Source organism: Lepisma saccharinum, chromosome 14 (genome assembly GCF_977018435.1).
Source record: "Lepisma saccharinum chromosome 14, izLepSacc3.1, whole genome shotgun sequence".
In the NCBI taxonomy this organism is placed as follows: domain Eukaryota; kingdom Metazoa; phylum Arthropoda; class Insecta; order Zygentoma; family Lepismatidae; genus Lepisma; species Lepisma saccharinum.
Window position 1 is genome coordinate 12,276,054 of NC_139242.1, and position 72,089 is coordinate 12,348,142.

Sequence of the window (72,089 nt, forward strand, 5' to 3'; positions counted from 1 at the left end):
CAGCCTTATCTCCAATTCTCTCGTTTAGTTAAATCATGGATTATTTTGTAACCAATTATTTATTTTCGCAATTCTTGCCGTTTAGAATGCAGCAACAGAAATTAAGATTCCACACAATTTTAATTAACAAGCTCAAATGTATTCTTGATTGCTATTCAGTACATCATTCATTTAATACAAACATACCCAAAGTGTAGCTACTATGAGTAATTTAACAACACACTTTCATCATCAACAATTCGAGCGTCCAGCGCTCCATTTAACGTATCGGATAGTTCCCCCATTCAATTTTTAACAATCAAGTGCAAACTACAAAGTGCACGTCCACTTAAACAATCTTATATCTTTTGCCAACTACTCTATAATAATAATATTTCGTACCGAGGTTTTACCTCTATTAAACAACGCACATTGCGTGCTTGGATAACAACGTACGACTCATCTTTACTCAATCGAACACACGGGCCAAAACGACCCTTATTTTACTTTACTCGTTATACTTTACTTTTGTGTCCCCATTTTTCTAAATGCATCGTTAGTGCTACCTCAATGCGGATATGTCTATTATCGGGATACGAGAAAAGACAAACAAAAGGAACAGAAGGGATCGTAGTTATTCTATGCCTTTGCGTTATTTTTGGTTCAACCGCGAATGCGCCCACATTTGACGTCGCACGAGAAAAGTCTAATTTAACCTGGAACTATAAGTTCGTTGCACAATTCAAAATCCAATTTTTGCCCCAACAGGCGTTTTACTCAAAAGGTTCATAAACAATGGCCACGCACAGTTTCTGTAATTATTACGAACGCCAATTTACAAAAAAGGCCTGGTTCACGTAATTTATTCTGAGTCCACACTAGTTTTATATTCTATGCTTCGATTTGCTTGTTTTGCCCTTGCCGTCGTGCGTCAACAAAATATACGCTAGGTTGTAACGCTACGAAATGTTCACCTCACAAAAAAAAAGGAAAATACACGAGGGCCAATCACTGATGCTAATATGAATAAAAAAAGGTATATATGTTCACATTGCCATATTCACGGTCTAGAGATTGTTGTACATACCTCCCCACGAATGTTCAAATCACGTAAAGTTGCATGGCCTTCCTTCCACTAGAGTCTATGTACTCGTTTCTTCACCTTCTCCCCATTCAGTGGTCGGCGTGGCAGACGTCAATTTTACAAGTCGTGGATCGGTACACTCTTGCCGGCGTGGACTAGATGACGCGGATCGCAACGGAAGCGAGCCGTTCGAAGTGGGCGTGCTATGTTGAAAGGCTGAGGGCGAACTGAAGTGCCTGGTGCAGCGGGATTTCCGAGCAGGCATAAGCTGCAAAAATTCACCGCCAGGGGCAGCACCAGAGAGAGCAATCGAGAGGCAAAACGCCCTCGATGGCTAAAAGTTGGACTAGCAATTTTTTATTACGTAAGGTTTGGACCCACGCAAAAGGGACAAACGTTACAATCTCAAGTGCAAATAGTCGGAATGTTAAACATTTTCGTGTACTTTAACCAATACGCCTTAGCTAAAAATACAATAACAGCGTTACAGACATAAAAATTAAGCAAGCTTTGATATTCTAGTGGCACATAATAAGTATAAAATATATTTTAAAATACTCTGACAGATAGTTGTGGGTTATCTTAGATCTAAATTTTCAAGCCCCCTCTCCTGCATAAATAGGCTCTAGAATTCATTAAGCCTCAAAATAATATTAGGTACATGAGATAAAAAGCAGATGGAGAGTGGTGCTGATCGCATCATCTTCAAAACAGCGCCAAAAAAAATAAATAATAAGTAAATGGACCCGTAGCTCATATATTTAGAAAACTTTACCTAGTATAACAGTATCAAAATTCTCGGCAAACTCTAAAATAAACAGGCTTCCCCGATGAGGCAGTGGTAGCGTTGTCGCCTTGTAATCGAGGGGTCCCGGGTTCGATTCCCGGTGGAGGCACATAGGGGTTCGTATCCCACTTTAAACTGTAGGTCTAGTCCCGATTAGCCTTACTGTGCATAAAGTGGACTTAGAACAACAAATCAATCCAATCTAAAATAAACAAACTTCCCTACGTAGCAGGCGTAACCTGCCCTAAATTAATATAGAAATACAAAACCAAAAATTGCATGGTGGAAATCAGTAAATCCTAATAATAATAATATATTCTGTGGCTTAAATTTGAGCTAAAAGTACTTTTTCTTTAGTGTTTTTGAAAAAAGTAAATAAATACTAAACTCTAAGTTAAGAATTTGTGAATGTATGTGTGATACAAAAAATAAATAAAAATGAATACAAACCCTGCAAAAAAATCAGTAAAAAAGTTGAAACACCTCTTTGTGCATCCAAAATATAATAAAAGATCCTTCTTGAATGGATTAAATTGTGTTATTTGAGTAATAATAAGCCTAAACTGGAAAATAAACGGACAAAACTCGACAAAACATACTTTGTGTGTCCAAAATGTAACTAAAAGTCTTTCCTGAACAGAATGAATTGTGTTATTTGAGTAAAAATAGGTATAAACTTGTAAAATAATAATTTGAAAGTTGTAAAAATATCTTTGACAGACCAAAATGTAATAAAAAATGTTGCCTGAATAGATAAAATTGTGTTATTTGAGTAAAAAATAAGCATAAACTTATAAAATAAACAGGCAGAACTTGAGAATACACACTTTGTGCGTCCAAAAGATATTTCCTAAATGTGTTATTTCAGTGAAAAAAAAAAAAAATTGAAAAATTGCCAAACAAAACTTGACAAAACACTCGTTTAAATCGTGTTATTTTGGTAAAAATAAGAATAAGCTGGGATAATGTTTGACAAAGTCAAAGTTTGTTAAAAAGAAACTCAATATTAGATTAAAAATCAGACAGTAACAGAGATTCACTAGTTAAAGAAACATTCTGTTGGTTATAAATCAATAATCAAATTGCCCAAGGTTCAACACTCGTGATATACGTAAATAGTAAAAATCTTTAGGTACATAAGCTTGTAAAATAATAAGTTAAAATTTGAAAAATTTCTTTGTGAGTCTAAAATATAATAAAAAATGTTGCCCGAATAGATAAAATTGTGTTATTTTGGTAAAAAAATAAGCATAAACTTGTAAAATAATAAGTTAATAGTTGAAAAAAAATTCTTTGCGAGTCTAAAATATAATAAAAAATGTTGCCTGAATAGATAAAATTGTGTTATTTTGGTAAAAAATAATCATAAACTTGTAAAATAATAAGTTTAAAGTTGAAAAATGTGTCTGTGAGTCTAAAATATAACAAAAAATGTTGTCTAAATATATAAAATTGTGTTATTTGAATAAAAATACATAAAAAACTTGTAAAATATTTGACATAAAGTCAAAGTTTGATAAAAATAAACTCAATATTATGTTAAAAACACGCAGTAACATAAATTTACTAACTAAATCAATAATCAAATGGTCCGAGGTTCGTTACCCCGTGATAAAAGCAAATAGTGAAAACTTAAGTCCCAGTCCCAGATAGCTCTCCCTTCTTCCTAATTCGGATAAAACCCTTACGCTTCGTTCTCCTTGTTCAAAGTAAAGTTCTCGCTCCAATCATATTGGGTATCCCAAAATCCTTTTTCTTGTGTTCTCGGTAAACTTGGGCTACTTTGACAGAAACTTGTTCTGACAAGCAAATGTTCTACCCTAAAACCCGCGCTACAGCATCCTGTGCCTTGGGGCAACCCTGAGCGGAATATTAATTGGTAGCGGAAACATGTTCTGGAAAGCGACGCATAGCTTCAGAGTTTGGCCTTGACCGCGCATTCCCAGATATCCTTTGTTGTCTGGTTCAATGTCTCCGCTGCCCTACTGCGTTGCATACCTTTGTCCTATTCTTGCGTTCCAGTTGACCTTGGTCAATCGAGTTCTTTCTTTGTTCTGGCGTTCTGATATTATTTGACCTTGACCGCACATCCCCCAAATTCCTTTCTCCTCTACCTGCTTCACCGTCTTCTGTCTAGCGTGTCGGACCATCGTCTTTCATAACACATAGCATATAACATTATCATGCCTTAGTACACTATAACCATTTATTAACGTTACATATCGCAGGTACGAATACCGGGACCGTCTTCTTTCGTACCATTAACACCCTTCATAGCGTTTCATAAACCATAAACTCTTATTTTCAATATTATGAACATTAATATTATCGGTTCATACATTACATACTTTACAGTAATGAATATAAAATCAATTGCATAGCGTTTAGTACCACTAATTACCTTCTATATACATATTTTTCATAAAATAAATAATTATATATTCGTAAAAGTTATAAATATGCAAATACACAAATGTAAATTATTCTAATGATATGCAAATTTATTCTAAATTATGCAAATTAGTTCTTAATTATATGCAAATAAATTCTAAGTACATGCAAACAAATTATGAATATTAAATACCAACAGACGTTGGCGCGGTCAACCTCTACTGATGTGCGTGTAATTCTGTCTTGGTTTTGGTGAGATTCGGCTGGCACGTTTCTTTTCCTAACTGGGTTCGAATCTAGATTTATACACGTCGGAGATATGACAATCTTGTACACTCAGGGTTCGGGTATGCGCAATGAAAATCAGTGTCGACTTAACACTAGGCCTTTATGTATGCACACACAGAACGAATTCACTATTTCTTCTGATACAATTTCAGTGCACTTCGTTGTCCCTGAAGATTCGGGTTCGAAGATCCTCTGCTTGAGTTTTGGAAAGGGAGGGCAGTGAGCATCCACTTTTTCCTAATATGAGGTACCGGTGAAAACATATGGGACCTTATTTTATTAGGGCATCAATTAAATGCCGCATGATGATTTGTCTTAAGGAAGAAACAGTGTTGGCTTATGGGGACAATAGGTCATTAGTTTGAGACTCACGGAACATTTAAACTGCCTTCCTACACTCAGAAGAACCTCTTTTTTTATTTGATTTGATTTATTTTACTTCGCCCTTTGTGCCACTTTTGGCTAATTTGCGAAGATGCGGATTAGTGATGATATGATGAAATTGATGTAAAACATCCATGCCCAGGCCAGGATTCGAAGTCGGGAGCCCTGGCGTCGTAGCGCGATGTGCTAACCACTTCCCCAAGGGGGCCGGCCATAAAAACAACTAAAGAACAATATGAATTTAATGTAAGCTTGTAATCTTTATATATGGCGGTCAACGTTTTGTTAGTTTAACGTTGCATGTGATTAAGCAGTTAATTAATTACTGCAGTTAGCTGATGTTAATTATTTTAATTAAAAGAGTAATCTTTATAGCTTATTTAACTTTACTCTTTTAATTAAAATAATTAACATCATCTAACTGCAGTAATTAATTAACTGCTTAATCACATGCAACGTTAAACTAACAAAACGTTGACCGCCATCTTTCGTATAATCCACTTGGTAGGCCAGGGATATTGCTATCTTTCGTCTCCGTTCTACCAGAGTAAGCCACTTCTACTATAGCTATTGTGAGATGTATAAATCGGTGTAGCGTCAAATCATTACCGACAAAACATCGCCAACAAAACATCGACGGTACAAAACATCGACGGTACAAAACATCGACAGCACAAAACATCGACAGTACAAAACATCGACGGCAAAAACATCGACGGTAAAAACATCGACGGCAAAAACATCGACGGTAAAAACATCGACGGCAAAAACATCGACGGCAAAAACATCGACGGTAAAAACATCGACGACACAATCATCGACGCCAAAAACATCGACGGCAAAAACATCGACGGTAAAAACATCGACGGTAAAAACATCGAGCCTCCCCGATGGCGCAGTGGTTGCGTCCTCGCCTTGTAATCAAGGGGTCCCGGGTTCGATACCCGGTGGAGGCACAAGTGGTTCGGATCCCACTTTAACCCTGGAATAGTACCTAAAAAATCTATGTTTAATGGTACCTATACGTCCCATAGACGTACACATAAAAAAAAAGTTACTATACCCTCTATAAATTATTTAATTTTTTTCCATACTCTTCTCGCTGCATTTTAGATACTTTTTATTGTTAATGAATATAATTAAAATAACATTTTTCCGTAAACTCATACATTTTAAACATTTATAAACTAGGTTGCATAGAAAGAGTCATAATATATATGCAAATACGAGTAGGTAACTCGAACAGCAAGAAAATAATAAACAAATAAAGATTATACTTAGGTATAAGACAATCCCTTTAACTAGGAAATGGATGTAAAAGTATTAATGAAGAATACATGAACTAAAATTTACTCTCTATCACTAACAAACAGTCATTTAGACTAGCCAATAACTAGAAAAAACTTCATGAATAAAAATGTTCACTCCTCCTTCCACATCCAGAACAGTAAATAGTTACAAACAAATCAGTCTTTAAATTATCATTTTTTACAAATGTGGCAAACGATGAAAGAATGCTCGCCACAGATAGGCTTTTTGCAGTTACAGCAGATCATTTTACTCATCCTTCTCTTTTTATACGAGCAGTAAGTACAGTACTGCCTCTTTCCAGATTTCGCTGCAGGTTGAACCACAACAGGTGGATCCACAACGCCAAGGCAATTTTGTATGCTGCTTCTTAGAGTGTGAGGCATATGTGGCTGTTTCATTCGTTCCTTCATCCATGGAAACGTTAGTTGATTTGCCAATTTGATGAGGAACTGAAATCTCGACAAAGGCTTTGCGTCGTCATCTTTTTTCTTTTTCTTGTAAAAGTTGAGCACATATATTATGTAAGAGTTGTAGCATGCAATATTGAGCATGTTGTAGAACTGGTTCATTGGCCACATTCTTGTTTTTCGTATGCAAGAAGTATTCGTGACACACTGGTAAAAGGCATCAACTGCTCCCTTTGTTTGATTATAACACAGAATTACCTCAGGCTTCATACTGTTTTCATTTATTGCATCGTGCATTTATTGTGGAAATAAGAGTGACCAGTTTGTTAACACGTGGAGTAAATGAAACTGCTGTCAGATCCTCATGAAAAAGAAAGAGCGATGACTGAGGAGGTCGTGAAAGATAACTGGGGTCCACAAACTCCTTAGGAAACTCAGGTTTATTTTTCTTCGTCGTCCCAATCATTGTGAGGCCTCTTTCTGCCATTTTCTTAGCTAACTGGATGCTGGAAAACCAATTATCCATTGTAACATTACGACTTGAATTTTGGATGATGTCTGTTAGCTTTTCAACAAAGTAATCTGCTGCAGGCGTGCCTGAAGGTGTAGTTCCTTTACCAAGGTACGGGATCGCATTTACCATGTAATTCGTTCCTTGGTCGCAAAGCATCACAATTTTTATCCCATACTTTGCTGGTTTGTTTGGGATGTACATTTTGAACCCGACTCGTCCTCGGAATGGCACTAGTTGCTCATCAATTGTCATGTAGGCACTTGGTTCATAATTTGATATGCATTGCTCAATCAGCATGTTCCATATATCCCGTACGGGTGCAAACTTATCAGTTATCTTCCTTTCCTCACGAGTTTCTCGAGAATCAAAGCGAAGAGTGTTGAGCAAGAAGTGATGTCTCTGCACAGAAAATGATGCATGATATTTTTCGCCGCATTCCTTTGTGTCATGTAATGTTTGTAACTTCATATGGTTGTCTTTCTTGGCCCCTGCGAGAATTGTCACACCGAGGAGTGCTCTCAGTTCAGCCAATGAAACGTCCTTCAAAGCAGAAGCATTCTTGTTTTTATAAGACTCCCTTTGTCTTGCAATTTCCTCATTTGTGTTGTGCAGGATCATGTCCAACATTGTTGAGGTAAAGAAGACGTTAAAACATTCAACAGGGTCAGAAACATCTACAGCTTCGTTTTTTGTTTTTCGTTTGACATGTACAATGTTTTTAGCTGCGGCTTTTCCAGATGTGTTAGAAATGGGAACAGTTTTCCAAGCAAACCCGTTACGCCCGAACATATCGTCACATTCAGGTTTTAATCTTTTGTTTGTTGAATGGTCATCATTTCCTTCGGCTGACCTCTTCCTCTTTTCACCTGACTTTGGAGGTTGTTTTGCAGGTCCTGACTTTTGCTTGCCTTCAGCTCTTGACGAACTTGATTTAGAAACAGCTGAAGGCCGAGATGATTGTGCTGCTGATTGAATGAAGACCTCCTCGATATCTTCTTCTTCTGACGAAGGTTCATAGTCTGGGTCCAAGTCGGTATCGTCAGGATCCTCAGGAAAGGCATCTTGATCCACTTCAATTTCGTCTTCAACCTCGCTGCAATCGGATTCATCTAACTGAAGTTGCAGTTCTTGTAAAATCTCATCTTCAGTAGTGAATGTTTTGTTTGTGTTTGTGCCTGACATCTGGAACAATAAGGTAGGTACCTATGTAATCATAAACTCATCAACGGTACCAACACGCCTGGCAAACGTAGGAACACTACCTCATGAATGGTACCAACACTTCTGGCAAACGTAGAAACACTACCTCGTGAATGGCACTAATACGTCTGGCAAACGTAGGAACACTACCACATGAATGGTACCAATACGCCTGACAGGCGTAGGAAAATTTACGTTAAATGGTATCAATACGTCTCACAGGCGTACTAGGCTTTGGAAAAAACAAAACACTGATCTTGACGTGAACTGCTCGGCAATCTGAGGAACACTGACTTGCCAAGAGAGTTTCCGTTGAAGCATACCTGGGAGGCGGGAGTAAGGTTCCCCCCCGAAACAAGATGGCCGCTGTTCTTCCACTGAACTACGTCTCTTATACGACGTACGCTTTTAGAAGGAACATGAGTTCGGCCAATACCCAGCCAGTGCTACTGCGCCGTTGCCAAACTAACTGCTAGCGCAAGGAAAGGACAGAAGATTCGCGATGTATCCATTATTTTGATAATGCATGTACAGTATATATGAGTACAGTGAAATAATATACAGTAAACCCTCGTTAACACGAATCCCAAGGGACCGAAAAATCAAGAGTTCGTGTTAAAAAAAATCGTGCTAACCGGGGACTCAAATTTTATTGTTGCAATACAGTTCTTTCTACACATTAACCATTTACAATACGTATTTTGTATGTCACCATAGAAAACACTACTACATTAATTATTTTTTAAAAAAAGTACTCACAGATCATTTTCTGCTGAAAAACAGTTCAGTATGTGTTGTGATGACACAGATTCCCAGGATGCGGTGATAGGTTTTATTGTATCAAGCACACTCCTACTTGGGGTTTCAGTCTTCTACGTTTTAAAGAATAGAAAAACACATCGGAACACAGAACTGAATTTGTTGGTTAAATACGTATAAGCTCATTGTTGACGCGGTGATGGCGATTGTCGAGCAATTGCACTCAAGTTTTAATATTTATGTTACTCGTACTGGCTATGTTTTATAGAATAGAAAAACACCTTTGAACACATTGTGATCTTAATCTGTTGGTTACAATACTGTATAAGTTGATTGTTGGCAAGATGATAGAGATTGTTGAGCGATTTCTTACATACCTGGCAGAGGAACGACAGAGGAACAACAAAAAAAATATGAAAAACTTTGAAAGTTCGTGTTAAATGAGATCTAATGACACAACGGACTGAAAAACAATTCGTAATTCGTGGTAACCGAAATTCGCGTTAACCGATAAAACTTTCTATAAGATATAATACATCCCTGCCGGGACCAACATTTTGTTCATGTTAACCGAGTGTTCGTCTTAAGCGAGTTTGTGTTAACGAGGGTTTACTGTAGTGAATATTTCTACACAGGATTATAATATCATATCACTGTAGCATATACGAGAAACCCATACCTGAAAGAAGCTTGAAGGTATCTATTGTAGAGGAACTGCCAGGTCATAATCACCGCTCTCGTCGTCTTCCTCGGTCTCCGTGTCACTGATTTCACTCATTTCCGAGTCACTCTCCTGGAGGTTAATGATTAGATTTTGTACCCTTGGTGCCTGTACTACTGGTGCTAGGTTTCGAGAGTGACATTACTTAAAATAAAAAGAACACACGGAACACACACTATTGTATGAAAGGGCTGTATTTCATCTTTTCACAAACTGTTCTTCATGGCGCACGGGTGAACGATAAGCGAATAATTTTACACCAGCCTTTCTACGAAAATGCTGAACTCAAACTGACCCAGACTTTCAATGTTCGAGAACATTGTTTATATCGAGACGAATTTAACACCCACAGTTTTCCTTAGACACAACAACTCAGCTGCGTCAACACGGTGGCAACGAAAAAAACAGGCTGAAGGAAATGAAAGGTTACGTTTCCCTTGTTTCTTCAAGTAACGATAACTCCGGCTGTAGGCGACGGAAATTTATGGGACTTGGACAGTCAGGTTCAAAATGTCTTTCCCCATCTTATGATGAACCTTAAAGTGGCGAGTGTAATGAAAACTTCTTGCGCGCAAGAAAAATACAGAACACGGCTTTTAACTTCCGCGCCGCAGTCTCCTAACTGTACAACGTTGCACTCCTGCCATTGGCTGATTGCCACGCACACCCTCTACGTGGCCCCGCCCTATATCGCTTCTAAAAGCGTGCGTCGTATAGACGCATAGGTACCATTCCAGGGTTAAACTGTAGGTCCAGTCCCGATTAGCCTTACTGTGCATAAAGTGGACTTAAAAAACCAAATCAACAACAAATCAAAAACAAAAACATCGACGGCAAAAAATCGACGGTAAAAACATCGACGGGGAAAATCCTTTTTTGACAAAGTTTTCCACACTAAGAAATTGAAATCTAATCCCGAATATTTTGAGATGGCTACCCTAAATTATAAATTATTTCAGTGAAATGAACAATGCGTAATGAGCGAACTCAAGTTGGCAACTTACAGTGCTACCGTGCTAGGAATGTACAATGGTCATTGTTGTAAGAACGGCCCGTGAGATCGAAACACGCCCTCTCAATAAAGATGTTATTATTATTATTATTATTATTATTTTTATTATTGATAAAATTACAATTGCGCAGTGAACGTGATTGTTTAGTTTCTGGTAACCATTTATGACTTCTCGCCGGCAGCGTTTGTTGTCGGGGGAAAGGGAAAGGAAGGCTCCTCCGTGTGAAAGATGAAAAGACCACCGACTATTGTTATTCCTTGTTTATTAGACGCAGGAGACCGAAAGGACCAAATACAACTTCACTTTCCGTATTGACTTTCTTTCGGTTCATGCACTGGTATACAACGTGTGCAAGTAATATAACTGCCCCCTTGCAATATCGTCTTGCCCCCTTCCCCTCCAGACATTTTCCCTGGGTGCCGCACCACGAAGCGCCGTCACTGTGTATCGGTACCGCTGTTGTATTTGAATAAAGGGGTCCGAAGTTCGATCCCCGGTGGAGGAAAGTTGCATAGTGGTATGGATTATTTAAACTATAGGTTCAGTTCCGATTAACCCTTCGTGGGTCACACGAAAAATTACCTTGTTGATCGCTCACGGTGCCAGAGACCGGGCTCTTAATATATGTTAAAGGTCTAAAACACCAAATCCTCAATTATTACGATTAAATATATATTGTTTTTTGTTATAAATATATTTGCAAACAATTGAGATTGTATAAAACTACGAATTGCATGTTTCAGTTTTAAAAAAATAAATATACAGTACAAAATAAATAATAGGCTATTCCAAATACCGAAAATTTCAATGTTACATGTGCACCCATATAATAATAATAATAATAATAATAATAATAATAATAATAATCGTTTTAGTCCTCTTTATGCACAGAGAAGTTAATCGGGACTGGACCCACAGTTTAAAATAGGATCTGAACCACCATGTGCTTTCACCCGGGACCCATTGATTACAGGGTAACACTGCGTTTATTGCAGAGACAATTGGAAAATTTAGTTTCTTTTGCAAATAAAGTAACTGGTGATTGAAAGTATTTTTAAATTTTTCACTGCACTCTTACAAATGTTACAGTGATGGGTATCAATGACCATCTGAATCAAACTGTCCATCTAGCGAGTCACTTTCCCTCAGAATATTCGCTCTTATTCCCTTATGTCCACCTTATCACGGACAGCGTTTCAGGCGGGCTAGGGGACTGAAGCCCCGCAAAACATCTCTGGCTCCCTTCTCCCCAAGATTATGATAGTAGGTTAGACGCATTTCGACCAAAAATTGGAAAAACTGGAAGTTTTCTCACTCAATATTTTCCATTAAAAAACTTCCATTTGGCCAATCATAATTCACCAAACTTGCTACAAAAATTGAATCACTATTTTTAGGAATAGGTCTAAAAGGTGCGAAAATATTTTTTTTATATAAGTAGGAGGACGTTCAACACCTAACGAACCTTTAAGCTTCATTTTCATAGACGTGCGCACAGGGAGGCAAGGGTGGCCGACTGTCCCACCACTAATCCTTTATTTAGAAATGCAATATAATCTTATTGCAGTTATAATATTATACTCTAAAAGAATGTTACCTATTTTTAAGCCGATACATGTCCAAGCAACTACGGGAGAGGGGATTGCTTGTATTACTTTGTATATAATTGAACTATTCCACTCCATTTTGTAGGAAATTTCTTGTTATTAACACTCACTCATACTTTATTCGTTAGCTGTGAGTTGTGAGCTGTGTTGCTTAATGTGGCTGGCGAATAAATGGGTCATACTTGGAAATTAATAAATTATGTGTAGTTGTTTTGAATCTGAACCTGAGAGATTAATTTAAAGTCACATATAATTTAAACAGTGTGATATTTTTTTTAATAATGCAATACATATATAGCTTAATTGCAAGCAGTCCAAAAAGGCATGGTATCTTCGAAAGCATCTTAAGAGATGCAGGATAGAAACTTATTCCTTTAAAGATCCTATCTGTAACAAGATGGGCTTGCTGTGCGAATGCTATGACAGTCATAAAATCTTTCCGTAAATATTTGACATCAGAAAATAGTCTCAAATACAAAAGTAACTGAAGTGAAGGCAATAGAATAGGACTGCTTTCGCAAATGAGAATGGCGGAAGCAAGGGTAGCATTGAAAGACTAAAATTTTCAGGTTTATTAAAATTTACAAGTCAATGGTACTTTTATTGACCTCTTCAGACCAGAGGAGCAATTTTTATGATTTCACAAATGTGACAGTTGTTTCACAAATTAAAAATAATCTTCGACGCTATTTTTATAGCCTAGAAAACTTTTGAATCCTCCCCAAAAGAGTTAAGCGGCAAGTTCGATTGTGACCCCCTAAAGTTAGATTGCAAGTTACGCTCATGAACTTAGATAGAGAAATTCCTCGTCAAACAAAAAAAATAGATAATACGTGGCAAAATGATGTCTAAAAGTGGCGGCGATTGGTTTCCAAAACTGGGGGAGGGGGGTGGAGGACAGTTTACTTTCCCTTGGTACATAAGGTTTAGCATAGTGCGAGAGAAAATGTGCAAAATGTATGGGGGGTGCAACTGCCCCCTCCCACGCCCCCATAATCTCCGCCACTAGTTAAATGTGAAATAACATTTTTCTACTTTGCAGCAAATCATAGGTTTCCTTTGTAATGGGATTGGTAACTAGAGGTTGAGTGCTGTATTTATTCCCTCAAATGTAACAGTTATTTAACAAAATAGTCCTGGATATTATTTTTATGGGATGGAAAAACTTTTTGATTGTCGATTAGTGCAGTGGCGGCGATTAGGTTGGCATGGGGGTGCAGATGTCCCCCCCACACACACACACTTTTTGCCGCTTTTGCCCCCGCATTATGCTAAACCGTATGTACGAAGAGAAAGTAAATTGTTCTTGCCCCCCCCCCCCTCAAGTTTTGGAACCCAATCGCCTCCACTGCATTTAACTGTTGATGAATAACACAAAGCATATAAAGTTCGTTAAAGGCAATTTTGAACTTTTCAACCATTGCAGGCAGTTGCTGAAGGGTTCTTATTTCTAATTCCCTTCCATATCACAACAGTAGTGAGCGGCGGAAGATTGTAGCTTTCCGTAGTTCATAAATCCGGAACTTTCTGAATTGAAACGGCCAAATCCAATTAACACATCACTTACTGTCCTTAGTAAAGCTTTCCTTTCATTTAGAAATTAATAAATCATAATTTTAATATTCTCTTCACATGTAGCTCTTCTGCTTTCACATGCTGGAATCGAAATGGGCTACTATGACAGTGCACAAATTCTTTTCTAACCTCAGAAATGAGGTTAATATACATCCAACCAACTAAATACTGCAATACGGTGCAAAAATCAGCACGCTTGGTGAATGTAGGCATAGCTACTCTAAGACTCCGAAGAGCATTAACTTGAACAAGCGTGCTGACTTTTGCACAAATTGCAGTATTTTATACTGGAATTCGAGCCACTTAATGAAATGTACCCCCACCAGGGATCGAACACGGGTACACTTGGTTACAAGGCAACAGTCTTATTGCCAGACTACCTGGGTCTGGAACTCAATTTTAATATTTCTAATTCATAGTTTGTTAACTCCTTGATTTCATAACGTCGTATTTCTCTCTCTCGGAAATTTTAGCGAAAAGGATATATGTATACGGTGCCTTTCACGGCCGAGGTGGCCGTTGGACGGCGGCTAGCGCGTCGGAAAGTAAGAGCACATCTACCGGCATTCAAACCCACAACTGTACGCTGACCTTGGCATTAGACATGTCAGTGCTTCAGTATCCAGACAGCTGTTGTCCAGTTTGCACGTGGTTGTGAAGTGTTAAATTGTTAACAAGTGTTTTAGATTGTTTTGTTTAAGTTTATGTATTACCAGTTTTTTTCTGCAGTCTAATAATACTACGCTATCCGTAAAATTTTAAACAACGAATTTTCATATACGACTGTTACGTCATTACGAATTCTTGTAGGGAAGTTAGAATGAGTTTCGGAGCAGAATTCCCAGATGTTCCTGTTTCACACAGATACAGTGATCTGTTACTTGTGAACAAATTTAGGAAAATAGGGTCTGCTCTTGTTAAGGTAAAACGGCATGTGCTTACTGAGGATAAACTAGACGACGTTGGAACACGATTGAAATATACTCCTCAGAAATCTCTCCGACGCCTTGCACAAGAAACAGATATATTTCTAACGTCATCGTGGCAAGATACCAAGCTTTTATACCGGAAGCCATACATCAGAAGAATTGAAAGAAAATATGAAGAAATAAATTGAAGCAATTTCGAAAGAGGAACTGATACGTGTTAGTGAAAATTTCCTATAAATATGTGGATGCAAGAGGACATCATTCCAAACACCTTTTGTAACACGGTACGTGTTCCTTTTAATTGTAACTGTCGATGCAATTGTACGAGCATATTTAATTACATAGCTAGCGGTTGCATCCAGTTTGCCGGAAGACGCGTTCCTACTTCCCGGCGCGCTTTCCGTCGCTCCACGGCCACCTCGGCCGTGAAAGGCACTGTATAATTATGACACGAATGAGAGAACATTGCTAACACTAATATTGTCGGTACTCGAATGAGGAACTAACTAACAAACAGAAATGAAGCTTAAAGGTTCTTTAGATGTTGAACGTCCTCCTGCTTATAAAAAAAAAATTCTCACCTGTTAGACCTATTCTAAAAATAGCGATTCGATTTATATGGGAATTATACACACTTAGCTGTATGCACATATTCTTCGTCACCGTTTGAACCTTCAACAAAAGAACAACCCCACAACCACCAAATACATCCAACTATTAACAAATTGTACCAGTATATAAATATATGTGTTAAGGAATCACAAAATATAGTTTTCTCACTCAATATTGGCAAAAATCAATGGAAACTTAAATTTTGCTGAACACCCAAGAAACGTAGACCATGTGAAATTGTCACGCGGTATTTTTATGGACCCGCCAACTCTCAAAACGCAGGAAAAGTATCGGCCAGTATCTGAAATTAAAATCCAGCCAGTAGCAGCGATTAGGGGGGAGGGCGAGGGGGGCAGTTGCAAACCCATTTTTCGCCACTTTTGCTCCCGCACTATGCTGAACCTTACCTACAAAGGGAAATATACTGTCTTTGCCCCCATCCCCAGTTTTGGCACCTTGACCCACGGTTTTGGAACCCAATCGCCGCCACTGAATCCAGCGGATACTTTCCGATGTCGATACTATTGTTATCACAGCCGATACTCATACAACGACATCGGTATAGTCTCAGCCCTAATAGGTATATATTACTTTTGTTAATTAGTTTCACTTTTCTGCCACATTTGGCTAATCGTGACGATGAGGACGAGAGATATAATGAAATTGATGGACACTCGCAAAGAATGCACATGCCTAGGCCAGGATATACGTGTATATATATATTCTATATTCCGTGCCATTCCCAGAAACAAATTCTAGATCCGCCTACGTGTATGGCGACAACCTGTGTATTTATGTCTAACACAAACTAGTAGCAAAAAATTACAGCTAAATAAATTCCAATGGACGGAATTCCTTAAATTATTCTCCTTATTTTCTTAAGTTCATATAAGGCTGTGTATTTTAAAAAATAAAACACGTTGTTTGTTAAAAACACTTAATGCACAATCTACATTTGTGACAAAAATTCTAGCAACCCTTCTGGTGTGACTGGCAGAATTGATATCAGTTGCGGATAAACCCTGATGTTTGTGAGATACGATGTTTTGAAGGCTTCTGTCCAGTGGTTGTCACAAGGGGTCTGCAGATACCGCTGCTTGAAGGTGGGCGGGAAGGAACATTTCTTCCACGTCCACAATATAACGAGCACACAACGTTCCCGTCAACGTTCTTGCTAGAAAGCAGAAGGAAATATGACACTTCGCATTGTTTACGATTCCATTGTTTGAGCTTTGGGGCAAGAATCAGGTGCTAATAATAATATTGTTTTGATGTCAGAAGGTGCGCGTGCAGCGCGAAATTATCGAATCATTGAAAATACCGCTCTTGCGCAACAACCATGGCTGATAAGAAATCTAAAAACAAGATCGACCAATGTAGGCAAGTTTGGTCACAACTCTAAATCCAATTCATGGAGAGAATCAAGATATAAATTTCACCTGGGCGAGTTGGAGTTTTAGCGTCCCTCTACTTTCCACTCTATTACTCATCCCCGTCTTTCTACTCTGCTCCTCCTACTTTCCGCCTTCCTTCAATAATAATAAAACATGACTGCATTATAAATTAACGGTTTTAATGACAAAAAAATAGCGATGTTTTTGCCGTCGATGTTTTTGGTGTCGATGATTTTGCCGTCGGTTTTTACCGTCGATGTTCTTGGTCTCGATGTTTTTGCCGTCGATGTTTTTGTCGTCGATGTTTTTGGTGTCGATGTTTTTGCCGTCGATGTTTTTGGCGTCGGTTTTTGCCGTCGGTTTTTACCGTCGATGTTTTTGGTGTGGATGTTTTTGCCGTCGATGTTTTTGGTGTCGATGTTTTTGCCGTCGATGTTTTTGGTGTGGATGTTTTTGGCGTCGATGTTTTTGCCGTCGATGTTTTTGCCGTCGATGTTTTTGCCGTCGATGTTTTTGTCGTCGATGTTTTGTGCTGTCGATGTTTTGTGCTGTCGATGTTTTGTACTGTCGATGAAATGTAGGCGATGTTTTTGTTATCGATGTTTTTGCGTCGATGTTTTGACGTATAACCGTATAAATCTACTAGTAGGCTGAAGAATACAGATACCCTTCGTTTCCGTTCTACTAGTAGGCCGTCTCCAAACAGTAAAACAATTCACGAATCTAACCGATACCTGATGCAATGCGTATTCGTACTACCTGTGGGCCCCACAAGTGCGTTTCCGTTGTACAGTTAGGCCACACTGCAGAAGGTTGAGCCCGGTACAATGCGTATAATCTACCGCAAATCGTACTGCAGAAGGCTTTCCCTGAGAACCCGTGTGCTTACTAATTCTGGGCTATTTTGCGGGAGCTGAATTCGACCATGAGTAGATGTCAAGAATGTCAGGCCTGGTCCCGCGTCGCTACTTGTATGCAAACCTGAGTACAGCGCCAGTGCCTCTAGTGGATTCTCGTGAACTACGAGAGCGCTGTTTATCATTGAGTGCCACCTATATGGGATAACACTGAACTGTTACAACAGTAACGCTTCCTAGTGAGGGACGGCAGAACTACCTTCTCTACCATGCTTTGCAGTGAAATTATATGTAGAAGCAATAAGAGACTAGATAAAAATACACGTCCAGGGTTCGAATCCCGTTTAGGGCATGGGTGTTTGTGTTTGTCGGGGGATACTACCGCATAGGGTATTCCATTAAAAAAGTTAGAGAAATAGTACGGTATGCCAGAGATCAAGGTTCGAGTCCTGGTCGAGCCTGTTCGCTGAAAATTTCTGCCTAGTACATCTCCTGTGTGTGTGCCTAATCTTCAAGAATTTAGCTTTGTATTTAGTGTCTCATAAATGAATCGTATCTACTTTTCTCAATTTGTCCCCTCCTGTCAAAATTCCTGGCAGTACGAATGCAAGAGAAGGTGACAACCCAAATGAAGGATGACCGAGGGCAAGTCAGAAAAAGGTAGATGCAAAAGTATTTAATTTCATGTATTGATATTTATATATTAAACCAATTTAATGCAGCAGATGTATTACCTAATTATGACGTTCATTATGCAATAATTAAAAACATTATGGAACAAAAAATTGAATATGCATAAACGGAAACACATATCAATCGCACATTCTATTTCCTTTATGTGTTTTACTATTGATATTTCCAATGTTGAAGTCTGGGAAACATTTTCCAAATTATCGATATTGCCAGCTGGTTGGCTCTACTAGGTTGCAGGCTGAAGAGTGGTAATTTGTTTGACAGGACATAGAAATACCGGGTGTCCGAGAAGTCTTGGTATGAAAACAAAAATTAACTGTATCCGCTATATGCAACGTAGACATGAAAAAATGCTACTAACATTTTTGGAAACTACGTATTCAAGTTTTTTTTTGTTTCAGGTTTATTTAACGTTGCAGTAGTGTAGCAGCGCCACTGTTCAGCAAGCCGGAAATGTACACAAATCAGGAAAAACTGAGTGTGTCCTGTGGTTTCATGAGAGCATGTTACAAAAACAGTGCAGAGACAGTTTCAAACATCGTAAGGAAAGGTGCAGCCCGATGGTTTTCAAATAAGGTGTGCGATGGTAACACCCTATTTGGAAAACGTGCCCCATACAGACGCCTTGCAGCACGGCTATTACCTCCAGCCTCCCCATAAATCAGATGCATGTCCGCCAGCTCTTGGGATGTGTATGCAGCCATCCCTTACACCGGGCTACAATTCTTTATGGCCGTTAACACTAGTACACTTGACAGAACACGATGGGCTGTGGCTAAGAATTAACACGTAACACTGCTAGGTCAAATGTTTGCCCAACACTACTGTCCAAGAACCTCACGTCTTTCCATTCAACCGTGAATGTTTAACAACCTGCTGCTGGCACAGCACCTGAAGCACGAATGGTACAGGCACGTGCGCTCCTTCATGAGGAAACCTATACTGTTGGCGCCCCTAGCGGGAAATATGGTACTTAACGTCAGATCACACGGACACCCATCTGCCCTTCAGGGTATGCAACCTATGACAGTTCATTTTTTTCGTTTTTACGTCATGGTGCCCTTTGCTCAGGAAATTTCCTTTGTTTTTTGCTGCCATTCAACACATGCCAATTTTCGTCGATACCAGCTCACGCAGAACGCACACCCACCCCACTCCCGTCAACATCTTCGTTCGCGTCCTTTGGGGAATCCCTTGCGCCGACATTGCACAACATTGCCGCGTGATTTTTTGACAAGAGCGTACCCAATTTCGTAGTGGACCGCCCAACACCGACGACTTCTCTCCACCCGTTTTGCCATTATTCACTTCGGAAAATCATTTTCCCACGTTTTAAAACGTCAATAACTCGGCAACAAAGCCGTTTCCGGAATTTCGTTACATGAACTTTTCACCTTATTTTCACTCGTACAATCACCTCACAAGCGTTGTAAACAAACTTACGAAACACCCTGTATACTCCAAATTATCATGCAAGTTCTAATTTAGTAGAAAGAGTACATGCAGAATTGAATAGAATGATGCGTATGTGTTGTTAAGAAAGTCAAGAAGACTGGCCAAAATATATAGATATTATTGTTCATTTAATCAACCATAGTATTCATTCCAATTTAGGATATGCACCAGTGGAATTAATGCTCAATCGTACGTTAGATGCCAATGTAGTAAATTATTTTAATATTCCCCAGACAGAGAAAAAGAATTGGGATAAAAAACTTTCTTCAGCTACTATGCAGGATATAAATAAGAGAAAGATGAGAAACTTGAGACATAACGTAACACAACAGAAAAAAGATGAGATAAAATTTCATGATTTGGTATTTCTCAAAACACATTATCTCACTAGTCATGTTGACAAGAAAATTAGAAGATATTGTAATGTATATGAAGGTCCCTATTATGTTTTTAAAGAACTCAGAAAAGGTGTATTTAATTTAATTGAATGAAGTAAAGGAAAAGTAACAGAAAACCATCATGTAGAAAACTTGAAAAAATGGAATTGTAGTGTAGAAAAAAGGAAATTTTATTTGGATGAATTTATGAACAAATATCCTGAAGTGTGGAACCTGATAAAATTTTATGTTGATTTTTGTTTATTCAAATATTTATTTTGAACTTTGGACTAAACTTGTTATATTTTCTTGTATATTTTGAGTATTGTAAATAATTTTTTCCTATGTCAAAAATTATTCTCTCCAGGGAGGGGGAAATATGACCATGTTAAGATAAGGTGTGAAGTACATGTAAATTCTGCCATTGTGTGAGGGCAGCACTGCTAAGTGGCAACAGCTGACCGCCGAGGTCAAGTGATTCACGTGTAACGTGCCCACCGTTACATGGTGGTGTGGTAAGGTGTGGCATGGTTTGGTATAATGATGTATATATATTTAAAAACATTCTGCCGGCACACTGTCGATGGCTCACATGTTAGTTTTGTAAGAAGGACGCTATTGATTTAAGTTATCTCTCTTTCGGTCAAAGAATGTGTTCTTCCCATTGTTGTTGGTTTGTAACTGATAAAGAATTGTCTATTTCTTCTGTATAGAATCGGTACAACGCAATGTGCTTTTAGTTATTTTTATGTTTAGGGATTTTTACCGAGTAGGATTGAGAGAATTTTGAACGTACGGTTTGTATCTCTGATTAAAGTGAGTTGGCAACGCGTACTCATAGTTAGGTTTTTCGCCGCCCATGCGCCACTCCCAAACGTTATAAAAGCAGCGCAGACGGGCCGAGAGCTCAGTTGACTGCCAGATGCCAACTGCGGAAGGATCGGAAGATCTGGTCCCCAAGACTTCGGTCTAGGATAAGTCCCCGGCCAGATCTTCCCTAACTGATGTTTCCCCCTTACTGATCCGGTTCCAGGTTCAAACCTCGGACAAGCCCCCGACCGGGTCATTTCTTCAACAGTACCTTGGTTCCCAGGTGCAAACCCCGGGAAGGTTCCCGACCAAGGAACTGAAATGGATGAGTCCCTCACGAACCGGTTCCTAGGTGCAAACCCTGGACAGCCCCCGACCGGTTCTCCCCGTAGATCCTGGTTCCAGGTTCAAACCTCGGACGAGTCCCCGACCAGGTTCTCGCACACCGTCCGTCCTGATTCGTTGGGAGGTACCGACGCTTGTCACCTGGCTCACGCCCAAATGGAAGTACCCGCGGACCCTGTGCATCCCGTTTCTTTAACTTCTATTTTTCTTCCCCCCCCCCCCGTTGGCAAATTTGATAGAGGGCGTTTCTTTTGGTCACGTGGGGTTTTCTTTTATGTAATCACGTGGGACCCTTTTTACTGTTAATTGGTTTTTGTTAATTAGACACGTGGCCCCGGATAATTATTAGTACATTACGGAACTCGCGTATTTGTATCAAGTGGGATAAAGTAGAGTAGTGTGTTGTTCCCATGTGGGCTAAGGGTTGTATTATTATTATTATTATTATTATTATTATTATTATTATTATTATTGGTGCCTAAGTTGAATAAAATTGTCACGTGGCATGAAAACAGGAGGTCCCTAACTGAAATAAACTTTGTCTATTTGGATCCAACTGGTACTGTAATTAACTCTAATCTATCAGGGATAAAATTGTATGCAACCACCAGAGTAAATGTAAGGTAAATTATTTTGTCATGTAATAAGTTTGTTAACGGGTCAATGCTTTACCCGGGGGTCGAACTGATTATCATTTAACACAACATTTCTGTAAATACCTTGTATTCACTTTTTGCTTTAAAATATAAATGACCATTGCTCACACTCAAAAAGGATATTCATGGTTTTTCATTTCGAGCTTCACTGTTATTCAAGTTACGCCCAGCAAGCCCTGAGATATCCAGAATCTGTGTTCTCCGACTGGAAGGAAGTTAGCACTTATGGGTAGACTTTTGCCTCGCTCCCCCCATCTTGTAAGGTTCTGTGTAGCTCCTTGTGTAAGGGCTCTGCGTAGCCCCTGTGTGTAGTTTCTGCGCGGAGGGGGAGCAGTCTGTTGCAAAAGTATTTGGCGCCCAACGTGGGGCTCGATTGTGCAAAACCGAGATAGCTCGATTGTGAAAGTAGCGTGGACACTATTGCATAAATTGAAGAGAAAAGGGTTAAAGGCCAGAGCAGAGATTGAAAACCCGAAATTGCGGAGTTTGATGTGTCCAATCCTCCCTAGGAAGCTGCTGCCTGCTATAAGAAGGAACACCCAGGGCAAGACGGCTAAGTTGATCCCGCCTCCCAGTGTTAATCCAGAAGGAAAGAAGAAAGAAGTTTCCTCCATGTTCAGAAAGGCTTTGCTGCGGGTGAAAATTGCTAGGAACTTAGAGAAAGGATGCAGTAAAACGCCATGCTCTCCATCCAGGCCTGCTCTGGACGCTGGCCTCTTGCAACCGGAAAGGATAATTCCCAAGGTGACTACTTCCACCGGCCCCCATATTTGCGGTAATATCCCGCCTACAAGTAGAACGTCTGCAGACCCGGCACGCAAAAGAAGGGCAAGTTCACTTCCGACTTCCCCCGTGTTTACAGAATAATCGTGCTACAGCTACTCAACCCCAACAGCCTGAAGAATCAGAGAAGGAAGGTCAGCCAAAGCCACAATTCGTTAAGTCGATGCCCACCCCAGAACAGACTAAGGACGATGATTGGAGGGTCCGTGAACGCATTGAACTCCTCGCCAAAGTTAGAAAGCTGGAAGCACAGAACCGGAAATTACAAAGGGACATAACCACTCTGGAAAATTCATATCATGCCTGGAATAATATTGAAGTGCAAAATTCCCAGAGTGACCACTTAAAGACTGATTTGGTTGCGCCATCAGAAGTGCAAAATTCCCAGAGCGACTACTTAGAGACTGAATTGGTTGCCCCATCGGAAGTGAAAAATTCCCAGAGCGACTACTTAGAGACTGATTTGGTTGCGCTATCGTGTAGCGAAGAAATTGCCGTAACAACCTTCACCAAAGTGATGCCAACTAATGCCCCTCCAGTGAAGTCCAGCCGACTGTCTACTGAAAATGTAGAAAATACATTGATTGATATTTTCGGAGGGAAACCAGTAAAATTTCGCGATGTGCGAAAGATTTTGGGAAAACACAAATTGAAGTTGCCCCACTCCTTCCCTTTATATCGCTTTCTGAAACAACAGAAGTTGTTATTGTAAACACCTGCGAGGTGCAGATGTGAATTTTACCTGTGATATTATTTTGTATGCCATTTTTGTGTTGATTCTAATAAAGGCTGAAGTGAGCCATGATTTTTTGTATCTGTGGGTACTAAAAAAAAAAGTCTCTTTTGATAAAGCACATAGGCCAATGAAAGGGCGTGCTGGAGAGCGGCGGAGCTCTCGAAGCTAGGAAAGCTTCCTCTGGAGATATGAAGGGTATTGCAGATCCAAATAGCTGGTTTGCTAATGTAATAAAAAAAGATTAATGTAGGGTGGTATGCATACTGGTTCACGTGTGATTTATATTCTGTGCCCCTTATGTGAAGAAAATGGAAAGGTAAAAGGTTTCAATTTGAAGTTTGCTGCTCAAAACTTTTTCTGCCTAACTTATGAAAATGTTATGCCATCAAAAGATTTCCCTAAAGAGAGGGGGGTACGTAACGTGCCCACCGTTACATGGTGGTGTGGTAAAGTGTGGCATGGTTTGGTATAATGATGTATATATATTTAAAAACATTCTGCCGGCACACTGTCGATGGCTCACATGTTAGTTTTGTAAGAAGGACGCTATTGATTTAAGTTATCTCTCTTTCGGTCAAAGAATGTGTTCTTCCCATTGTTGTTGGTTTGTAACTGATAAAGAATTGTCTATTTCTTCTGTATAGAATCGGTACAACGCAATGTGCTTTTAGTTATTTTTATGTTTAGGGATTTTTACCGAGTAGGATTGAGAGAATTTTGAACGTACGGTTTGTATCTCTGATTAAAGTGAGTTGGCAACGCGTACTCATAGTTAGGTTTTTCGCCGCCCATGCGCCACTCCCAAACGTTATAAAAGCAGCGCAGACGGGCCGAGAGCTCAGTTGACTGCCAGATGCCAACTGCGGAAGGATCGGAAGATCTGGTCCCCAAGACTTCGGTCTAGGATAAGTCCCCGGCCAGATCTTCCCTAACTGATGTTTCCCCCTTACTGATCCGGTTCCAGGTTCAAACCTCGGACAAGCCCCCGACCGGGTCATTTCTTCAACAGTACCTTGGTTCCCAGGTGCAAACCCCGGGAAGGTTCCCGACCAAGGAACTGAAATGGATGAGTCCCTCACGAACCGGTTCCTAGGTGCAAACCCTGGACAGCCCCCGACCGGTTCTCCCCGTAGATCCTGGTTCCAGGTTCAAACCTCGGACGAGTCCCCGACCAGGTTCTCGCACACCGTCCGTCCTGATTCGTTGGGAGGTACCGACGCTTGTCACCTGGCTCACGCCCAAATGGAAGTACCCGCGGACCCTGTGCATCCCGTTTCTTTAACTTCTATTTTTCTTCCCCCCCCCCCGTTGGCAAATTTGATAGAGGGCGTTTCTTTTGGTCACGTGGGGTTTTCTTTTATGTAATCACGTGGGACCCTTTTTACTGTTAATTGGTTTTTGTTAATTAGACACGTGGCCCCGGATAATTATTAGTACATTACGGAACTCGCGTATTTGTATCAAGTGGGATAAAGTAGAGTAGTGTGTTGTTCCCATGTGGGCTAAGGGTTGTATTATTATTATTATTATTATTATTATTATTATTATTATTATTATTGGTGCCTAAGTTGAATAAAATTGTCACGTGGCATGAAAACAGGAGGTCCCTAACTGAAATAAACTTTGTCTATTTGGATCCAACTGGTACTGTAATTAACTCTAATCTATCAGGGATAAAATTGTATGCAACCACCAGAGTAAATGTAAGGTAAATTATTTTGTCATGTAATAAGTTTGTTAACGGGTCAATGCTTTACCCGGGGGTCGAACTGATTATCATTTAACACAACATTTCTGTAAATACCTTGTATTCACTTTTTGCGGTAAAATATAAATGACCATTGCTCACACTCAAAAAGGATATTCATGGTTTTTCATTTCGAGCTTCACTGTTATTCAAGTTACGCCCAGCAAGCCCTGAGATATCCAGAATCTGTGTTCTCCGACTGGAAGGAAGTTAGCACTTATGGGTAGACTTTTGCCTCGCTCCCCCCATCTTGTAAGGTTCTGTGTAGCTCCTTGTGTAAGGGCTCTGCGTAGCCCCTGTGTGTAGTTTCTGCGCGGAGGGGGAGCAGTCTGTTGCACACGTCAGGCACTTGCTGTACAGACTGTGAGCGGTGCACGATGTTTGGTGTGCAATCCGTGTTTCGAAGTGAGCTGGCTGTTGGTAACTGTAAAACTGTAATATTCGTGTACTATGTTTTCTTTTTATTTCCTTTTGTGAAATAAATCTGTTGTTCAGCATATAGGCTTTGTGTGCAGTGTGGTGATAATTGATATAAATTGTCTCTCACATGTGTGTGCTCATTTACCTGAATATGATTGTTCATACATTTAAAACAAAAATGTTTAGTTACAACAGACTCAAGTACACATTTGGTCTTACTTCTCTCTCAAGTAATTTACAATGCATTGTAGAAAATAATCATAATTCGAGCGAAGCGAGGAACAAAATTTCTAGATCCAATTTTTGCAAACTTAAAACAATATTGATTTAATATGGCGCAAAGAATTTCACGGGGTGCCATGGCATTCTGTGTTTCACAACTTCTTTCATTTAGATCATTCGGTGCCCAGATCCGACTCGTGCCACTCCCTAGCTACGGCTCTTTAACGTGATGAGACTGTAAGAAAAGGAGAGAATGCGAGCGAAGCGAGCAAAAAAATTACGAAACGTATTTCTATTTGCATAAAATTTGTAATCGAGGGGGGACAATTGTTCCTCTGTGCCCTCCGGCAGGTGCTTTTGGACGTCTGGAAGAAAAATCGAAGAACATATATGAAAACTAATTCCATCTTGAGTATCATTTTGTCCTGCTACTCTTAGATTCTAATAGCCTTGCTTTTCTTCATTTCAATGTTTGCTCCTCCTAGAATTTGCTTCCGTTCAAGGTTGGGGAGGCAATGCCCCCTGCCCCCTCTGTGGTTACGACACTGCTTCCTCTTACTTTGGCTAAGCAAAGTTTGACTCTGAATTCTAAAGTATAAATTTTTTAGCAGTAACCATTGCCGAAGTTCGACAAATGTGTTTATTTTCTCTGTACCCTAGAGTGTATACCACTGACTTAGTAAGTTGCCTCACGATATCATTTCAGCTCTGGAATATGGAATGAAACAAGAAACAGATGAAAAATTCTCATATTAATGGTTTATTAAATAGCATACTGTTCTAGACGAACATATATCCCTAGGTCTCGCCTGCCTAGTGCCGTGTGCATTTATACGCAATTTACTTGGAATGCTTTGATACTTGCAATGTAATTACAACGCATGAATAAAATATTGTATTCGTCATTTGGGACAAACTGCGTTGCATTCCTGTTCCCAGTCTTCTGGAATCTGTGGTGCCGTAAGTTCTAGGAACTGTTCCAAAGGACACATGACGTCACAGTCAAAAACAGGTATTGTCTCTATGTCAGCATCAAGGCCATCCTTGTACAAGACCTGCGGGAAAAAATAATAAATACATCAGAATATATTGCAACTAATTGAAGTGCCAAAAAAATCCTTATGTCAGTACCACCTTCTATTTATCAAATGCATGTTGAGTGGTCGAAACATGTCTCGGCTTCGAGATCTGGCCAGGTCACTGGTACTCCTTTGTGAATATCGCTTCATAAATTTTATCTCATCACCATTCGTTCCCATTGTCGCTATTAGCCTAAAGGGGCAAGGAATCGTAAAAATATATGCTTTTTATGGTACTTCATGAAGTGATAAATATAACTTGTACTGTTCTCGAATGTGTCATTTTCTCATAAATGTAATACTATTTTACGATTGTAATCAAACTTCCTTCTCCCATAGCATGATCATCTTATGGAAGATGGCATTGTGTGGTCGACTCACTTTCTCACCTCGTACTTATCGTTCCGATTGATCTAAAGAGATAAAAAATCGACTGTATCTAACTGAAAAAATTGTAGTTCCTCTCTTTGTTGAAAGATGTCACCAGAAACATTTTGGTTGTACTCAAAAGTGCAAGATTTTTTTTAAAGGAAGATTCTTTCTCTTTCTTTGTGTCTCCTATCGATCTGCTCTTTATCTCCTAAGTCTCCCTCCCTCTGTCTCTTTTTACTCATTTCTTTCTGGTTCTATAGTGATCGAAAGCTCAACTGGCGGCTGACCTACTTTTTGCTAAATAGCTCTATCTATCCACCAATCGTCTTCGGGCGTGTGTGCATCAAGGATTGTCAACAACCTCAGTTGCGAAGTGAAAGCTCTATGGGTAACATCGCTCTACCGTTACAACGTTGCAAAGCGTACGTCCGTTTTTGTCAGTTGTTGGTTGGTTGATTTGGTGTTTTAAGTCCACTTTATGCACAGTAAGGCTAATCAGGACTGGACCTACAGTTTAAAGTGGGATCCAAACCACTATGTGCCTCCACCAGGTATCGAACCCGAGACCCCTTGATTACAAGACGATGACGCTACACCACTGCGCCATCGGGAAGGCCCTTTTGTCAGTTGTGTTTATTGGCTTGTTTGTACAATGTTTGGGCGTTTTGTGTACTAATTTTCCGTGCTTTGTGTACTATTGTACAATTTTTATCCAGTAACTGGCGCTGATGAACTCAGTCTAAGTCTCTCTCTCTCTCTCTCTCTCCCAATTTACAGTACGTTTGGCAAAATGCTGTGTATCCGACACTCTTTTGTTTCGTCCTGCCAGGAACTTTCGGTGCCTTGTAAGTCTAAGATAATTCAACTGGTTGCTGATTCTTTGTTTTCCAGCTCCCAGTTGGAATTGCGAGTGGTATAATTACTCCTATATCTTTTCAATTCTTTCAATATTTACCTATTTCTATATTTCTCTCTTTCTCTCTCTCTCTCTCTCTCTCTCTCTCTCTCTCTCTCTCTCTCTCTCTCTCTATATATATATATATATATATATATAATATATATATATATATATATATATATACATATTTGTACTTTCTCTTTCTCTCTCTCTCGTGTTCTTTTCCTATCAATATGAGCTTTCGGATTTTCCTTATACCTACTTTTACATCCATCTTGCTCCTGATGTTTCTAAATCGTTGTATTAAAACGTCTATTAATGCTCGAAAATCGTTCTCTCGGTGGTCAAGAAAATGTGTTAAGGCTATTTTACTATAGACCACCTGAATCTTCATCTAGACCTTCTTATCTATCGTGCTATTTGTCTACTCTATATGCTGTTTATCACAAAGTGCAAGGATACGTACCGAAATTTTTTTAACTAATAATTTCTGTTCTCGCTGTGTTCCAAGCAAGGACGGAAAGCCTGCCTACCTGTACGAAGAGTTCCCCAGTTTCCAAATCCTTCTGAAGCTCCAACGTAAGCAGGGCGGCGTACTTGGGAAGGAGGGGGTGCGAATAGCCAATCGTCCTAAGGAAATTCACGATGACATCGTCATGGGCGGAGTACATGAACATTTTCGTGTCTGGGGAAAGAGATCCTTCGGCCTTCTGTCTGATTTGGGTTGCAATTTGTCCTAGCAATGGTCCTGAAAGGCAAATTCAATTATTTATGGTTAATTCAACCAGTGTTTCCATGCGATTGAAGATTTCCTCGATACAGGAAAGTCAGATAACATTTTAGATTAAAAAGGAAAGGAAAATTTTACGAAAATTTCAAACTTGCAGGAAAATTTGAAGACATCTTAGTCACGTCACATATCAAGGCTGTTGGAGAAATGCACTTAAATCAAAAAGTGAAACTTTACATTAGGTAATTTTTATGTTTATTAATTTAATAGCAAACATTACAGACATGATATACATGTTCGATCAGCACTGTTTAGAATCTTTAGATCAACGTAAGGTGATGTTTGTCCCATCATCCATTTCATCAGTTCATCATTCATCATCATCACGATTTATCTAAGATGCAGAAAAGCCAGGTAAATAACCAAATTCAAATTAAATTAAAACTTTGATAAGAAACTTACTATTATTACAACCGTCAAGAATAATTGAGACTTAGAAATATATATAATATACCAACACTTACTACATTAAGTATCTTCACGGTACGTCATCCAACATCATCCATAATACAACAATTAGGAATAAGTTAAATGTCACAAATCGTGACCATAAATAAAATCTAGTGATTCATGTAATATAATAGAAGAGAAAGGGTGTAAGTTGTTAGGAATACTTACAAGGATTTACCATTATAATAATCAACCAATTTGCTTGATACATTTCTAGTTGAACTCATAGAAAGAACTCAAATATTCAACCTTTGTCTCTCAATTTACTTATCTAGAATAAATAATAAGTTTAGATGTATTATATTAGAGAACACTAAACGTCTAGGATAAAGACGGTCTTTCATTTTCAAAATGTACTTTATCCATTTTGAGAAATAATTATATGCGAAATACAATTTTCGACTTCATTCTCCAATATGGCGTCCTTTGCATTATTCGATGTACTAAGGATCTAGTTTAATTACGATGACCAGCTTAATTTGGATTGTTGATAGATTTAGTATGTTACAGTTACACTAAACAGCGTTGTTAAAATGTGTGAAAACTTACCTTTCATATTTATCAATTCTATTTCATGTTCTTATTACATTAAGTATAAAAGTGAAACTGTCTCTGGAAATCCACTTTTCCAAACATTAACTTGGGGACAAAGGTTCAACACGAATTGCTGGGAAGGTTCATAATTACTGAATAGCATATGACGGTCATCAATTTTTTATTTCTCTATATAATCTTAAATCTAACTGTGTTAAATTTATAAATATGAACAGGCAACAACAGTACCATATTTTGCGAGTCCTATGTGTTGAATAAAGTGACACAGTTACTTTAGAAAATAATGTGTCGTTATGAAGTAAGAGACTCATTAAAACATAGCAATTTTGGGTACCCATTTCAAACCCGTCGCTTAAAGTTAGAGAATCGTTGTGTATATAGCCTACATATATATCAGCCATCTCCATTTTACCATCTTTTAATACCACTTATATTCACTCAAGTTTGCTTTTGAAATATAAATAACTTTATGCTTCAATAGCAAATGAAATTTGATTTGACATACCAATACAATTTGTTCATTTATCGCAAAACACGTAAAATCAAGATACCTGAAAACTATTTGAATTTCAAGGAACAAATTACAGGAAAAACCTTCCATGTAATCAAATAATATTTTTGTTACAAACTTCTTCCCAGTGGCGCAGGAACGTGGGTACAAGAGTATAATGTAACCCCAAAATTTTTGGAGGGAGTTTCAATACTCCCTAAAACCTTCGATTTTAATTGTAGCCCTTGTACTGTGGGATCCAGTAGTATTGCTCGGCAAATTGTGCATGACTATTTTCATTAATTTTTCTCTTACATCCTATATGTTTTTAAGCGATGGGTTTTTATTTACTGTTGGTCCAGAAGTTGTCAACAGCATGTTTTGAGTTTTATTTTACTTCATGAAACTCTTATTCGGTCAAGTAAAGTGCACGAACATGATGATGGACAATTTGCACGGTAATACTCATGGATCCCATTGTACTTCCTCAAATAATTTGACAGGCACAAGAGATTGGTGTTGGAAAAATTTCACCTTAGAAACAAGTTACTGTTGTTTACATGATCTTTCAATCCAAAAGAACCACATAAGTCTGTGGTGCTAGTTAGCTCACTATAACCGTGAAATCTGTTTAAGACGAGTTTAAGACTAAGGACTGCCCTGGCACTACGCTAACTACTTCTACAAATGTGAAGATAATAACTACATTAATTTCTTCATGCAACATTAGCTAGCACTTTTGAGAAACTTGCTACACAAATTTTATTTCTCTCTCCCAGAATGTAATTGTTCGATCCTCAGCCGGGCCAAACATTTTTCTTTAAAAAAAATTCAAAATTGTAAGAATATATAAGGATTCATGTCCTACTCTCAGTTATTAAGATTGTTATCTGTAAACGAAAGTACTGCTCGACATTTTGGACAGGTCCTATATTCTTGTAAATATAAACTGTTCTCCAAAATTTAGAACGCATAATTATAAGTTTATCGAGTTATGGACATTGAAATAGTTCAATATAACCCTAAACGTTGTTTTCTAGCTGCATGGCTTTAAATTTTATGTAATAATATTTGCGTTTTTTTGCTCATTATGCGTAATAAGTGTTCAATTTCATGGAACGTAAAATATAGGTCATCATCATCACCCTTTGCCGTTTCCTGCCTCTGGCTGGATGGGGCTCCGAGATGCGTATACTTCGTGTATACTCCGTATACGGGCCGAAACCTGATGACGTCAAAAGATTAGTCGTGTGTTTTGGCGAAATACATGTATTTGAATGAGCTATTTCTACGATAAAGAGTTCCTGTAAATCTATTAATTTTAGAGTAAGAACTGTAATTGTAATCGCAAACTAAACATTAGTAAAAAAAAGTCTGTGTTCAATCAGTGCGATGTGTACAACGTTTAGGAATTTGTGAACATAGCTGCATGGTAATATTAATTACATGAATGCAGACTTTGTAACTATTATATTACTTTATTCAACACGAGAAAATGTTAATTGTTATTTATATGTCCGTTTTATTGCTCATACGTTGTCTGAAATTGTGCAGTTTAAAAGTGCAAGAGTCACGTCTTTAACACATTTTCTTGCTAGTCACAGTCAAGGATATTCACTTACTTCCTCATGCTATATTCCAGTTTACAAGAATTATGTGCTTGATATACATGACGTGAAAGAAATATAATGTACATCAATAAAATTTTACGACTGTGTTCAATTTTATTAGCATATTTCACAAATACAGTGTGGATAATTTTGTACCTTTGAACTCGGTAATGGGTGCTATATTTTTGCTTTGTCGATTATTTCTGTCAAAAGCAGGAAGATCTATTTGATTATTGCGATAGTTAACGAACTAATTATATAAAAACGTGTACTTGTGTCACCAACATTTAAGTATTTGGAAATGTAGACAAGTTGTAGACAAGTTGCTAAAATGAAAATTTACTATGTAAAGAATAACGATTATTACATTTTCATAGTCAGTCATCGATTGATTTACATTTATGCTCTGTGGAAAAGTAGGAGAGCGAGATATTATCTCAACCTATCAATCTGTTCTATATATCATAAGCACAAGAGGAAAATATAATTATCAACTTATATGTCAGCGAATATTTGCATGACACGATTTCAGTACATGTCCAGGTACAGTTAAAAGTAATCTGTCGTTATTAGGGAGAATGAAACACGGTGATATATATTAAAACTTACGCCCCATGCTCAAAAATAATTTGGTTAACTTATATTTGGGTCATTCCATGGCAAATAACCGAAATGGTAGTCGCCACTACGTCTCCAATTTTAATAAAATTTTTCACAAATGTATGTCTGAGGGTATTATGGAAAACTGTAAAATTATTTATGTCTACTGTCATTAGTTTGGGCTACAGGACTGATTAAAGTTACAGTCTCAGTGTGTAGTGATGTGGTAACGTACAGCGCGAAGGTACAAGATAAATGCTTGTAGCGTAACGAAAAGAAATGACATATGGTTTCTAGTTGTTGTATTATGTAAAGGAAATATATACAATGAAAAAAGTTAAGGTTTGGTGACAACTATATTAATTTGTGGTTGTCTTTTTCATAACCGAAAAAGCAACTTCCCACACATATATGTGGTATATATGTGGAAATCTATGTCATATTTTAAAGTGGAAGGAAATAAAGTGCAATCTTCATAGTTCTCACAAGAACAGTTCCCAAAGTGTGGGGTCTCCACACTAAAAAGGAAGACTGCAATATATTTCCTTCTTGCTTAAAAAGTGTGTCATGTATGTCAAAAATATAAAAAAGCTAAAAAAAGCACTCTTTTTGGGTGCAAAGTTCCATATGAGGGAAAGATATCAAGAAGAAATGAGTGGCAGTAAAATATTGTACTATTCCAACATGTTCCTCAGGAGAAATTTCATGATTGCACTCTGAACCATTTTCATAGAATACTGAATTATGTGTACTGCTGTTCTGCTAATATCTGCTTTCACATATAATGCGTAATTGAGATTTCCTTTCAAATATTTCGGGTTGCTGTACCTCGACGCATGCACTCACACCTGTAAAGGAGTATATTCCAAAACAAAAAAAAAATAATGCAAATTGTGAAACGTTTGTGCATTTTGATACTCATTTGTTTCATGTGAATTTCAGGAGTGTGAAATTTTGCACTGACTGAAATAAAAAAAAAAAGAGAAGAGGAAAAGGTATGGAAAAGCAAAAATGAAACAAATACAATATTCTATTGCAAAGCGTGTTGCAGCAGTTTTACATATCCCTACAAAAACTCATGCTGAACGCAACCTAAACCTTCTCATGTCAGAACTTCAGCAGAAATTCATCAACTCTTCAAGAGCTGAACAGCTTCAAATACTCACACTTGCCCCTCATAGTTGGCAAACAACAAAGGTTAAAGAATATTTCAACACTACTGAGTACATGGTACGAACAGCCAAAAAACTGAGAGCTGAGAAAGGAATACTGGCACTGCCTTTACCAAAGACTGGCATTGCTCTGAATGGGGATACCATTGATGCTTGCCGCAAATTTTATGAGAATGATGAAAACAGGCCGAATATGTGCAGGAAAGAAAGAAATCATTTCTGTGAAGGTTGACAGAGGAAGGGTGCATAAACAAAAGCATCTGGTAATGTGCAATTTAAAAGAGTTGTATGCATTGTTTAAAAATGAACATCCAAACTTGCAAATGGGGTTCTCAAAATTTGCTGAATTACGTCCAAAATGGTGTGTTCTTCCAGGAGCAGGTGGAACTCATAGTGTGTGTGTATGCATCATACACTAGAATATGAAGCTCATGCTGCACTCTGCTCAACCCCATGTCAAACTTCTTACTATAATGGAAAAATTTGTTTGTGATATATCAAATATGGAGTGTATGAGTATGTTTGGTGAATGTACAAACTGCCCAGGAAGCTATGAAGTGCAGGAGTACCTAGAAAATGTGTATGCAGAACATGAGAAAATAACATACAAACAGTGGGTCACTACAGACAGGAGCACACACACATCAGTCGTACAAACAACAGAAGAATTCATTGCTACTTTCCTTGAAAGAATCGCAGCCTTAACCAGACACCATTTTATTACCTATGCACAAAGCCACTTTCTGTCAACAAGGAAATCATCGCTTGCAGATGATGAGTGCATCCTTCTAGTAGATTTCTCAGATAATTATACTTTTGTAGCCCAAGATGCTGTGCAAGGATTTCACTGGGAAAATTCTCAAGCCACACTTCATCCTTTTGTTGCCTATGTGTAAAATGAATCATCTGTTAGTACAGTTTATCTGTGTGCTGTAAGTGATCACCAGATTCATGACAACATCTTTTTATTCCTTTCAACAAGAAGTTCTCTCAATTCTTAGAAACAGAATCCCAGCTATACGGAAAATTCTGTATTTCAGTGATGGATCTTCTGCACAATACAAAAACAGGAAAAAATTTATAAATCTCTGTCATCATGAGAAGGATTTCGGTTTGAAAGCAGAGTGGCACTTTTTTGCTAGTTGTCATGGGAAGGGACCTTCTGGTGGTGTAGGTGCCACAGTGAAACGGTTGGCAACTAGGGCAAGCATTCAAAGACCATACAACAATTATATTCTAACTCCTATGCAACTATGTGAATTTGCATCTACAATCAAGAACATTCAGGTTTTCTTTGTCAGCTCTAAGGAAATTGAACAGCAAACAGACAAGTTAAAGCCACGATTTGCTCAAGCAACTCGCATTGAAGGAACAAGAAGTCTTCATTGTCTTACATCTCACATATCCAGCATGACTACAAGAACTGAAGTTAGTGTGATATCTAAAGAAGTATCCAACGTGCTGGTAACACAAGGTAAAATAATGCTACACAGCTCATCATACGTTGCTTGTGTGTACAATTCGCAGTGGTGGTTGGGGATTATTACAGAAGTGTCTCATGACAACAGTGAATATCGTGTCAAATTTATGCACCCTCATGGACCTGCACAGAGTTTTGCATGGCCGAGCAATGAAGATTCATGTTGGCTTCCACACACTGACATTTTGCTCAGGATTTGATCACCTGGCACAGTTACTGGGAGAACCTACACTCTGGATTCAGCAACTGTGCAATGTATTCACACTGCATTTGCAAAATACAAATGAGCTGTTTTCAGTGAACTAAATTGACAACCATCACTGTCAATGTAAAATTATATTCCACATTGCAACTCTCCGATTGATCCCTTGAAATTACTTTCCACTTACAACTTCCAGTTGACTTGGGATATGATTATTGGAAACTTCCGTATTACGGATATTCTACAATGCACGCATTTCGTATGTCCGCAACAGATACCAAATGAGGCAGAGTGCAATTTTCATATTTCCTGTAAATAATACCAAAGTTCAGGTGTTTCCAATTATACCACCTGCATAGTGTTGCCACCTTTCCCATTACAAGATTTTAACTCGTGAAATAGCCTCATTTTGCACTTTCTTCCCCAAACATACTGTAAAAAGTGTCTGTAATTTATAACCAGAAACATTAAACAGCAATATGAGGTTGTGTGCTGATGAACCATACATAGAAGTCATACTCTGACGAATATAAAGACTTTGGCTGATTTCCTCAGTAGGGGGGAAATTAATAAACTTACCTGATTTTCTGCCACACATCTTAACGACAATGAATTTCAACCACTTCCTGGGCATACACATATAAAGGTAAGGCAAAATCTACATTTCGTTACAATTAAGTATACTTTACTTTGTACAATAAAGCAAAAACATACTTTCTATCTCAGTTCGTTGTTTCTTAACAATTATGTGAAAATGTTGGTGTCTTGTACTTTTTTTGAAGGATCACATTCTTTAGAGGCACCCTGTACAATATGTATTATGTTTTGAAACGAGATATTTCACACAATGATATTTCCTTACTAACTCTATACATGCACAAAAGCTTGTTACAATCTGTTACTATGAGGCGACCCGTTTCCGGACAATTCTGGTGACTTCCCATGGAATGACCCATTTTGGTTTTTAAATTTATCTAGCAGGCTTACCAAAAAGGAATATAATTAGGACTTTATGATAGGATATGCTTTTAACAATAATCTCCTGATAGACCATGAGGTTTATTGTATTCTCTTGCATTTTGCTTTGGGCTTCTTAATTAAAGTTAGTTGCTTGCATGTTGCATTAATATTCTCAACGAGTTTCATTTTTCGTGTGATCGAAAATCCCTTTTCATAGGCTTGAATTACTGTTAGGTTACTTAAGATTGGTATTCTTAGCATTTAAGTATTGCGAATAGGTTAGGCTAGACGTTTGTTGCATTACCATTTGTACACTTTCTCTCTTGCATGTTAAGATTTTGATGCGAAAATTATTTTTTTAAAAAATGTAACCTACAACCAAACCACGGGAACTTGTGCATTCAAATATTTACCAGACTTCTAGAAAATTAAACATTTATCAAATTAGACACAGGAATTGAGTTTCGAAAGTTGGAAAGCTTATTTAATACGAAATTCTAACCTTACAAGCTCTTTCCTCAACCATCTGTACGTAAACGTTTACAAATTTATCGTGCATACATAACTTAGACAGTAAGTTCTCATTCCACAGCAATTTAATAGCAATTATATACTAACGACGATAATTCTTTACGAACTTACAGTAAGTTTCAAATGTAGGATGAAAGTTTATCTCGTATATCGGCTTTTTTCCATTGGTAATTTAAAAAATAAAGGTATTTATACAGAACGGTAAAGATTGGATTTTACTTTTATCAATATTACTTACGTATTTTCCAATGTCATATAACATTTGAAACGCTCTTCAGGTGAAAGCAACGTTCTGAAGGAATAAGAGAGGACGATTCAGTCAGAAAACTAAATATTTTACTCTTACAATGCACTTTGTGAAATCTTGTAAATGGACTATACTTGGCTAATTCTGTGACGTCACGAAAGCTGGTGTGAGGCCCTTACATAAGTAAAAGTATCTCGGAGGCCCCGGGCTGGTTCGGCATAGAAGTCAAGCCTCTCCATTTTTTCCTGGTCTTGCACCACTCCTCTCTTTCCACGGTGTTCCAATCTTGTCCTCTTCTCCTAACACTTTCCACTATCTGCTCCTTCCACCGACATCTTGGTCTCCCCCTTGGCCTTATTTCCACTAATTGTGCATTGTAACCTCTTACTCGTAGTCTTTCTGCATCCATCCTCTTCATGTGTCCAAACCATCTCATTTGTGCCTGATCTATCCTGTCCTGAAGCTTCACAACACCCACTGTCTGTCGGATCTTCTCATTCCTTATTCTATCCCTTCTAGTCTTCCCAAATATACTCCTTATAAATTTCATTTCCACTGCCTGCATCTTTCTTTGTCTCTCTCTGTCATTGTCCAAGTCTCCTCCGTACGTTATTACTGGCACATAGTATGTGTTGTACATTACCTTCTTGCATTTCATATTAATCATCGAACGCTTTGATATAATCCACCACCCATTTGTCCTCTTCTATTTACCTTCTCATCAAATCTCCACTTCCAAAATGCATCCTAGATATTTGAAGCTCTCCACCACCCTCAACTCTTTCGTGTCCATCTTTATCCTTGCTTCATTTCTGGATCTGTTTCTTGTTGTCGTTAGCACCTTGCTCTTTCTACACTGAATTTCATTCCTGCTCTTCTGATTTCCTCGTTCCAACTATCAAGCTTTCTCTGTACTGTTTCTTCTCTGTTTCCCCATATTACTAAGGCACCAACCACGTTTCTATGGGTTCGCCATGAATCTCTAAACGCTACAGCATTCACACTAAACTGAAATGCAAACCTAAACATCTAGTAAACATCAACAGTAACACAATTTGCTTCTAACAGCAATGTCATTTACAATAACAGATTTACAATGAAAAGATGTTTTCTTTTTTCTATTCTTTTATTGTTATGCCATCTATTGTTGTAGTTAACGCCAATAATTACGCCTCCGCTTAAATTCTTTGAGCTGGTATAGGTATACATTTCGTAATATACATAATTAAAATTTTGTGGTCGTTTATAATCACAGAATGTTTTTGTGGACACGCTGTATTAGTCCCTTTGTCCAATCTCTTGACATTTCTCTCTTTTGCCACACTGTTGTCAACACTTTGTACAGCCTCTGCACATCTATCATTCCTGCTCGTAGTATCATATCTACTGCCACTTCATCTACTCCAGGTACCTCTCTTCATTCTCTTTAGTGCTTCCTCCAGTTCTTTCCACGTGAGATTAATTTTCCCTTCCTGTTTTCTTCTATTTTCACTTCTTCATGTTCATTTCCTTTTTTCACGTTCAGCAATTTTTCGAAATGATATCTCAACATATCTGGGTGGCCGCGGTGGCTCAGTCGGTAACGCGTCTGACTACCATGCTAAAGGTCCCGGGTTCGATCCCCGGCCGGTTCAAATCCGGGAACTTTTCTAACGATGGAAGCGGCCCCGGCGTCCACCCAGCGTCGAATAACATGGGTACCTGGGGGAAACCCTGGGGGGGTAAAGGCGGTCAGGGGAGTGATGCTGATCATATCACCCCACTCACGACCGGATCAAGAAAGTGTGGGGCGTTACCCCCACACCCCCTATACGCCTTCATGGCGTGGTGCTATGCACAGGGGAACATTTTACCTTTTTTTATCTCAACATTCTCCTTACTTCTTCATCCTCTGGTACAACATTTCCAATTTTATCCCTTAGCTTACAGCTGTCTCCTCTTTCTCTTCTCCTTTCTCTCACTAATTCATACAATACTTTCTTGTTCCCATCTACATCTTCTCCTAGCACTTTGGGCCATTCTTCCATCCACTTTCTTCTTTCCTCCTTTACTACTGTTCTTACCTCCTACTTCTTTTCCACGTACTCTTTTCGTGCATCTTGTGATTTAAATTTAAACAATTTTCTAAATGCATCATTTTTATTTTTCAGTGCCTCTCTAGTTCTTTCATTCCACCATGGTGGAGGTCAAAGAAATAATAATTATGGCAATTAGGCCTATAATAATTTATATTATTAGTAGTAGCCTTTTCGGCAATGTAATGGTTAATTTAGTCCCCCCCTCTCTGTCTCCTTCTCTCTGTTTCAAGAGACCATTAACAGAAACTCCGTTGCCCTTGGGGGATGGGCACACTTCGCTGGACTCCACCCCAAATTTTCTTTCTGGATACGCCCCTGGCTATGAGTACAACCAGAAGATGCTGAAAGTTGTAGTATGGATAACTCAAAGACCTACCTGATTTGAGTCGCTGCATCTTTGGCGAGTAGGCCTCCAAGTCGCTTCCAAACATCCTAATTTCTCTCAGAGGGTGAGGGTAGATCCTAGTGGCCCACAGGGGCAGCGTCAGATTGTACAGCTCCTTCCAATGGAAGAGAAAGCATTATTGAGCAGGAACATGAACTTTTCGGTAAGAGGAAAAATTTTAAGGACAAGAAAAGAAAATAGGTAATGGAATTACGTTGTTAAGGTATATGATGGAGGTTTTAGGTGATTTGGAACTCCAAAATAACACGACCTATCACTCTTTTAATAACATCGGATCTTTCACATTAGAAATACCAATATCCATTTAAGACGAGTCCGAGAAAGAGAAAATCCAAACGAGAACGAGTCCAAATTCTTCGAGACGTATCGATCTCGTTCGACACTTTGATGTAATGTGCGAAAATTTTTCCTAAACTTAATGTGCTTTAATATTCGACTGATACAGGCATACCAAACTGATTATTTATTGCTATGACTCATATTTGTTTATCGTGGCAACAGTGAGTATGTTCAGCTTGATTGCGTACATGCATGTCTACATTCACGCTCCAAACGGTTTCCCTTTCTTGATTGGTTACACTGTTTGTCCGCGGCCTATTGATGAGATTTGTACAGCGTCTCTCAAAAGTCTTAGGACAACGACATTTTAAACTAGGCAACCCAATTTACACAAGGCATTGGTGGGTTGCTTGTAGAGTTAGGCTCAATTTCAGTGTTGCCACATGCACAATAGATATTTATGAAATACACGAAAGGAATAAACCAAGTACTCAGTCGGTAACGCGTCTGACTACCATGCTAAAGGTCCCGGGTTCGATCCCCGGCCGGTTCAAATCCGGGAACTTTTCTAACGATGGAAGCGGCCCCGGCGCCCACCCAGCGTCGAATAACATGGGTACCTGGGAGAAACCCTGGGGGGTAAAGGCGGTCAGGGACGTGATGCTGATCACATCACCCCCACTCACGACCGGATCAAGCAAGTGTGGGGCGTTACCCCCACACCCCCTATACGCCTTCATGGCGTGGTGCTATGCACAGGGGAGCACTTTACCTTTTTTCACCCTTTATTATTGAATAAATTATTTAAAATACCAGCATTATATCGCAAATGACAAAACTCTTTCTGAAAGAAAGAAAATAGATTTTCTAGTATTTCATTGCTGATGAGTAGGGCCGGGATCCTTAGGTAAATAAATATTTTTCTGCGAGTAGATATGACCTCGTAAGTGAGTTACAAATTCCGATCATGATACCTGGAGCCTGTATACCAAATTTTATTTCAAATAGACACATATTTTCTACTTTCTTTATGTAAATACATATTTCTTAATATTCGCTCATAAATGCATAAAATGCATATTTTGTCACAGAATTTACACATAAAATTTCATATCTACTTAAATTTTCTTTTTTTATAAGATTTCTCAGAAAGAAATCAAAAGTCATTTTTTAATAGTCGCTGTACTTATTTTCGCATCTTCCAGAGGGAAAAAATTCTGTAAGACCTGGCAACAGTATCCAGTCTGGATGTAGCGAATTGAGAGGTTAAACGTAAGCTCAATGTTCGGTAGTGGACAGACCGATCCACAGTATTTGCTTGGCGTGGTGTAGCGTGGGTGTAGCACTAGTGTCTTTCGTTAGAAAGGTGAGAGTTTTCTCGATGATTGTGCGTGTTTGAAAATGCCAAAAGCGAAATCTGCACCAAGCTCTCGTTTGCAGCAATATGTTGCAGAATTCAAGAACACATTTACCACTGACGGAAAGCTACTTTTTTGTCAGCCCTGTGGAAAAGCCAGAACAGCAGAACAGCGATCTCAGGTAACCCAACATGTGAATGGCAATAAACATATTGGTGCAGCTGTGCGTGTGAAAAGCAAACAATCCCTTATTGGTGACCTCATTCCAAGTTCGTCCCAAGGACCATCCAAGTTTTTTGGTTATTGTGTGGATTTGTCTATGGCTCTTGTGTCAGCTGACATACCGCTTTATAAAGTGAATCATCCTCAGCTGCGAAATTTTTCAGGCAAATACACAAACATTGACCCCCAGATGAGTCTACTTTAAGGAAATGTTAGCTCCCAAAGTAATACGTGCTATTTGAGATTGAAAAAATCTGGGTCAGCATAGACGAAACTACGGACTCAAGTGGTAGGAAAATGGGATACGTGGCTGTTGGGGTATTGAAAAACGATGAAACAATTTCAAGTAAATCTTTTCTTTTAACGTGCCAAGAACTGTGTGCCACAAATCATGTTACAATTGCTAGATTGTTCAATGAAGCCATGCAGATATTGTGGCTAGGTGGGGTGAAGTTCGACAATGTTTTACTTTTGCTGATAGATGCTGCAGCATATATGAAGAAAGAAGCAGAAGGTCTTGCAGTCAATTATCCTAAAATGACTCATGTTTCGTGCATTGTTCATGAATTGCATAGGGTATGTGAAGAATTCAGAAATACATATCCTAATGTAAATAAATTGGTTTCGAATAGAAAAAAGGTGTTTATCAAATCGCCAACAAGAATTCAAATTTCAAAAAGGAAAATCCCCAAACACCGTTGCCACCCACACCTGTAGTTACGCGGTGGTCAGTACATGGCTTAATGCTGTTGCATACTATGCAGAAAATTTCGAAGCCTTTTCATCCTTTGTTAATGGACTGAATAAAGATGATGCTTCTTCAATTCAAATTCTTCAAGGTATGTTGAGTGACTCTGCACTAGAAAATGACGTGGCTTATATTTCTGCTAATTTCAGTTTCCTATGTAATACGATCAAGAAACTAGAAGCAACGAACATTCCTTTGTCAGAAGCAATTAAAGAAGTTCGTGAGGTGGAGAACAAGCTCAATGAACTTAATGAACCAAAGGCACAATTGCTTCGCAGAAAATTCCAGGATGTCATGGCAAAAAATTCTGGCTTTAAAATGGTATGTAACATTTCAAATGCATTGGACGGTGAACAGGAAGAAAATATTGGATATTTAAGTGTGAGTAAAATATCATGCCTTAAGTATGTGTGGTTGAATTCGTGTGACGTGGAACGAACATTCTCGCAGGATAAGGCACTGCTTCGGAACAATCGTCAGTCCTTTGTGATGACAATTTAATGATGACAGTCGTGGCGTATTGTAATTCACCATTATTCACCAAAACATGCTAATTTCATCGTGTTTTAAGCAGAAATTGTCAACATTTTTAACACATGAAAATGCATATTTTCCATGTTTAAGTACATAAAATGTAAATATTTTCCATATTTTGAGCACATAAAAAATAAATATTTTTCTGATTTTTAACAACTAAAAACCGAGCCCTTCTTATGAGACTACACAAAGGAAAAGACTAGAAGAAACGAAAGGGGACAAAGGAGATGACAAAAGAGAAAGGAGAAGAAGAAAGGCAGAAGGGAAAAGTAATAGAGGTTAATAGAGGATAGGAGAATTAGTGAGAAGAAGGGGAAAAGATGCGACGCGAGGAGAAATGAGAAAATGGCGGGAAGAGGAGAAGAATAACGAGATGAAAAGAGAGGAGAAGAGGAGTTTGGAGAGAAGAGGAGGAGACGACAAGAGGGGAGTGGAGATTAACTAAAGGAGACAATAGGAGAAGAACGAAGAGGAGAGGAGAAAAGTGGAGTGGAGTCGGAAATCGAAGACAGGAGAGGAGTTAAGAGGAGTGGAGAAGAGTGGGATGGAGACAAGAGGTGAGAACAGGAGGGGGCGAAATGAGATAGGAGCAGAGGAGAGGGAGGGGTGAGAAGAAGAATAAGAAGAGAGCCACTTTTGGCTAATTGCAAAGATGAGGATGAGCGATGATATGATTAAATTGATGAATGGAGACTCACAAACACATATGCCCAGGCCAGTTTCCGGTGGCCTTCAGCGTCGAAACAGAACTAACCTTAAAAAAATGTAGGAAATAGGCAGGAGGGGGCGGGAATATTTTCTTTGGGACAGTCACATTTACTGTACCACTATATGCTAGTTTTTCTTGTTTCGGGCAGTAAAGGGGGAGGCCTGATAGATCAATCCCCTCTTCTGAAGCCTTCACTGATACACATTGCAACGTGCCACCACAATCGAAACTCCAGAGTATGGAGATCCGAATTGGCAACACACAGCTCCTTGCTCCGGCTAGACAGTTGCAAGCATCAGTTCTCACCCAGCGATCGGGATTAAGGTGATCCCCAATCTACCAGGAAGGTAACACCGAGCAGCACATCACGTCAAATAAAATTAAATATGTTATAATAAAAATGTCCAAGAACTTTAATCAACAAACGCGCGCGTACATACTTATTGGCACTGAAAAAAAAATGTTGGGTTCTGCACGCTCGTAGGCAGTGATAAGCAACTTATTTATCACGACAGAATCCGCGCACCGCCTTCACAGTTAATAGAAAGACCTCAACTGCCACCTCAAGCGCGAGGCATAGCTTAACAGATTATTTCTTACAATGCTACAAACTCATACCATAAAAATAACACAAGAAAAGTTTATAATGTATATGTCAGATTAATGTTAATTAGCGATAGTAAGCTTTGATTGTGGTTTGCAACAATTAAGAATGCCAGCGTGGAACTTTTGACGTCACGAAGCGTCAATCCCCACTCCTAACATAAGCAGCCAATAGGAAAACATTATTTTATTGAAAGCGAGGGAGAATTGCTTTGCTATAATGTTATAATATTAACAGCAAATAACGAACTGATTTTAAAAAGTAATTCACATTTGCCCTTGCACATAAAATGATTAAATAAAGATTTAGTTTACGGAGTTATAACAAAGACGAAATTACTTTGATCTTGTACATTGTTGAACAAAAATCGATATTAAGAATAAATGTATATAACATGTGCTTAAACAACAACATTCGCGTGAAAGATAGAACTAATCCTAGCCATCTTCCATTTGACAAATAATGAAAACGTTGCATATACTATTTGGGATAATTATTAGCCTATAAAATCTGAATTAGATGTTGCGAATAATAATAATATAAGTATATACATGAATTATGAAAGAAAGTAAGTATAAATTATTTAATTCAAGTTATTAACTTAAAAGTATACGAATAAGATAAATTCAAATATATGACTGAAATTTGCCTAACATGGCGGTCATTACAACATCATGTATAAAAAACTTTTGTTTTAAATTAACTATTATGCCTCGTCAGGTTTTGGTGAAAAAATGAATAAGTTAGTTTTACGTCCACTTTGCAATGAAATGTACTTATCCGAATTGTACAGTGTATCACATCCACCAGGGACAATGGCAGTGCAAGACATTCTGGTGAGCGTAGGTCAATGGATGACAGTCAAAGATTTGTGTGGGCCACGTCATTCATACAAGGAAGATTCAATGTCCATTCATATCCATCTTACCAATGTGCCACCGTCTCTGATCAGAAATCGGTTCTGGGATATCCTTTTGAATTACACAACTGCAAACAAGCTTCGCCCCATCATAGTCATGTATATAACCCTACACTGGTCTACATTTTTACATTCCCTGAAGAGAGTGGGGGCGATTGTGTTCCAAAACTGGGGAGGGGGGGCAAGGTGCCAAAACTGCGGGTGGGGTGGGAAGAACAGATTAATTTCCCTTGATAATTAAGTTTTAGCATTGTGCGGAACCAAAGTGGCAAAAAGGGGGGGGGGCAACTGCCCCCTAATCGCCGCCACTGCCTGAAGATGAGATCAATGTATGAGCTCGAAACGTTGGAAGCTAACGCCGATTTAACCTGGCTGGATACCCGAGAGCACCTGTTGAGATCGCGTCGCCAGGAAAGCTACAATTACTATTTGCAAAGATTATACTCCTCCACGAAAACAAAACTACCAAATGCTACTGTGGATGGATCCCAGGAACCCATTATTACAAGGTTGGAGTCAGTTTTTTGTTCAGTAAAGAACTTCTAAGGTTCTTGTATTTACCAGGATTCAACATGAAAATTAAAAGCTCCGGAAAGTGTAAACGTAAGAGTATTGTAATCAAGAAGTTCGGGATTTGCTTTCCCTTTTTAGGAAGATACCAAAATTTACCGACAATCTTCGCAGAAATAAAACTGAATTTAAATTCATCAAAATATATTCTGTTAAAGCGAAAAGTGTAAAGATGATTGTGTTGTATCATTGTCAGGAAGTTACCATATCAAAATCAAAGAAAATTGTTCACAAGGATGCCTAACATTAGTTTTATTATAAAACTATGACATTTTTAAACTTTATTCAAACTTAATATTTGTGCATTAAGAAATAATATAAAAATAGAACAGATTTTTATTTAGTAACAATGATTTCTTTGAACATATCCCGAAAAATAACATTAAATTAAAACACAAAATAACAGAACAAATTTAAGCGAAAAGTGTATTAATCTTTAGGGTCGAATTTGTAGTCACTTAATGTCTAAAATAGCACAAAAATAGAAAACCCGTAGCTAGAAAAAAACTCCGTGGAAGCTCGCGGACTAACAGAGAGAGAGAGAGAGAGAGAGAGAGAGTGCAATATATTTGAGACCTCCTACGGAAGCACAATTAATATTCAGAATTCCACAATTCTACTGCTTTGTGAGTTTATATGCAGTAAAGCAGGAAGTTTTGTTTGAGATGGTGATTTATGCGCTTTGTTCTTCATTTTGAAAATATTTAAATTTTATGAAGTTACATACTCGTGAGAGCATAAATTAGTTTCTTAGACAAGCATTGGAAATAGTAGATCAAACTATAAAACATTTCCTGCAAAATTTGCTTGAAATTAATCGAAGTATAGCACGAGGTATGAATCGAAGACATTTTTCGAGTTACTCAATTTTGGAGGCAACTCAGTATTAATGAAAGTCTTAAAGAATGCCCCCTAGCAAACAAGTAAAACTAGATATATCTCAAATATGCATTTTTGTATGGTATTTAGTAATCTTGGGTAGCTACCTCCCTCCCTCTGGGAGGTATCTCCCACATCGCCACTGGACCATCCATTATTGTCTTGTTAAAAAGGATCAGTTAGAGTCTAAATGAAAATACGAAAGGAAAAATACCCCGAAAGTAATTCGCAAATACCCCATTCTGTAAAGTGTATTGTCTAGCATCAAAGGAGTCGGCATTTTCTGCAATTTTGATCCATTGTGATGACAGTTACCTGCACAAGGAAATCGTCGTAGAAGAGGGCCGCTGAAGTAGTTGATGTTACCACTTCGCCAGAGTGAGCGGTTATCCACTTGTAGGTGTCCGAGTGGGCATCGTCAAAGTCTCGAACCACAGAAGAGTTGGTTAAAGCTCTCAGAAGGGCATCGTAGGCTGGGCACGGCTTCGAGGCAAAAAGGAGCTGCAAAACAAGATTCAAGAAATGTTGAACAACGGAGTTCGTGACGAAAGAATCTCTATACATCCGAGATAGCAAGAGATACAAGTTTATTTGTACTTCATCATTGATTGGTTGATTTGGTTTATTTCAGTTTGCATTTCTGCCACTTGCGGCTAATTGCGAAGATGAGATTGACTGATGATATGATTAAATTGATGAAGGGACGCTCACAAAGAACACCCATGCCTAGGCCGGAATTCGAACACGGGACCTTTGACGTCGTCGCACACTGTGATAACAAATAGGTGAATATTCATCAAAATGCCTAGGTAACATCCTGTAAGAATTCTAGTGATTTTGTGAAAGATCTCGGTGATGATGACAAATTGGAATAAAAATATAACGATATCCATGTATACATCCAAATGTACTATTATAACCATATTTTTATTATATTGTTATTACCTGTCATTCCATAAAAATAGAAATGTTTAAAGTTCAATAATCTCAACAGCGATCCATTTAAACATAGTCAAATTTATTTTATCTTAAATTATTTCCAATATTTTTGCCGTTCTTCTTGTCTTATTACCTTGTTAACTGAATTACATTTTGTAAATATATTACCCTATTCGAAGACTTCGTCTCCCCTTATCCAACTTCTCTCTATTTTCTGCCATTGTCAGTCACATGTCGATTGTGAAAAATAGCCTGGTTAAAACACTTCCCTTTCTATCTATCTCTTTGGTTATTTTAAGTCTTAGTTTAACGGTAAGGACTGATTTTAAACTGATGATACTTGTATGTCTTAACCAGGTGTTACGTTGACAATTCAGCCTGGAAGGCTGACTCTCCAAAGTAAATAAATGTCCAGATCCAGATGTTGGTGTTCTTTGTACAATAATGTCTAAGTTTTCAACCTCAATTCCACATGGTACACACTGCGCTACATTGTTGCTGACTATCGAGGCTCTCGTTGTAATATATTGTTAACTTGTAGGTAAAAATTAGAAGCTGTACTGGAAAACGAAACATTACGGAGACAGGATGTTCTCGTCGGTTTGGAATGCAGACCTTACACATTCCATTACTTGCCTCATCCGTGGAAAGGTACCAGCCTGACAGCCGGATCTGAATCGACATGTATTGGAATTTGTATATCGAAGCAACCGAACCGATCTGAGAAGATCGGAAGGAAATTTCGAGAACAGTTTTGGATTTGCTTTGAGTGAGTCAACATCGTTGAACAAAGAGCGCAGGTATGTACCTGAAGGACTGGGGCGTCACTGCGAACTGAGGAAGGTCTGAGCCTATTTACACAACCTCTCGCTAGCAATTATTTTTCACCCTATACTTAGATCCCGATAATTAAAATAACAAATAAGGTAAGAAGGAAACAATATATATATATATATACATACACACACACACACACACATACACACACACATACCGGGTGGGGCTCCTAAAAGTACCACAGCTAATAATTCTGAAACGCGAAGGTTTACGGCAGTTCTGACGTCACCGATGTATATGTTATCAAGGGGTCCAGTGAACAGAGCATGTCTGGTCTCTAGTCGACATCTTGATGTCCGTCATCTTGGATTCAGGTCATGTTCTTGAATTGAGAAGGCGGTAATTTGATACTCAGGATGTTTTGGTCCACCACAATCCGCTTACTCACAATCTACTCACCCCCCCCCAACAAATGCAACCGCCCAAGGTGCAAAACCTGCCCCGGCAAATTCACCCTCTGTCCCAAAGTAACCTGATACAGCTCTAACCTACAGCAATATCTGTGGGAGCTTCTACCTGGGGGAAACATCCACAGCCCTGAACCTCCGCATCAACAACCACCGCTCCTCCACCCAAAACCTAGACTTTGCTGTTGCCATTCACACCAATCACCACAACACACTTTACCTCCTCCTACACCGTTCAACACTCACAGTTGCCCGACCCTGTGGCCGAGTGGTTAGCACATCGCGCTGCGACGCCAAGGGTCCCGGGTTCGAATCCTGGTCGGGCTTGGTTGTTTGTGAATGTCCATTCATCAATTTCATCATTTCATCACTCATCCTCATCTTCGCAAATTAGCCAAGAGGCACAAAACGCGAAGTAAAATAAACTAAATCAAATCAAGCACTCACAGTTTTCGACAGCCTGGCGAGGGAAGAACATGATTTTTTCTTGTGTGAAACTGTCTACCTTTTCTTTCGGGACCTGGCAACACTACACACCACGCTTTCACTCTGTTGATGTCGCTCCCTTCATGAACTTTTTTCTACTCCCGATGATGTGACAAATCGTCACGAAAATTTCAAGTTTTTCTGCGTCTGGTGAGTGTTTCCTCTCTCCTCTTTCACTTTTAATTTAGCCCTTGTGGCCTTCCTTCCTTCTATCCTATATATATATATAAACTAAACTCCGTGGCGCAACAGCCAAGACCTGCCAGAACGGCTTTTTCATTGGGTGACGCGTGGACAGCGCATCGGATCCCATTGTCGTTGTTTTTCTGGCTTTCGTGACCAGAGGCCACTACTTCATGAAGTAGCTTCCCAATTGTCCTCAAGACGCTGGGTCAACGCCGATATTTTGGGGACACCCACCCGGAATCGAACCCGGGACGGCTCGCACCAAAGGCGAGAGCTCTAACAATTTGGCTATGCAGGCGCCATATATATATTAAATGTAAAATGTAAGTTTTTCACTTACGTAGTCGTCCTTTTGAGGTATGCTGTGAACGGGAATTGGCTGCCATTGGATGTCCTCGTTCCACACCTGGTCTCCCATTGGTGGATATAAACCGGCCAGGTTGCACTGAGCACTCATGAGTGTCCTGTCGACGTCTGTGCTCAGAACGTATATGTCGTCGGGAGAGAACTTGGTGTCCAGGAGACCAGAGTACCTGCTTCTGAGATACTGCCCCAGCTGGTACTCCTGTTGTTTCCCTGTCTATAGAAAAAAAATAACAGATTGATTGAATTGGTTTATTATACTTCTTTTTTCTATCACTTTTGGCTAATCGCATAGATAAGGATGACTTATGACATGATGGAATTGATGAAGGAACACTCATAAGGAATATCCATGCCTTAGCCGGGATTCGAACCCTAAAGAAAAACATTTACAGCGCAACCGTGATTCCAATTAACCTGAGAAACTTATCATGTGTTGACTTTCTGTATGTTAGTGACAATGGTTCTTTATTAACACGCAATGTTAATTGGGTATTATGCAATGTCTAGTGCTGCAACTGCTTACACCTTTTCAAACACTATGTTTCTTGATAGCACTCATATCTTCTCTCGTCTTCAGACGCTAAGAAGAGTATAGCCTGCATTAAACAATAATTCAGAAGAGCCTACACAACTGTTTACACAAAATACAAGTTGAATGTTGACAAGGATACACAGGGGATTTGGACGCTCGCTATAGCTACTAGAAGATATAGTCAAAAATACATGGAATGAATCTCATAGAATTCAATGAAACGACATAACAATACTACACAAGAAACCAAGTTGGAAACAGAAAAATAACAGATAGAAATGATCCATAACCCTACAAAGGCATCTACGTGTAGAATTCAACCAATTAATTCCACGAAAAAAAGATAAATAAAAATAGAAATAGTAACTTAAATGGAGTAAAACGTACATATTATATTGCTGGAGGCTTGGTAGAGTAGTAGGAGATATCCTAGATACCGGACATAACGATTAATGGATTTTTTATTCATGAGAGACGTTCAGCTATTGTTAATTAATTAAGAGGAGATTATAGGGGGAGGGGAAGGGAGATGAGTCATGGATGACTTATGCAGTGGCGTTACTTGGAGTTATTGATTTTCAATTAGTGAACAATAGATACTATAATGTTTCAAGTTTTCATCCTAATGTATCCCAATTGTTGTACTATACATACGCGTTACAGCCGGATATGAGTCACGGATATTTCATGCACAAGTGCGAGCTCGGTCTTAATGGTTTTCAATTTGTGTACGTTACATAAAATACTGTGACACGGCATTTTGCACAGGTTTTCGTTTTACTATACCCACAATTTGGAGGCATATTCAACGACAAGATGACAAATATCAATATTTATGTCAAAAATTATTATAATTGTGTATATGATTGATATTATTTATGTGCTTAAAAATGTAATGGACGTCTCAATATAAAATGCATATATTTGTTTCCACACCAGTTCTAATACTTTTCTACAACTATGTACTTACGTTAGTGAGCTCTCCCCATCCAACAGGCCATAGGGACACATCCCCATAAGGATCGGTGGGATAAGAATGAACAGGCGTCCTGTCTCCATGACGGTAGAGCTGAAAAAGATAGGAAATTATCCATGAAATGCCTTGCGATACATAAATCATAATTTAGCTTATTTTCGTGACTGAATTATATGTATTTATTTATCAAGTTGTACTGTACCTTGGAAGAATAAATAGGAAAAGGGTTTGTTAAGTATTTAACGACATGCAAGTAAAGGACATAGGCACCACAGAAGGTGTTACAATGGGGTTCAAATCTTTCTTGTTACACACTGAATTATTCATGTCCATAAGACATCATATTTATGGTTCATTGCAAGTCTTGGGTTTGATATACTGGGTCGAGCAATCAACGTATTGAGACAAATATTGTATTTAGCTCGTTCCAATTTAACTTAATTTCAAAACGTTTACTTTAGATCTATTTTATGCACAGATCATTTGACCAAGCTCAACAATAACAATTTAAACAAAGAGCAGAAGCTAGATATTTCTGCGCCCGGAGGGAAAATAAATCTTCGCAAGCTGAGAGCTGAATTGCCTCCCCCTTGCCCCGTTTCTCTTGGGACAAATGTTCATCTCCTATCCTGAACTACTTTTTATTAATACTCGCAAGCATGAACGACGGTTTCGTCTCAAATACGGGAGTTTCTGTAGTTGATAACTGTAGCAAGAGATAAGCCAAAATTGTCCCGCGAAAACAAGTTCGAAATGTGCAGTTGGCAGACTTTCTCTCCTCTATGGGTAATTTATAATGCTCTACTGAGCTGTATATTTAGTACACTTAGTACAGCATACAAACAATAGTTATCGAGCATTTTGCAATAGAACAAGATTGTAGAAATGGAGCACCAAATCGAAGTAGTGTTATACATGACTTTATTACAGATAAACTAGTCCGGATAAGACTTACAGTTTCAAGTTGGATTCGACTTTATTAATGAATTTCCTACTGGAAATTGTTTTACTGTATGAATAATTTATGTTTTTAGTAATACGTGTGACCTGAATATGGGAATCTGACTCCACTTTAACGTTGAATATAACCATTTCACGTTACTTTTAAAAATAGCAAACGAGAAAGCGAAGATAGATCAAGCACCTTTAAAATGCAAAATGATTGATAGAATAGCTTATTTTCTAAAGAGAAATGAGAGAGAGAGAGAGAGAGAGAGAGAGAGAGAGAGAGAGAGAGAGAGAGAGAGAGAGAGAGAAGAAACATACTAAAGTGAGACAAAATATTTACAAAAGGTTAGAGCTGCATTTACACACAGACATTTACCACGTAGCCGTTGCTTTATCTTCCAGGCATTCACGGTTTACTATAAGCGAAAATCAACATAATTATTGTTATTTTCTTAAATTATTAAATTATCGGAATTTTACCCATAGAGCATATTTGTTCTTGTATTTTACAACGAATACGTTGCTATTACGTACTAGCACCTGATATATATTTCAGTTCACATGATCTTTCAGTTTATGAGCAGACAAAACGATTCTGATCGAGATTTGCATCAAGTAGATAATTCACATTTCCTTTGATTCGCCAAATTTCATGTACATATCTGAAATAGTTTCGAAGATAATTGGATCTCCTCCTTCAGATGGGTCGAAAAATGAGGTATTAAGGTTTCGGTCTGTTAGTAGTATGGTGATTGTTGACTTGCAATTGTTTGACACCCTGTCCCACAACATAGACAGACGATCAGAAATTTCTGAAACGTTAAACTAACATTTGCTAGTACTTCAATTGCAGAATATTTTAGGTCTTCACACTTCCGGGATATCGCCTGATCAGTTAATGAGCTATTGTTGCCTGTCACTGCAAGAGAGTCAGTTCGACGATTTTCTTTTTCTGCGGTGAGATATCATTATCCACGAGATTTTGTATTATGGCACTTTTGTTTTTTGTAAAGCTGATTTTTTGTTAAGAACGAACGGGAAAACAGACAGACGGCCACGATCTTCGCGTTCTTCAGCTATTGGAGGTAGATATGTTGGATGAAGAAGATAAAGAGTATTAACTGCACTTTCATTGTTGAATGTGCCATCATCGTGGCACAAGAGCCCATTGCCGAACCTTGGTGACTTCGCGATCTGATGCCATCAATCTCAATTCAGGCTATCGTTTTCCGTGCAACTTCCGACGCACAAATCAGACATTTTCTTCTTGTCCGTTGTCCTCTAGTCTAAACAGTCCGTTGTCTAGGTACCCACCAGATTACTGCTCTTGGAGTGTTCATAACATGGGTTGTCAACCCAACACCCAACCTGGATTTCCAGCACATTTGATACCGGGGATTCCGGTCCCTTCGTTTGCTGCATTTACAGACCGGCAGGATCCATGTTTTTACAGCAGAGGTTTCCTTCTCCTACCCTTTGGGTAGTCAAGCCCATCCGTCATCTCTATTCTGAAGGGTTCCTCTGCCAGAGATGCCTTCGATGTCTTCACCGTATTCCTGGCAATGGTCCTTTAGGAGGTATGTACGTACCACCAATCAGAGCCGGACGGACCAGGTCTTTTTAAAGTGGCGTTACTCTTACATAAGTTACCCTTTGTTCTGGTTTGTGACATGAATTGCCTTGCCTGATAGACAGGGTTGTGTACACAGAATACAGTTGAAAAATAATAAAGCAAATACATACGAACAAGAACAATATTAATTTTTTTTGCCCTCTCCTGAAAAAAATATAGTAAAAAAAAGTAGTAGATATTTTTATTTCTACTTCAAAGTGATTCGCTCGAAATACAGTCCACGAGAGGCAGACGAGAGAGGGAGAAAAGAATAATATATTGGGAGCAGAGATCAGAAAAGGAGCAATTGAAAAAGCTGGTGAAAATGAAATTGAATGGAGAAATGTTTTAAGAGGAGAAAACATAAATACCAGAGTAAGAAAATAGAAACCTTAAGAAAAGCGGAAGAGGGAAGGGTGAACATCTACGAAGTACCTACGTATGTACACATACATACGTACATATGTATGTATTCAGCATACTGCAGTTCGATGGCAAAATTGTCCGCAGAGCTTTTACAAAAACAATGCTTAAACGGATAAAGCTTTTGACTGGAGTTTAAGGTTATAGCAAAAAGTTAACAACCAGGATTCGAATAAGTCGGTTTGGTATCCTTTGTTGGTTTATGGAACAGTGTAAACTTGTAAAGAATCTACGTCTGGTATCGAACAGATATATACATTTACGTGTCATAAGATGATGAAGGAAAACTTTTCCATTTTCCTGAAGGGTGGAGTGACCCCATCATAAATCGAGTGTGGGGGCCCTCACGGCTATGAGCCCTGGCTGCTAATACCAAATTCGGCCCTGTTGTAACGTACTTCAGAAATCCTCGGCTGTCAATAATTGAGTTCCTTACCAAACAGCGAGCAACATACCTCTACAATTCCGCCTTGGTTCAAAGTAAAGATTGAAAATACTCAACTCACCACGTTAGTCAATAGAACTGTTGTCCCGGACGTAAAATTGGACTCCAACTGAACACTCAAGTTCAGTACCAAAGCTAGCGTCAAAAAATAAATAAGATATTTCACCATCCTTACAAGGTACAGGACAATTGTGCTGAATTTTTTCCTTCTTTACTGATCCTCCTTTCATGTTTATTTATATTTTTATATACCAAACTATTCAATTTATCGGTAAAGGCTAAGAGATAAAAAATGTCAAATTCTGTGATGTGATAATCTATTAATGGTGAAATAAAGATTATGTTGATTCCCACCTAATCATCTCTCGATTTTGGATGACATTCACTTTTTTTAATCTTGATTTGATAGACACCATGCTGAAATGTCGTGTTCGTCTGTTGTCCGTTCATCCGTATCAATTACTGATGTCTCAGAAACTACAAAGGGGTCTCCCCGATGTCGCAGTGGTATCGTCGTCGCCTTGCAATCAAGGGGTCCCGGGTTGGATTCCCGGTGGAGGCACATAGTGGTTCGGATCCCACTTTAAACTGTAGGTCCAGTGCCTATTAGCCTTACTGTGCATAAAGTGGACTTAAAACAACAAATCAGTCCAATCCAATCCAATCAGGAACTACAAGAGCTATAAAGACAAAATACCGAACAAATAATAGTTCAACATAAACTATATATGTTTATCGGTCAGCAAACAATCGATGAAATGTGACCTTTTCACATATCGGACACTAGCAAAGGTTAAGATGTATAACTTTCAAGAAGTGGAATCTGTAGAAAATGTGTTTAATGCTACATAAATTATTTTCATTGGCCTATCCCTCAGTTTATGAGGGCCAAAGAATTTAAGAACAACAGTCGATATTTTAAGTGTTCGGCATACTCTTGTTGAATGTGCCGAATTTGCTTTCCTCAGACAGACTTTTAATCTTTCCAACTGTTTGTCATCCCTATTGGGAGATAACCAAGATTTATCAAATGTTTTTAGCTTTTTTGCAAAGAGCCGGTCTCTTCCACTGTCTGTGAGGAAGCTTTAAGTTTATTCTTAATTTTTAATGTGTCGTGATTGTCTTGTGTCGGTCCCTTTACAATCTTGCACTTTTAATTTTTCCCAAGGGGCTTTTTACACCCCTTGTTTTTACTTTTTAAGTAAGAATTTTAGATAATGACCACAACACATATTGAAGGATACAAAATGGCCTAAAGTGCCGACGTAGACAAGAACAATTAATTGAATCAACGGTCGACATATTTGTAATGTTCGAGCTGTAAATACGATATTTGACGAGTTGAAAGAACCTGTGAATTAATGTGATATCGAAGGCAATCTATACACATTAATTTCTTAGAAACTACTGGAAACAAAGAATCTATTTGCCTGTCTATGGCAGTCAATCTAATGTCAACAACCATGTATGTCTAACTTTTGATACCTCAAAGTTAAAAAAATATCTAGCCCTTGACTGGTACACTTAAAACAAGTTACATGACTGGTACACTTGGGTCCTAGGGACCAGTATTATTAAAAATTGGAAATTTTGACCTTAACTATTTTCTTTATTGCTCAAAAGTTTTCAGGTACAATATAGATCAAAATTTTTCTGAACAGTGTCAGCATAATGTGCGGCTGCATTCTTTACAGATTGGTAATTTGCGACGATGGCAGTAGTTGTTTGTTTTCCTGCCCTTTTTGCTGGGGCACAATGCACATCTTTTACGTTTGAATTTTTCAGTAGTTACTGCAACAGCTGGTGGTTCTTCTTGATCTGCTTCTCCAAGAATACGCAGCACTAAACCTCTGCAGAGTTGGCACCGATTTCCTCTGTTCCAGCAATGGTGTTATCAGATGATATCTCACTTTCACTGTCATGTTCACTCTGTGCGTAATTAGCGTCATCTTCAGAATCTTCTTCCCTATTCGGGATGTCCGCTATTTCATCATTGGTTAAATGACTTCCTCTCGCCATAATGTCTGGACCAGAAGGAAATATGACAACTGATCAACAATCCCTCATCCAGAAAAGAAGTTACATAAATGATACACTTGGGTCCTGGGGAACCACTCCCCTGTAATACACGAGCTTCCAAGCACTTTACGGACAAACCTTTTCAGCACAACATTCACCACTGCCAGTCAAAAGACTACTGGGGAGATGAAGTAATCAGACCTGCCATCTGTGAGGAAACACGTCAACAAAATTTCATTGGGTCCTGAGGACCCACGCGTACCACTCACGGGCTAGAAATGTAAGTTAGTGTACCGAAGAATATCTAATACATAACGTTAGTTAATAATTCGATATCGTTTGATTACTCAGGAACTAATGCACTTGCAAAGATATATAGGCTCATTTAATATTTCGAAAAATCTATCTCTTTATCTGGCAATTTAAGTCAACAACTGACCACAACACGGGTTTTTTCCCCCATCTCTCCGTAACAAATTGTTTTAATGGTAAAATGCTGATGATTGTAAATCTAAAAACATAAGTTATATTGATTTGATATGTTGAAAATTACAAATGCTAAAAACATTAAATTTGATGTAATGAAAGTGGATTCAAATCATATTTGCATATTATGTAAATTATTCTCGTTAGCAATCTGTAAAAAAAATGTACACCAATAAACTGAATAAATGTCAATTATCTGAGTAATAATGGATCATATCACGGTAACATAATGTAGATTCAACTTGTTTGCGATTTGGTTTTCCAAAGCACGCAGAAATCGAAGCAAAACCACCGACTCCGCTAGCCCTGTCACAAGATCTTATGAAGAATCCAAAGTTTAGAAATTTAAGAAGAAATATTTAAGAAATCGTTTGAAAGGAAGTATAAAGTATTAAAATATTGCTAGGTAATGTTAAATTGGCTACGCTGCATGCTTTAAATACAAACAATATAATTATGAAAAAATATAAATATGCTGACCAAGGCAGTAATTTATTTTATTAAAAACATAAACTAAACGTAACGTTTCAACCTTCTAGCAAGGTCTTCGTCAGACTCTGTATCAAGTACAAAAGTAACAAGATACCAAAAACAGGGCATTATATATACACAAAACATTACTCCTTAACTTAACATGCTGTGTTACTAACACTTCAATAACTTTCTTTAATTTCTTTTCCAAGGGTTCCAAAATATTGTTTCTGCAATTCATTACTGGTCTTAACTTTATCTCCTCTTTGTGTATCTTTGGAAAGCCCTTCAAACTTGGTAGTCTTCCTGTCTCCCTTATGCATTTCTTGAATCCACTCCTCCTACAGTCTTGTATGGCCCTTTCTTTTATAGTTTGTTCTTCTTCTGTTCCACAAATCTCCTCATATCCGTTTTCTTTTAGGTCTTCAAACTTCCTCTCGTACCATTCTCTTTCCATCACCACAATTGCTCCTCCTTTATCTGCCTGCTCTATCACCACATCATTTCTTTTCTTGATTTTCTTCATCCCTTCCCTTTCTTTTTGACTCAAATTATCTACTTTTCCTTGTTTTCCTATTTCTTTCTTCAGTATGCCTGCTGTTCTTCTTCTAATCCTGTCTCTAGCTGGTTCTTCTTCTATATGGAGTACTGCTTCTTCAATGTCATATATAACTTCCTCATAATCTACATTTCTTTCTTTAACTTTGAAACATCTTCCTAGTTTTAAAAAAAGCTTCCTCTTCTTTTGATAGGTCCACATTCCCTATTACCACAACTCTTCTTCTGGTATCCTCTTCTTCTTCCTCTTCTCCCCTTTCTTCTTTCTATCCTAGTCCCTCTCCTTTCTTCTTCAACTTTATTTCTATTTTCTACCTAAATTTCTCCTGCCAGCTTTTCATTTCGTAAAATGAAAAAAAAGGAAATTATAGGAGAATGGGATAGTGAAAGGGTAGTGAAGGCGCTGGAAACCATTTGGAATAACGGTTACAGTATAATGGGAGATAAAATAATGTTAATGAGTGAAGGACTGAATATAGGTTCTAGCCTAAGCCCAGCATTGGCTGAATTGGTTATGAATGAATGGGAAAAGAAAGTGATAGAAAAAGGAGGTGACAAAATAATTATGTTTTGCAGATATGTGGACGATTGCTTTGGCATATGGAAGGGAACGAAGAGGCAGCTCGACATTTTTGCCAAAGAAATACAAGATGAAGAAGGAGGGATATTATTGGAACTTGAAATAGAAGAAGAAGGCAAGTTAAGCTACCTTGATATATTGATGAAAAGCAAGAGAGGAGAAGAAATTGAAACCGCTTGGCATCAGAAGAAGTGTGCAGCAGGGGTATTCTGCCACAAAAGAAGTGATGTACGTGAGGTGACAAAAAGAAATTTCATAAAGAATATGGAGGACAGAATAACGAAAATATGCACGAAGGAATGTGAAAAAGAAGGCAAAATAAATAGCCTATGGAAACAGCTGGAAAAGAATGGCTATGAGAAGCAGGATAGACTGGACATAAACAGAAGAAGGAAGAAAAGAGGAAGGGAAGAATTGGAAGAGAAAGAAAAAGAGAGAAGGTTTGGAATAAGGAGTATGGGGAAGACCACAGAAAAGATATGCAAAGTGCTTAGGAAAGTGGGCATTAAAACTTACAGGAAGGGTGGGAGAAGCATCTTAGGAATAGCGAAGAATGCAAACAAGAAAAAGAAAACAGAGGAGAGGAAGAGGAAGGGATTATCTACGAAGTAAAATGTAAAGAATGTCAGAGTGTGTACATAGGAGAAACGAAAAAGAGACTGAAAGATAGGTTGAAACAACATAGGGATGATGTACGACTTAAGAGAGAGAGAAATGCGATATTTAAACACACGAGAGAAACTGGACATGACATAGAGTGGGATGAGGCTAAGCAGATAGGAAGGGAGAAGAGAATGCTAGTGAGAAAATGGAAGGAGGCCAAGGAAATAGAGAAGAAAGGTGAAGAAGATACAATGAACTGGAATGGGGGACTGAAGTTAAACAAAGGATGGAAGAAGGTGTTAGAAAGAGTGGAATGGACAAGAGAGAAAGAGGACAGGAGAAGGAAGAAAATTAAGGAAAAAGAGCGTGAGATATAAAGCCCAACCACATTCTATATGGAAGCATATATTTTTAGCCTTTTAGGTGAAAGTTCAGTTCACAATAGTGAAAGCCACCTGCTAGAAAGTTCCAAAACAACTTTCTAATAGTCTGGAGGAGTAATGTTTTGTGTATATATAATGCCCTGTTTTTGGTATCTTGTTACTTTTGTACTTGATACAGAGTCTGATGAAGACCTTGCTAGAAGGTTGAAACGTTACGTTTAGTTTATGTTTTTAATAAAATAAATTACTTCCTTGGTCAGCATATTTATATTTTTTTCATAATCATGGAAACAAGGCTTAATGGTGTTTTAAACAATATAATATATTACTCTCTATCAAGTTTCATATTTTACGGATTATATAAAATGAACTTCAAGCATTGAGAGCACATATGTAAATAGTGTGTGTGTGTGTGTGTGTGTGTGTGTGGGTGTGTGTGTGTGTGTGTGTGTGTGTGTGTGTGTGTGTGTGTGTGTGCGTTGGTATACCCGTCATTAGGAGGAACAAGATCAGAAAAATTACCAGCATTAAGAGGGACATTTTCATTGCGAGGTAATTTTGGTGGTTCCTCGGAACGAGAAAGCACATTATTTAATATTATGGCCGAACCGGCAAAGGAAAATTTAATGTCGTGGAATTAATCGACGAAGGGGACCAAGATCTATATTTTGATAAAAGATAGAACAATGTCCGACAATTGTACTCGGAGTTATGCTACAAAACAGTGCATTTTTCTGGTTCCTCTTTTCGGGGCATTGTGCCTGTACGTGTGTATCAGGTGTTTATCGGTTCCTCTCAACGGGGCTCTGTGCTTATCACCTGCACACAACGTGTGTGTCGTTTGTGCGACGCCAGAGACATCTGCAGTGTGTGAAAAATTGCAGAACTACATCAGCGGTGACGTCAAGGCGGAGCGAGGAAGATCGTAGGGGGTGGGGCCTGCGGTTGCAGAAAACAGCGTTGTCGGATCTCCGCCTCAACTTACATGACTCAGCATTTTTCACTGACGGCTCTGAACGTTGCATTGTTCGCAGTGCTGCATAAGTTGCAACGCTGGAGAATGCAGCGTTGCTACATCATTGCCTACATGGGAAATGTTAACGGCGCTTCACGATTGCGTTCCGAGAGGGTTCGTTGTGTGATAGTAGCCGTATTTAATATATCGGTTTGAGCTTGGGCAATTATGTCTCGTATTTCTCGGAAAAGATATATATCAACGAAGAATTGTAGCAATCTGCCGGAGGGTGCGTGTGAGCGAGCAAAGAATATTGTAGGAAATGTTTGTGTATTTCCTCATCAAGAAAGCAAACTAGTAGGATTTCTTCTTGTATTAATTAACAAAATATTCAACCAGAGTTCCTATGTTAGAATACTGGAAATGATTGCGCTTAATCTAACTAAAGCACAAAAGCCAGATACAGGACAATATAGTACAAAAACAACATACATATTTACGTTCTTAATTGTGGTCTAACTATTCGTTTTCTCCGTCTACTCCACTCGTTAAAAATTTGCTCCTCCTCTGTGGTGACAGTGGCGTATTTAATAGTACGACTTCAATCTCCTTCCCGAAATACCTTCCACCCTTAAAATGTTTCTTTCGTCACTAGAATGCAGATCCATATGTTCAAAAATGGCAAAATACGTAGTTAAACATTAATAAGAATAGGTTCTTCACTAACATTTCAATATTTTTCGTAATACATGTCTCTAAAGTAAGGTATAATTCACACCGAACTTACAGGCGACACGTGTTGCTTGAGGATTTCACCAATCCAAAGCAAGTTTCTGAGCCCTATTATGCCTGCCGCTACGTTATGAAACGTTGCTGCGGATTGACGCGTTTCCAATCGACATATTCATTTGCACTTGCTGTTTGGAGTGAAATCCACGTGTTGCTTGACGTTTCGGTCTGAAAGTTACAGGCGACAAGCAACACGGAGATGCCAAGCAGCTTTCAGACCAAAGCGACACACAACACATGTCGCTTCGGAACTAAGCCCTGCGACAAGTTAAGTTTGCAGCAACTTTTCGCCCATGTAGACCCAAACGTGCACGCAGAATATAGTTCCGCTGCAATACTGCCGATTTTCTCAATGTCTGTTATATGAACAGCTCGGCGGTCGAGGCAAGACTCGCACGGGTGATGCTGAGCGCCGTTCTCGCGCGGTTTAATACATAAAACCTGCTGCAAACTTAACCTGTCGCGGGGTATAGTCAATCAATATCAACGTTTCACACCTTACCGGTAGCCCCAGAAGACTGAGTTCGACTGGTGAGATTCTCAAGCACCACATGTCTCTTCAATGTGAAATCTCTCAATGAGAGAAGAGCCCAGTTCGAGCGACATGTAAAAGCTCACTAAAGCAACACATACACCGCGCACAAGTGAACAGACCAAGTCAATTTGATGCACGGCCCGAGCGACATGGTGATTTCACATCCAAGCGACAAGCGACACGAGACCCTTCAATCTAATGCAAAAGATTCATTGCGTATGCGGGAACAACAGAAACAGGTGACACAAAGCATCGTATTGAGAGCATAGTCCAGTCCAAGCTACAAATGCAGCTTGTGTCGCTTCAGTTCAAAATTTTTGTTTTCAAGAAGCACGTTACATGGGGATTTCACACTGAAACGACACGACACGCATGATTTTGTGCGAGCAATAAAGGTTTCGATTTCCTGTGGGGCATAGCACCTTGCACTGGCGTACGCAGGGGGCGCTGATGGGGCTACTGCCCTCCAGAAATTTTAAGAAAATCCAAATTTTAAATGAAAATTTGTAAGAACTCACAGAAAGGAAAGATGTAAACGCAAACCTCCCTTAAAGTTAAAATGACACCCGATAACCATTTCTGTCTTCGAGTAGTTTTAATAGTGAAAAGCTGAAAATGTACGATAGCCTATATATTTTATTCGGTATCCCACAATTCTAGAACAAAGCTATATACTATACACCTTTAGAATTTCAGCCCCTCCAGAACAAAAATCCTGCTTACGCCAGTGGCACCGTGAGAACAATTGGAGCAGACTATGATATCGAAAACCAGAAAACTACGGCGACTCAATTGTATTTAACTTAGTATATGGCACATGTTTTCCCTCTTCTCGAGTGGCAGCAACGAATCGTCCCCTACGTATGGTCAGTGCATCGCCCACTGGCATATACATGAGGGAGGGATGAGAGACAGGCCTGCGGCAAGGAGTAGCAAGTCTCCATTTCCACTTCACAGCCTAACAAAGAGAACTAAAGGTAGCCAGGTAGGAAAATTTCCTTTGGGCTCAGGATGGTGGTGTGTGTTGCAAGGCGTGCTGTCCATGGGCGTCCGGAAGGGGGGGACAAGGGGAGGCAGTGCCCCCCTGGAAAATGAAAGTCGACCAAGAAATATGTATTTCACACATATAATTTCATTTTAGCCACAATAATATGTGTTAATTATTGCATGAACACCATAAATTCAAATTTAAGCAATGTTTTTTAGGGAACAACACTATTTTTGGGAAAAAAATGTCTTCGTTTGCCCCCCCCTGGAAAAAAATACCTTCCTTGCCCCTCCCTGGAAAAAATCCTGCGGACGTCCATGGTGCTGTCGACAGTGGCGGCGATTGGGTTCCAAAACTGGATTGGGCAAAGGAACTTTACTTTTCCTTTATAGATAAGCTTTAGCATAGTGGCGGAGCAAAAGTGGCTAAAAGTGAGGGACAACTGCCGCCCTACGCTCCCTCAGTCAGTAATGATTATTCGACTGTGAAATCAGTTGAAATATTGGAATCAGATTCTTTCCTCATTCATCCATAAACATTCTATTTCATTTCGCTTTGTAATAAAAATAAGCACTTTATAAATTTTAAAAAAATATATTTTTAAAATTATTCTTAAAATCAACGTAATTAAACAGAATTATGGCTGACAGATTTTAAGAAAGAAGTTACAGTCCGTGAATTACTTTTTCACAGTGTTCAATAATTTTATTAGGAGGCGCTTTTCTGCCATTTTATTTAACCGCGACGGTGCGGATGTGTGGTGATTAGAAGAAATTTAGGCCAGGCTGGGATTCAAACTCGGAAACCCTGGCGTAATATTACACTGAACTAACCTCTCCCCCAGATTTTGGAGGACAGAAAGTAAGTTATTCATATAATATATAAGATGTAATATATAATATATTACATATTATATAATATAATATTCGAACCAGTGTATAGTGCACCTCCACTGCATATCGCCAGTTTACAAGGCGATTCTCATATTCTGTATACTCTGTACTATTCACAGTTACAATACAAGTGTTAACCCATTGAGAAACCTAAGTTTGCCATTTTAGAATCTCTCTCTCCAGGACGTAGTGTAATCAAGAAGTCCAGACTTCGTTACCCGGTTGAGGCACTTTGTGGTTCCGATCCCACTTTAAACTGTAGGTTCAATCCCGATTACCCTTTCTAGGCATAAAGTGTACTTAAAAAGAATCTTACGTTGAACTTGATTGAAATTACGTTTTTGCTTGCAAGTTTGAATATGTATATTAATATTAATAGTAGTTGTATTTGTCCTATTACCAGCTCAGGAAAGTATGAACCCCCCTCAAGCAGAATTGTCTACACTTAAACCTAGCTCAACATGCCCATATGAGCTTTTTGCTCAAGTGTAGTACTCCCTCTAATCCAAGATTTTTGTAAAAAAGCCCTCATGGATTCCATGAGAAAGTATGACCCCCCTCAGATTGATTTGCCCATACTTACAAAAGGCACTTCTGTGAGATTGTTGTCCATAAACTTGTCAAAAATATGCCCCTCTTGATATTTTTTTTGGCCACACTTAAAACTAGGCCACACACATACACACACACACACATACATACACACACACACATACACACCTACATACACACACATAGTTACTTCTGGTTTAAGTTCAATTGGATACCAGCTTCAATTTGTTTATCCAATATTAAAACAATGCAATTCTTCTAGAATTGCTCCGTGACTCTCTCATTTCTTACATCATAAACATATGATTTTTCACCTATGAGAATAACACTACATATGGTGTCATCAGGTAATGCCTCATGAAATTCACAGATAATTTTAATGTTTGTCCTGTCATTCACCACAACTTGTTTTCTTTTTGAAGTGTTGATTACAAACATGGGTCTCTGTGCTTTGAATTCATCTGGTGTGTAATACATATCAATATTGCCAGTAGTGACCCTCTTGAAAGCCGTAAATGCCTCATATAATTTGAGGAAATCATCCTTGGACATGTCTAAATTATAATTTTCTCTAGGAAATACCTCATTTCTGCCATTTTTAAGATATATGTTCTTGATGTTGCAGTTATCAAATTTACTTGAATTTTTTTCCTGATTGTTGTGTCTTCCAGTCTGAAACAATACTACCACAAAATCAGGCATGTCATATTGTATACTGGAGAATGAATTTGTAGCATCAAACTCATAATATGTACCAGATGCGGGCTTCTGTACGCATTGATATGTATAAAATTGTAAAAAAATCTGTGGATTTTTTATTATATCTGCTTTGTATTTAAGAGCATAACTGGCTTCATACTCAACAACAGGGATTCTTAACTCCATAGTCTGAATAATGCATTTGCCTGCATCTGGTAGGGTATTGGGCAGAGCTTCCCCTGTAGAGTTTATTGCACTGTACCTCATCAAAGCATTATTATCATTTGCAGCTCTTCTAAATGTAATTCTTAAACCACCCTTCCACATAATATCTTTGTAATCTGAGAAGAATCCTGGCAATAGGCGCATCGGGAACAGCACTGTGTGGTTCTTAGATAATATCTTATCACCAGCCTCAAATCCACCTATTTTGTAGTATGAAGCCTCGGTTTTGGATAATTTTAATGTGGCCAAAGCTGTGGAGGTAATGCCGGGATAATCTATTCTGTTTATAACAACACCATGCTTTCTGATCTCAATTTCAGAGAACAGATGCGGCACAAAATTGTCTACAAGTCTTATATTTGTATTTGCCGGATAATCTGTTCCATCGAGCTTTACAACATCAAATTTGATGTATAGATCTGCTCTGTGAGGGTGTATAAATCCATCCCCAACATCAAGATCAACCTCAATTTCTGTGTTGGGTTGATTTAAATTTGCAAATGTCCTCCTGTTTGGGGGGAAAGATTGTAGCTCATAACTCTCAATATTTTCCATTTTTTTCTTGTATGTATTTTTATTTAAATATTAATTTCTATGATTGCAGTTGTTGTGGCTCCAGCAAAATCAACTAATTCTTCTTTTTCATTAGTGACCATCAATTCAATATTATCTATTCTGTTATGACACACAGGAAAATATAATGTTGGGGATGGATTGTAGATAATAGGCTCCATAAATTCAGAATTAGGTTTGAATGTTGCAATGATGCCTGTTTGTTTGTGAGTGCCTATGCCATTTGATTTGGTGATCATACCCTCAGCCACATTGCAGTGAATATTTAGAGTTTCTATGGCTAAGAATTTAGGTATATTCATAGCAGTGTGTTTGATGCCCGGTTCAAGTTTTGTGTTGTTCTCAAATCCTAACAGCTCTCCTATAGTACCCAGATCCACTGTTTCTGTTGCAGATACAATTTCCACTCTGTGAGTGACAGAATTTTGACTTAACACTATACCTCTGGGTAATTGAGCATTTAGAGTGGAGAGATTATATTGCCCTGGAGTGATGACAATTTTTTCATCACCAATTGCAATTGTGTTGTTGTGGTGTGTAATATTAGGGATCAGGTACATGCCATAAAATGCCCTGAGAGCTATTGTTTTGGGATACACAATATCATCATGTAATCTAAGTTTCAATATTGAATTTTGGCTGGTGAGATGGAATACCCCCATGATGTTTTAAATACCACAAGGCTTTTTGAAAATCTTCAATTGATGGTTTATTTATTTGAGACATATATCTAAGAACTGATAAACACAAATGTCCACAATTAACATCTTTGAAGTTTTGAACACGGGTATTATTGTAATAAAGATTGGCTGAATTTAGATATTTTATTAAATTTTCAGGTGGAACACCTCCAAATGAATCAAACACAAATGCCTCATCTTTTAAATATTTAAGATAACAGATCCAGTGAGTGCCCTGATTTTTGTACTTATCCAAATTAACAATGCCACACTCTTTGTTGAGTGGTTGTTCTGGCAAAGAATCAGACATGTACACACCTCTAAAATGTTTGATGCCCAGTGGCTTGATTAAAGCTTCAATATCTTGGTTTGTAAGCGGCTCTTGTTTTTTTTAAACTTATTCATGGCTCTCTTAACACCTTTGCCTTGTTTCTCCATGGCCAGGTTATGGCGCCTCTGCTCATCTAATTCTGCCCTATTCTTCTTGGCATCTATTACTGTTTTTGCTATGGCGGCTGATCCCCCAGCCAAGCTCCCCACAGCCCCGAGAGCAGCTAAGATGGCAGGGATGGTAAATATAAATCCCCCCACATGTGATTTTTTTCTTGATTGCTGTAATTTTTTTAATTGGGGGGTGCTAAGTAACAATTTCATACCATGACCCTTTGCAATACAAGAATTTTTCTTCTTGCGCTGCTTTTTGGTCAAAAGACTGTCAATAGTTTTAAGAGATTTGAGACCTGCATAAGGTATTTGATACATAACACCCTTGGCCTTCATTGTAGGTTTATTATATACATATTCACAGCCCCCACCCCAATTTTTGTTTCGTGCTCATAGCTATGGTGGTTCCCAATGCTGCTATTTTTTCACTCAAAGAAGCATCTTTGCTTACAAATCTGCCAAATGCAGCCTCTTCTAATTTCTTGTCTGCAACATGTCTCTTGTCAAGATCAGAATGTGTGTTGTATGCAATATCATGGTCTCTACAAGCAGCATCTAGGGGATTAACACCAGGATCACCTCTGTTTAATCTATGGTCCAATTTTGTGCCTGGACCACAATACTGATAACCTGGAATATGCAGTTCAAATGGCAGTTTGTTTATGATGTCATTAACCAAGCCCCGACCCTCAGAAATATTCCAAAATTTAGGTGGTAGAGTATTAATTATTTTTATAAGATAACCAATCCCCTTAGTGTCATTCACTATAAAATTAGACAATTTGGTGCTTATCATGTCCATAATTCCAACCTTTTCATTGTAAAAATTGTGGTTCCCAGCATTTTCCTCCCCAGCTATCACCAATAACCTATCTACAAGTTTCCTGACATCATCAACCCACACAAATTCTTTGGGCAGGGTGTTGTATTGTTTGATTCCACTGCCAGTCTTGATCTGTGACCATATGGGCTTGATTAAATTGTTGTATTTTGCCCCACTGCTCGACTTGACTCTTTTTTGTGTGGGATCATTGTTCTGGTATAGAGCATCTGATTTTATTAATATTTCTTTGTAATCCTCATAATCTTGATCTGTATAGCTGCCAGGTCTCTTCCTAGTCATCAGTTCCCATAATCCAGGTGTTCCGGAGTACTTAACAAAAGCACCTTTTTCTCCAAGTCGAGATTCTGAATATACAATTATATCATCTCCCATAAATGTTACTCTGAAATTGCCAATTCTATGTATGATGCTGCCATCAAGCTCTGTGTCAGCATATAGGCCAAAGACCTCATCTTTATTGTCTTTAGGTGTGGTTAAATATTTTTGAGCAAGAAGACCCAATTCAATAGGATCCTGACTAGCCTCAATTCTTCTAGGAGCAATAGGACTAGGTGTATGAATACTGGAAAGTGGGGTGAATGGATAATCTAATATGTTCCTTGCAGCTACAGGTACAAGCTCTGTGAGCAAATTTTGATTTTGCTCTGTAACAGTTTTGATATTCTTACCTAAATTATTAATAGCATCAATTACAGGCTGTTCTGTTTGTTTGTGTTTTTCATAAATTCCACGGTTCTCTGATTTCCATCCCTTAAATCTTTTTACAATCTAATCTCTTAACTTAAGATCATCAATGATTGGCCTTTTCATGTTTATTTATATACGTCTCTACGTCTAGAAAATTGTTAATTTTATTTCTGTATTTGCCACTATTGGGTGTTCTTGTCATATCAATTGTGACAAACCCATAACTGTCCTGGTTCCAGCACTTGCTGCAAAACTTGGAAAAATCATTGTAGCTCAGGTCCCCACCTACATATTCATCATGTATGTGTTTGAGGTTGGTATGGTCTTGATGAAACACACATATAAAATTGCTGTTGTCCCGGATCAGCTGCTTCGGTATTTTAGAAAAAGTCTGTGCCAGGTAGAAGCAATCAATATTTTTGTGCCGGCCCTGTGTAAAGAAATTCCTAACCTTGTTTTGATTATCCAATATAACATCATCAAACACAACAACAGAATTATCGAGACATTCATCAAGTGGCTTAACATCTGGTTCAAAAGTGGCAATATCCAATCCATCATAAAGCTTCATCAGCTGCTGATATTTTAATTGTTCCAAGCTCTTAGAGAAGATATACAAGTGCCTGTTTTTCCAGTCTAACCAGTTGGGTGCCAATAAAAAATTATCAACCATTAGTGTAGTTTTACCACAAGCAGATGGCCCAACAATAAGACACCTAATATTATCAGGTAGCAATTTGCCATTTCTCTTATTCTGTTGTTCAGGTTCTGGCAGCCTTTTTATAACATCCCAGGTGCTCATATTATTATTTTGTTTGCATCGATCCAGCTGTGTTCTGGAAGTCCTAGCCATTTGACAAGTAACTTGTTGCCTTTTCTGCAGATGATTTTTTCTATGAGATATGTATCAGGCTGTTTAGTTTTGCTGAGCTCTTGTTCATAGAACCTGCCTTTGAGAATTTCTCCTCGGTGATCCTTTATTATATATGTGTTAAGGGTCCCAGGTTTAACTTGAACCACTGTAAATAATTCAGTGCTCCAGTTTCTTGTAAAGCCTCTTTTGAATAAGTGCTTATATTTGCTGATTCTTACTTGATCCCCCACCTTGTATTTGGGTTTTTTTGCTGTTGGCTGATATTTAGGATAAAAAACAGTGCTGATCAATTTTTGCTCATCAGATAAAGTTACTTCAGAGGGTTTCATGTTGATTGTGGAATGGACCGAGTTGTTATATTTATGTAGAAGTTCTGGAAGAATATTAATCCATTTATAATTACCTTGAAGTGTAAATTGTTTATACATAAGATTTTTTAAGGTTCTGTTGAATCTCTCTACAATTGAGGCCTTGAGGTCACTGTAACTCGAATAATGTTGTATTGCCTGGCTTTTAATAAATTGTTGGAACACAGAATTATAAAATTCTTTGCCATTATCTGTTTGCAAATAGCGCGGGGATCTTCCACTCTGATTGATGATTGTCCTGAGGGCTTCTGTAACACATTTTCCAGTCTTGGATTTGAGTGGCACAGCCCAGGCAAATTTTGAAAATGTGTCTATTACAGTGAGTAGATACTTGTAGCCCTTGTTGATTTTGTCTAAGTTTTTCAACTGCCCACTTGCCATTTCAATCAAGTCGCTTTGCCATAAATCATCTATGCCCTTTGTGACTACTGGGAGTCTCTTAAAATTATGTCGGGCTTGTCTGTGTAATTCATCAACAATAATTTCTCTAGACATAATATGTAAACAAGAATATTGCAACTATAGGGTGTTCAGCAGCTGAGACTGCAGGATTTTCTAAATATAATTTGTCTCCAATTTGTATTTTAAATTCCAGAGAGCCATCATCTTCAGTATAGGCTGTTTCCAATGTATTGGGATCTGTAAAATCCTCCAATTCTACACTGGTGATTTTCACTTTGTTATCAGCATTTGTTATTGATAAGGTGGGGTAGTGGTGTGCCTGTGGCTGAAGCCAATATTTGATCTTGATTGGTCTCAATGTGCCCCCAACAAAAAATTGGTAATAAAATTGTGCAGGGGACAGCATATATATTTTGCCACCTGGTGTAAATGGAGAATCATATTCTTTGTTGGGGATGCTGTACAATTCAAGAATTACTGAATGTTTAGGATTCTCGATTATGCCTGTTATTTCCTTTTCTGCTGTGAGCAATCTGCTTGTTACAGATTCAAGGTGCTCATTGATGGTCCTAACAATCTCATCGTGCCCAGGCTTGATTCTTATGTCAACAGCAAGTTTTTTGTATTGTTGCACAATTTCTTGGAGCTGGGTGGCAAAAACAGACAGAGCATTTGCTTGATTGGATTCCATGGTCCCTAGCTGTTGCTTGATATTAGCTACAATTTGTTGCAAATTTTCAACAACTGCCAATTTTGAATTTTGAGCTGTAAGGTCATGGACCTGTCTTCTGATATCCTCAAACAGGGCATGCAGTTCATTAATATGTTGATTTGTTGGTAGAGTGGCCACTGTCTGAGTGAGTTGTTTGATCTCTGTCTGGATATTCTTGATATCTTCTGATTTCAATATCCTATTCACTGCCCTCTTAATATTTTTAAGTTCCTGTGATGTAGGAAGATTTGATACTGTATTTTGCAAAGATTCAAGTGCCAATTTCACATTGTGTAATTCAGAAGCATCAGCCACATTTTGCATAGCATTTTGGAGCAGGGCTATATCTGCCTGAGTGGGTGTGGATTGTTGTAAAATTTCAAGTTTTGTTTGGATATCATCTATCAAGTGATGAAAATGAGATAGCTCAGATTCAGTGTTGAGGTTTTCAAGCTTTGTGATTTGTTGCTGGACACTAACAAGGGTATCTACAATACCGGGCAGGCGGGATTCTAGTACATTTGCCAAATCACTTTGCACTGCTGCTATTGTACCTTCAAGATGGGTTATGGAACTTTGAATTTTTCCAAAATCTTCATATGTTTCAAGTTGCAGCTTAATATTTGCCACACTCCGAGTTATTGCATTCAAAGCATCAGAAGATGGCAAATTGTTCATAAAATTTTCAAGTGTCTCAATTTTTTCTTTAACCTCGGCTATGGCATTGTTCAAGGGGTCCAGATTAGGTATCTGGAGTGACTGAATCTGTTCTTTTAGAGTGGAAATGACTAGATCAAAATCTTCTTGTGAT

The 72,089-nt window shown here is 38.5% G+C and overlaps 1 protein-coding gene across 1 annotated transcript; it reads right to left on the reverse strand.

Moving 5' to 3' along the window:
- Window positions 1–26,859: 26,859 nt before the first annotated feature.
- On the reverse strand, window positions 26,860–55,159 carry LOC145998424 (testicular acid phosphatase homolog). Its single transcript, XM_083134830.1, has 7 exons — window positions 55,020–55,159; window positions 51,525–51,623; window positions 49,997–50,236; window positions 47,117–47,302; window positions 39,947–40,070; window positions 28,939–29,153; window positions 26,860–27,111 (listed from the first exon to the last, which is right to left on the reverse strand). The coding sequence occupies exons 1-7, from the start codon at window positions 55,125–55,127 to the stop codon at window positions 26,959–26,961; spliced, it is 1,125 nt and encodes a 374-aa protein (XP_082990956.1). The 5' UTR covers window positions 55,128–55,159; the 3' UTR covers window positions 26,860–26,958.
- Between the last annotated feature and the right edge of the window lie 16,930 nt (window positions 55,160–72,089).

Coding starts and splice junctions, on each gene's coding strand:
- LOC145998424 (XM_083134830.1), bottom strand. CDS start 55,127: ATGGTGAAATATCTTATTTATTTTTTGACGCTAGCTTTGGTACTGAAC. Junction 50,237..51,524: donor GATGGGGAGAGCTCACTAAC/GTAAGTACATAG, acceptor TTTTTTCTATAG/ACAGGGAAACAACAGGAGTA. Junction 47,303..49,996: donor TACCTCAAAAGGACGACTAC/GTAAGTGAAAAA, acceptor CTTGTTTTGCAG/CTCCTTTTTGCCTCGAAGCC.